Here is a 72089-nt window from a genome sequence, read left to right on the forward strand (position 1 = left end):
TACATACAAAAATTAGAAGATTTTATTATAATGAAAATAGAATTTTCTATTCATTAGATTATTTTTCGTCCTGGAAAGATACTCCGGACTGTAATTTATAAAATAAGCAAACAAAAAGTGTAGCTATAATAATTCAATTTTTAAAGGATTTAATTCAAAATACAGAACAGAATCCTGGTCTAAACATATGAACCACATAAACAAAATGGGTTTCTTACAAAGGGAGCTGCATCTGCGGGAAGTCAGTTGAAGTATATTTACGCATGAAATCTCCAGCCCACTTAGAAAATGAAGGAAGATATTCTTCTACTTCTTGTTTTACTTCATCTTGATTCAAATTTAAGCGGTACCTGTAAAGTAAGAGATTAAATATAAAAGCTTAAATATGAAAACAGTAAATAAGCACCCCAAGTATCTATTCACTAACAGATAAACAAAATATAGTCTGTACGGACAAAGGATTATTATTCAGCCTTATAAAGGAAGACAGCAGAGTCCTCTGAAAGACATGGTTCAGCTGGGAAGACAAAATCAGCAGCCCAGCTCTGCCAAGATTGCCTCTCCTGAGCACAATAGCATCCTCAAGTTGAGAGAGAAGCTAAAATACCTCAAGACAGGGAGCAACTGCTGACACCAAAGTGTCCCAAACGATCCCACATTCAGTCTAACAGAGACAAAGGTTATCCTTGCAAATGGCTGTTTGAAATCTGGCAACTTCCAGTCGATAACAGAGAATGTGGGGAAACAAGGACTCAGGTACTGCCGGCAGAACTGCAACTGGGGCAATGTCTATACAGAGTAATTCGGCAATACATATCAAAGTTTTAAATGTACCCAGACTGGACCCTGTCCTGGAGGGGGTAAGATTCTATAAAGGACACTAGTGGGCAAAGCTGAACTATGGACAGATCAGACAAAAGTATTCTATCAATGTTAAATTTCCTTAAGTCGGTAACTGTACTGTGGTTACATAAAAGAAAAATCCCTATTCTTAGGAAATACATACTTAAGTGTATATGGTGGTTTTTCACCACAGGGACATGAGCCCTGAGCCCACCTGGCTGAGCATCAGCAAGACCGTCATGAGCAGTCCCTGGCCAGCAGAGGCTGCCACGTCAGGCACTGAGGCCTCACACCCAGCTGTCACCACATGCCTGACCCCAATCTCCAGAGCGGTCTGGGGAGAAGAGGCCTGAAGGAAAAGTGAGCAAGGCCAGCTTTGCCCACTGCAGTGGGGACCCCTGAGCCCACCAGGCAACCCAGGATGTCCAGGGCTCTGCTCGGCCTGCTCTCTGGCTGGTGTCTTCATGGTTTACAGCTCATCATGTATTCCATGATGAATACCACTTAATCTTAGAAAAAGAATACACACACACACACACACCAGGTGGATAAGACTAAAAAGTATACAGATGTTCTCTGTACTACTCCTGCAACTTTTCTCTAAATTTAAAATTATTTCCAAATTAAAAATATTTTTACACTTTTAAATGCATATATCCTCTAGCCCAACAATTCCACTTTTAATAATTGACTCAACATATGTTCCCGCATAGATGTGAAAAAAAGGATGTACAAAGGTATTTATTATAGCACTGATAATAAAAGTAAAGATTGAAATGCTACAAGATGCTTAAATTATGATATATCTACACAATGATACATTATGCCACTATTAATTAAAAGTGAGATAGCTCAGTAAGTATTGAGATAAAATGATCACCAAGATTTAATTTTTAAGTGCACAAAAAGTGCATGGTATGCTACCATCTACATAACAAAATATAAATACAAATACACACACACAACACACATTAATGTTTGAAATCTCAGGAAGGGCCCTGGCCGGTTTGGCTCAGCGGTTGGAGTGTCGGCCTACAGTACAGAGAGACCCGGGTTCGGTTCCCGCTAAGGGCATGTACCTCGGTTGCGGTTTGTCCCCGGCCCTGGTTGGTCGTGCGGGTGGCAGCCACTCGATGTGTCCCTTCACATCGATGTTTCCCTCTCTCTCTCTTCCTCTCTCTCCCTCCCGCTCTATCTGAACAAAAAATGGAAAAATGTCCTCGGGTGAGGATAAAAAAAGAAATCTCAGGAAGGGACATATAGGAAAACAATAGTGGTTGCCTCTGGGGAGAGGAACTGCATTATGAGAAAAATAAGGGTAGAAAGGAATTAGAGTTTACTGTATACACTCTTGTACTATTTCAATAACATATGGTATACATGAATTTATACCCTATTTAGAAATAATGTTTTCTTTTTTTTTATCCTATACTACTGAATAATCTTTTTCCTAAGTACCTTTCTCCAGTCATCCTGGAACTGTTCTTCATTGTTATGAACTCCTTAGGCATATTTTCTGTAATTTACTTTTTTTTTCTTTTTTTCTTTATTGATTTCAGAGAGGAAGGGAGAGGGAGAGCAATAGAAACATCAATGAGAGAGAACCCTCCTGCGTGCCTCCCACTGGGGATTTGGCTCACAACCTGGGCATGTGCCCTGATTGGGAATTGAACCAGTGACCTCTTGGTGCATGGGTTGAAGTTCAACCACTGCGCCACACCGGTCGGGCCTATTTTACTTTTTACAGATCAGGACTACTTAAAGTTTACACACCAGTCTATACTGGTTATTTAATGTCTTCTGCATTTAAATTCTCTTTTTTATTTTGTGAAGTCGCAGCAAAATGACATGTCACAACTTGGTTTTTCCTGAGATTAGTAATATACTTAAGGTGGGATCTTCAAGACTACACTCTTAAAGATATGATGACAGGGTAGAACATGAGCAGAGAAAATTTGTTCTAAGAGCTGTAATAAGGTGTAAGGGCCCATGAGGGAGGGTAGAAAAGAAAGCTAAACCTGTTATTTTAGGATTTGGGAATTTATAAAAGTATTCTTTTGAACAGGATTGGCATTATTGTGGATGGGCAACATTCCTAAGACAGCACATATTTTCATAATTATGAAATGAGACACAAGTTTTCCCTTAATGATTTAGGATACCATGATTAAAAAACAAAAGAACAATAGTATTAATTCATTGACCCAAGGACGTGCTAAGAATGCATTCCTCCAAATTTCTGACCTTCACAGTTCTTATATTTTTTAAAAGATTCCTTTATCAGACCCTGACCAGTTTGGATCAGCGTTAGAGCGTTGGCCTGCGGTCCAGAGAGACTCGGGATTGGTTCCCGCTAGGGGCATGTACCTCAGTTGCAGTCTGTCCCTGCTCTGGTTGGGTCGTGCGGGTGGCAGCCACAAGATGTGTCCCTTGCACATCAATGTTTCTCTCTCTCCCTCTCTCCCTCTCTCTCTATCTGAACAAAAAATGGAAAAAATGTCCTCGGGTGAGGATTTAAAAAAAAAAAAAGATTCCTCTTTCCACCCTGGCCAGTTTTTCTCAGTGGTTAGAGCGTCAACTTGTGAAACAGAGAGTCCTGGGTTCAGTTCCCTCTAAGGGTACGTACCTTGGTTGGGGTTTGGCCCTGGCCCCGGTTGGGGTTCTGTGGGTGGCAACCACTTGATGTGTCTTTCTCACAGCGATGTTTCTCTCTCTCTCTTCCTCCCTCTCTCCTTCCTGTTCTATCTGAAGACAAATGCAAAAGTGTCCTTGAATGAGGATAAAAAAATTTAAAAAAAGAGAGAGATTCCTCTTTCCTATACTGTAATGAAAATATCAGCTCGCACACTATACGACTATGAAGGTGTCTCTCTCCCACATCTGGGAAACCAGGTAAATAAGAACATTAGCCATTAGTGAAAAACAAATGCTAAGGGCATCAGAGAAACATTCCATTTCATAAAGTACAGAAGGGTTTTTTAATACATGAAAAACATGAATTCTAAGCAAGGGCTGCTCAGAAACCCTGTTTTCTTTCATCCTGGTATTCAAGTTAGGTTCTGAACAAATCAGACTGCCTGATACCTAAACACCTGAGGTGCTTTAAAATATGTCCAAAAATTTTTTTTAAAAATGTCCTAAAATTCTTTGACACTCCCTTTAAAAAATGACACCCAATTCCCCTACCCTTAAGGGAGAGCTGGTCTTAGTGACTTGCACTTAATGAATAAAAAAGCAGAAGTGACAGTGCAGGGATTAAAGACTCAGTTATGAAAGGCACTGTGCTCCTGCTTGCTCTCTTTCTTGGACCCTGCAATCCAAGAAGCAGCTGCCATGCATGAGGACACATCATGCAGCCTAACGAGAGACCCCATGGCGAGGACTGAGACCTCCTGCCAACAGCCAACCAGTGAAACACAAGAGACATGTGAGTGATTCATCTTGCAAGCAGAGCCTCCTGCATTGGTCAAGCCTTCAGATGGCACAGCCCCACATGGGAGACCCTGAGCCAGAACCAGTCAGCTACGTAACTTCCAAATTCCTGACCTACAGAAACTATGAGATAACACGTTACATGTTTGTCATTTAAGCCACTAACTTTTCTTTTCTCTTCTCTTCTGTTCTTTCTTTTTTCCATCACCATTTATCCCCTTTATGCCTTCTTCCACCTCCCCCAAATAGTCACCACTGTTTTCCATGTCCCTGAGTTCTCTCTCTACTTTGTTCAATCTCCCCACTACCCCCAACAACCCCCTCCTCAGAGCTATCTGCCTGCTCTCTGTGAGTCTGTCTCTATTTTTAAGCCACTAAGTTTGGATGTGACTGGTTTCAGGGCAATAATCAATACAATACACAACAGATAAGGTATCACCATTTGCTGATTAGGGTGTGACAAAAAAAAATTTGAAAAGCAAAGTGGCAAGGAAGACAGTGAGTAGAACTCCTAAAGCAAAAACTTTATTAAATCTATTTATATCCTGAATGCCATGCTATGTGGTCATGAACAAGTGACAACTTCTCTTTGCTTCAGTTTCTTCATTTATAACTAGTTGCTATCAGACTATATATGTCTAAAAGCACTTAACACAGTGCCTGACATATGCCAGGGGTCTAAAATGCCTTTAGGACATTATATTACAAGTCATTAGTAAATCAGTTTTGACATTTTGAAACACATTTTTTCCCATAAAAACAGTGAAACACCAAAGTCCATCTGGGAAAGTAGATTGATGCCAAAATCAAAATCACCACTAATAAAAACATTTCTGTGAGCAAAGATGGACTGTAACAGGAGACCAGGAAGAAACAGACAGCAGAATATGCCAAACTCTCTGCAGGCAGTCAGTCACTCATACAACACCAATGACTGACCATCTGGATTTACACACATTATTTCCATTGTCAAAAAACACAATACAGTGGAACAGAACAGAGAACCCAGAAATGGACCAAAGGCAATATGCTCAATTAATATTTGACAAAGGGGGCAAGAGCATACAGTGAGTAAAGACAGCCTTTTTAATAAATGGTGTTGGGAAAATTGGACAGCTACATGCAAAAAAATGAAACTAGACCATCAACTTACACCATACAAAAGATAAACTCAAAATGGATAAAAGACTTAAATGTGACCCGTAAATCCATAAAAATTCTAGAAGAAAATGTAGGCAACAAAATTTCAGACATCATACGCAGCAGAATTTTCACTGATACATCACCAAAGGTAACAGAAACAAAGGAAAAAATGAACACATGGGACTACATCAAACTAAAAAGCTTTTTCACAGCAAAAGAAACAACCATCAAAATAGAAAGGCAACCCACTGTATGGGAGAACATCATTGCCAATGATACATCAGATAAGGGGTTAATTTCCAAAATATTTAGAGTACTCATACAACTCAACAAAAGGAAGACAAAGAACCCAATTAAAAAATGAGCATAGGAGCCCTGGCCAGTTTGGCTCAGCGGTTAAAGCGTCGGCCTGCGGTACAGAGAGACCTGGGTTTGGTTCCCGCTAAGGGCACGTACTTCGGTTGCAGTTTGTCCCCGGCCCTGGTTGGTCGTGTGGGTGGCAGCCACTCGATGTGTCCCTTCACGTCGATGTTTCTCTCTCTCTCTCCCTTCCTCTCTCTCCCTCCCACTCTAGCTGTGCAAAAAATGGGAAAATATCCTCGGGTGAGGATAAAAAATAAAAAAAATGAGCATAGGAGCCCTAGCCGGTTTGGCTCAGCGGTTAGAGCGTCGGCCTGCGGTCCTGAGAGACCCAGGTTCGGTTCCCGCTAAGGGCACGTACCTCGGTTGCAGTTTGTCCCCGGCCCTGGTTGGGTCGTGTGGGTGGCAGCCACTTGACGTGTCCCTTTCACGTCGATGTTTCTCTCTTTCTCTCTCCCTCCCACACTCTATCTGAACAAAAAATAGAAAAAATGTCCTCGGGTGAGGATAAAAAAAAAAAAATGAGCATAGGAGCTGAATAGACACCTCTCCAAACAGGACATACAAATGGCCAAGAGACATATGAAGAAACGCTCAACATCACTAGTCATCAGAGAAATGCAAATTAAAAGAACAATGAGGTATCACCTCACACCTGCCAGAATGGCCGCCATCAACAAATCATCAAACAAGTGTTGGCGAGGGTGTGGAGAAAAGGGGACTCTAGTGCACTGCTGGTGGGAATGCAGACTGGTGCAGCCACTATGGAAAACAATATGGTGTTACCTCAAAAAATTAAAAATTGAACTCCCATTTGACCCAGTGATCCCACTTCTAGGAATATACCCTAAGAAGCCTGAAACACCAATCAGAAAGACTATATGTACCCCCATGTTCATAGCAGCACTATTTACCATAGCTAAGATCTGGAAACAGCCCAAGTGTCCACCAGTAGACGAATGGATAAAAAAGCTGTGGTACATATACACAATGGAGTACTATGCAGCTGTAAGAAAGAAAGATCTCTCATCCTTTGAGACGACATGGAGGGACCTAGAAAGTATTAACCTAAGTGAAACAAGCCAAGCAGAAAAAGACAAATACCACATGATCTCATTTATATATGGAATATAATGAATATAACAGTCTGAGGAATAGGGTAGACCCAGAAATACAGAAGTAGAGTACAGACTGACAACCCTCAGAAGAGGGGGTAGTGGGGGGGTGAGAAGAGATAAACCACAGAACTTATTTGCATGTATGCATAACCAATGGACATGGACAACAAAGCAGGGGCTGGGGCTGGGGTGGGGGGAGGGTATCAATGGGGTAAAAAAGGAGAAACATCTATAACAAAAATAAATAAATACAAAAATAATAATAATAATAAAATAAATAAAAATAAAATATAAGGAAACAAAAAACACCCAATCAGAACAAAGAATTCAAAAAAAATGAGGACAGTATAAGGAGCCTCTGGGACAACTTCAAGTGTACCAATATTTGCATCATAGGGGTGCCAGAAGGAGAAGAGAAAGAACAAGAAATTGAAAACATATTTGAAAAAAATGACAGAAAACTTCCCTAACTTGGTGAAGGAAACAGACATACAAGTCCAGGAAGCACAGAGGGTCCCAAACAAGATGAACCCAAAGAGGCCCATACCAAGACACATCATCATCAAAATGCAAGATTCAAGACAAAGAGAGAATCTTAAAAGCAGCAAGAGAAAAGCAGTTAGTTACCTATAAGGGAGCTCCCATAAGACGTCAGCTGATTTCTCAAGAGAAACTTTCCAGGCCAGAAAGGAGTGGCAAGAGATATTCAAAGTGATGAAAAACAACAACCTACAACCAAGATTACTCTATCCTACAAAGCTATTATTTAGAATTGATGGACATATAAAGAGTTTCCCAGAAAAGAAAATTTTTCACCACCAAACCAGTATTATATGAAATGTTGATGGGTCTTCTTGAAGAAGAACAAAAATATGGCAATAAATACATATCTATCAACAACTGAATCTATAAACAAAATGAGCAAGCAGAACAGAAACAGACTCATAGATACAGAGAACTTTTTGTTGGTTGCCAGATGGAGGGGGTCTGGAGAGGGATGGGTAAAAAAGGTGAAGGAATCAAGAAGTACAAATTGGTTGCTAGACTGATGAACCTCAAAGGGAAGGGGGGAGGGAGGGCAGGAAGAGATTAACCAAAGAACTTATATGCATATATGCATAACCAATGGACACAGACAATAGTGTGGGGAAAGCAGGAGGGGAGTGAAAGCAGGGAGTGGGGGGTCAGTGGGGAAAAAAAGAGGGGACATCTGTAATACATTCAACAATAAAGATATGTTTAAAAAGAAAAGAAAAAAAACACAACAATAGGTATTATCACCTTTTTCAGAATCTTTAAATACTGCAGTCATCACACTAGCAAAGTTAGAATTTCAAATGAGATCGGATTCCCAAACCCATACAATTTTCAGTACATCACACTGTTTCTAAAGGTAAGGCAAAAAGGTTTTCACACTCTCTTGAGTCTGTTGTGCATATGTACAGAAAATTTAGGTATTTTTAGCCAAAGAGTTCCTGTTGTGCAATTTCAGAAGCTCTTCACAGAACTACAATGGGGTACTGAAACTTTGCAACCTGCATTCTAGTATTATACTAATTTATTTTTTAAATATGTTTTTACTAATTTTTAGAAAGAGAGGAAGGGACAGGGAGACAAGAGATAAAAACATTGATGAAACATCAATGAGAGAAAAACATTGATTAGCTGCCTCCTGCATGCCCCCTGCTGGAGATCGAGCCCACAACCTAGGTATGTGTCTGACCCCATTGCAAATCAAACCAGAAACCTCTTAGTGTATGGGTTGATACTCAACCACTGAGCCACATCAGCCAGGCTAGTATTACACTGATTTATATTGAATAGTCTAATGGCCAAATATTTTATAGATGCCAGAAGTTATATAATAAAATTGTACCTGCAGTTCTCTCGTAACTACTTACATTTCCTTCAGATGTCTTATCTCTTGAACAGTTTGACAAGCAAGTTCTTGTAGCTTTTCTGGGGCAAAGCTATCACTTATTGCTTTCTGAAATACTTCATGGAGAACTGTACCAATCAGCATTTGGCGTGTGGCTTGATCAGAGCTCTATCGGAAAAAAAAAATTTTATTTCACAATGCATTAACAAAGTGAATGTATACCTATTACATAATATATTAAACCACCGTAGCCAAAGTGCACTAGTAAGACAAATGCCAAAACATCAACCAATGTTTTTTTCTGGTGGGTGGAATTTTATTTTTAATTTTTTTTCTTTATTGATTTTTTAGAGCAAGAGGAAGGTAGAAAGATAGAAACATCGATTAGAGAGAACATCAATTGGCTACTTCCTGAATGCCCCCCACTGGGGATTTGGCCCACAACCTAGACATGTTCTCTGACTGGAAATCGAACTGGTGACCTCTTGGTGCATGAGTTGATGCTTAACCACTGAGCCATAATGGCCAGGCAGTATGGGGTTTTTTTAATTTTTATTTATGATTACTATTTTTTAATCCTCACTCGATGATATTTTTCCATTGATATTTAGATAGAGTGGGAGGGAAAGAGAGAGATCAATGTGAAAGAGACACATCAATTGACTGCCTCCCACACAACCCTACCAGAGCCGGGGATCTAACCAGGGCTAGTATGAGGATTTTTAAAAACCATTATATTTCCATTTAAAATTAACCAAGCCCTGCCTGGCTGGTGTGGCTCAGTGGTTAAGTGTTGACCCATGCACCAGGAGGTTGCCAGTTCAATTCCAGGTCAGGGCACATGCCCAGGCTGTGGGCCCAATCCCCAATGAGGGGCCTGCAGGAGGCAGCCAATCAATGTTCTCTCTCATCTATGTTTTCTCTCCTTCTCCTCCCTTTCTCTCTCTAAAATCAATAAAGAAAAAAATTTAAATAACTTAAAATAAAATAAAATAAAATTAACCAAGCCCTGGCCAGTTTGGTTCAGTGATTAGAGCATCCGTCTAGACACTGAATGGTTACTGGTTCAGTTCCTGGTCAAGGGCATCTACCTGGGTTGCTGGTTTGATCCCTAGCCCCAGTCAGGTCATGCGGGAGACAACTGATTGAGGTGTCTCTCTCACATGGATATCTCTCTCTCTCCCCCTCCGTCCCTCCCTTCCTCCCTTCCATTATATCAAAAAAATCAATGGAGCGCAGCCAGTGTGGCTCAGTGGATTGAGTATCTCCCATGACTGAGAAGTCCCGGTTCGATTCCCAGTTAGGGCATATGGCCTGGTTGCAGGCTTGATCCCTAGTAGGGGGCATGCAGAAGGCAGCCGATTGATGCATCTCTCTCACATTGATGTTTCTATCTCCCTCTCCCTTCCTCTCTCTCTAAAAAATCAGTAAAAACATTTTAAAAATACTAAATGGAAAAATATCCTCAGGTGAAGTTTAACAAAAAATAAAAAATTAGCCAACACAAAAAGTTCAACATATTATCAAATATTTAATATATTCAATTCTAATTTCATTTTATAATTTACCAACTAGAAAAGTCAGTAAAGGCATACCTTACAAACTCATGCCAGTAAAAGATATATTGAAACATAAAATGTAGAGTGGGAAGAGATAAACCAAAGAACTTACATGCATATATGCATAACCAATGGACACAGACAATAGTGTGGGGAAGGCAGGAGGGGAGATGGGAGCAGAGAGGGAATCAATAGTGGAAAAGGGGGGGGGGGACATTTGTAATATTTTCAACAATAAAGATTTTTTAAAAGGAGAAACATAAAATTTAAACTTACAGCAGAGATTTTTGGCAAGAAAGTTCTCTCCACTCAAAAGAAACAATGTTTTTCAATTAATTATTTTATTAACCTAGGCCTCTACTTTGAAACTATCAAAAAACTAGACAGCCTGGCCAGTGTGGCTCAGTGGTAGAGTATCATCGATGCACCAAGAAGTTGCCAGTTTGATTCCCGGTCAGGGCACATACCCAGGTTGTGGGCCCAATCCCCAGTGAGGGGTGTGCAGGAGGTGACCAATAGACATATTTCTATCTTTCTCTCCCTCTCCCTTCCTCTCTCTCTCTCTAAAATCAATAAAGAAAAAATATAGGGAAGAAAACAAAGTAGATAAAGGCCACCAAGCCATCAATCAGGAATTTTTTAAACTTACAGAGGTACTCTCTGTACTATTTTTGCAAATTCTATGTAAGTCTGAATTATTTCAAAATTAAAAGTTTTTAATAGATTAATATTTAGATCCACTGTATAATACAGGGCTAAGAGAGAAACTGATCATCTCCTACAAATGAAGGAAAAAAGTGGATAAAATAAACTACAAATAAGTATCAGCTAACTCTATTAGAAAAATCTACGTAGGTATTTTTCTTCTTGCTTAGCTGTAGTTTTGGTTTTCTGCAAATAGAGATTAACTGTATAATTAAAACAATTTTCTGGAAGGAGAAGGAAACATTTGTTTTTTTAATCCTCACCTGAGATATATATATTATTTCTGAGGAAGAGAAATATGAATGTGAGAGAGAAGTGCTGATCAGCCGCCTCCCATGCGCGCCCCAACCAGGGATCGAGCCTACAACCCAGGCATGTGCCGACTGGAAATCAAACCGGCAACCTCTTGGTGCATGGGACGACGCCCAATCCACTAAGCCACACAAACTGGGCTATATATTTTTTAAAACGTCAGCTTTCAGCTCTGGCTAGGTGGCTCAGATGGTTAGAGCATTCTCCCATACAACAAAAGGTTGCAGATTCAATTCCCGATCAGGGCATATACCTAGGTTACAGGAGGCAGCTGATCAATGTTTCTCTGTCACATAGATGTTTCTCTCTCTCTCTAAAATCAATAAATACACATCCTTGGGTAAGGATTTTTTTAAAAGTCAGCTTTCATTTACTTGCAAAATAATATGTTAGGGTAAACAGAATGGGTACATGAAGGTTTATTATAATCATCTCCATGTATATTTAAAATTTTCCATATAAACTTTTTTAAAGGAAACTATCATATATATTTTTAGTTGATTGGGAATCACATGAAGCACAGTTGAGAAATGTCTAGATGTATTAAATTTAAAATTATATGACTAAGTTAACTTTTTTATCATTAAAATTTTATTAGTGTTGAACAAGACCAAGGATTCAGGCACCTGGTCTTGAGTCCGAGCACTGAGTCTTACTAGCTACATCATTTTCAGCAAGACACTTAAACTCTCTGAGCCAGGTTTTCCTCATCTATAAAATGCAGCTGATTAATACCATCTACCTCACAGAAATGTTGGAAGGATTAAGTAATATAAAAGTAGAAAGTGCTCTCTATAACCCTGGTTGGTGTAACTCGGTTGAATGTCGGCTCATGAACTAAGAGGTCGCCAGTTAGATTGCCAGTCAGAGAACATGCCTGGGTTTCCTGCTTGATTCCCAGTAAGGGGTATGCAGGAGGCAGAGACTGATGTTTCTCTCTACTTTCCCTCTCTCTCTAAAAATCAATAAAAACATTTATTTTCCCCAAAAGTGCTCTATAAACTCTAAAATCCTACATAAATTTTAGCTGTTAACATTATTCACCGTCTGGCCAGTGTGGCTCAGTGGCTGGGCATCGACCCATGCACCAAGAGGTCGCCGGTTTCATTCCTGGTCAGGACACATGCCCAGGCTGTGGGCCCGATCCCCAGTGCGAGCATGCAGGAGGCGGCCAATCAATGTTCTCTCTCACTGATGTTTCTATCTCTCTCTCCCTGTCCCTTCCTCTCTTCTAAAATTAATAAAGAAAAAAATTTTTTTTAAAACATATTCACCCTGCCCTGGCCAGTTTGGCTCAGCGGTTAGAGCGTCGGCCTGCGGTACAGAGAGACCTGGGTTCGGTTCCCGCTAAGGGCACGTACTTCGGTTGCAGTTTGTCCCCGGCCCTGGTTGGTCGTGTGGGTGGCAGCCACTCGATGTGTCCCTTCACGTCGATGTTTCTCTCTCTCTCCCCTTCCTCTCTCTCCCTCCCACTCTATCTGTACAAAAAATGGAAAAATATCCTCGGGTGAGGATAAAAAAAAAAAAAAAAAAACATATTCACCCTGAAAGTTTCACTTAGGACAGCTCTTCTCATACATCGAATACTACTGGCTATACTTGTGCCAGAAATCAGCATGTCTGGATACAGAATCAAATATCCAAAATCTTCATCTATTATCCAAGTATCAGCTATGCAGTCTCCTTCCAAATGAATGATGTCCCCTGGCTCTACTGGTACAGAGCACCTACAAAGAAAGCAAAGTAACAAGACACAGTTTAGGTTCCTACATTTAAGCTTATTAAGGAGGCTTTAAAAATAAACAAATATTTTGTCTGAAGAAGTATTTTTAAATGTAGCCCAGCCAGTGTGGCTCAGTGGTTGAGCGTTGACCCATGCAACAAGAGGTCACCAGTTCAATTCCTCGTCAGGGCACATGCCCAAGTTGTGAGCCAAACCCCCAGTGGGGACATGCAGGAGGTGTCCAATCAATGTTCTCTCTCATTGATGTTTCTCTCTCTCTCTCCTTCTCCCTTCCTCTCTAAAATCAATAAAGAAAAAAATTTTTAATAAATAAATGTATGGATCTTTTTAAAAAATTAAATACCAGGACGCAGTCTTCTGAATCAACTCTTAGTCATTCCATTCCTTACTACCTCTGAAACACACCTGAAAATACTCATGCATTTTCCTTAAATCCCCCCAAAAAAATCTGCTTTAGCATAATCTAAAGCCATCAAATCTTTAATGGTGTAATACAGAGCTCCAATTACACGATGTTGTTTTAATAATAAATTCTCTTATTCTTAAGACTTACAGCATATCTACACGTTCTATAAGTCTTGAGGCATGGAGCCAAACCCAATGTACCAAGAATAAAACCATATTCATCTTGGCCCTGACAGGTTTGGCTCAGCAGTTAGAGCATTGGCCAGAGGATGGAAGGATCACGGATTCAATTCCCTGTGAGGGGTACATACCTGGGTTTCAGGTTCGTCCCTGTCGCCGGCTGGGGTTGTGTGGGAGGCAACCAATTTTTTTTTTTTTTATCCTCACCCGAGGACACTTTTCCATTTTTTGTTCAGATAGAGTGGGAGGGAGAGAGAGAGAAACATTGACATGAAAGGGACACATCGAGTGGCTGCCACCCACACGACCCAACTAGGGCCAGGGGCAAACCACAACCAAGGCACGTGCCCTCAGTGGGAACTGAACCCAGGTCTCTCTGGACCGCAGGCCGATGCTCTAACAGCTGAGCCAAACCGGCCAGGGCGGGAGGCAACAAACTGATGTGTCTCTCTCACATAGATGTTTCTCTCCCTCCCCCCCACTTCCACTCTATCTAAAAATCATTTAAAAAATATCCTTGGATAAGGATTAACAAAAAAACAACAAAACTATTTATCTAGTTCAAACCATCCAATTTTTTGTCTAGACAAAATTAGACCTGACCTTCTCTGCATCTCCCCTTCACCCCTCACATACCACACTGCTTGAATAGAGAAATATAAGGTCAAAGAATGTTCTTATGCTGTAATTAATTTTGCTCTTATTAAGAATATGAGTTTGGCCCTGGCCGGTTTGGCTCAGCGGTTAGAGCGTCGGCCTGCGGTCCGTAGAGACCCAGGTTCGGTTCCCGCTAAGGGCACGTACCTCGGTTGCAGTTTGTCCCTGGCCCTGGTTGGGTCGTGCGGGTGGCAGCCACTCGATGTGTCCCTTTCACATCGATGTTTCTCTCTCTCTCTCTCCCTGTCTCTCTCCCTTCCACTCTATCTGAACAAAAAAATGGAAAAATGTCCTCGGGTGAGGATAAAAAAAAAAGAATATGAGTTTGCCCTGGCCGGTTTGGCTCAGCGGTTAGAGCATTGGCCCGCGGACCAGTGTCCCGAGTTTGGTTCCCACTAAGGGCATGTACTTTGGCTGCAGTTTGTTCCCGGCCCTAGTTGAGGTTGTGTGGGTAGCAACCAGTCGATGTGGCTCTCTCACATAGATGTTTCTCTGTCTCTCTTCTCCCCTCTCTCCCTCCCGCTCTATCTGAAGATAAATGCAAAAAATGTCCTCGGGTAAGGATTAAAAAAAAAGAATATGAGTTTTAAACAGTAATCTTAAAACAGAAAGTACTGGGAAATAAGAAGTAATCACTTAACAAGTCCCTCTGTAATTGCAAATGACAGTAAAAATCAAGTTTTGAAATAAGGAGTTTTGGAATAAGAGACCTGACATGCTGGGGTAAAGGCACAAGTTTTATGTGGAATTAGTTCAGATTGAAAACTATTCCTTCTATTAATAACTAAATTATAGTGACATCCACACAAGCCCATGTGATGGCTTTTAGGATGGTTCCCTTAACAATCTCCCAGATCTTGCCCTGGCAGGTTTGGCTCAGTGGTTGGAGCGTCGGCCTGAGGACCAGAGACTCCCGGGTTCAGTTCCCGCTAGGCCCTAGCAGCTAGGGGCACATACCAAAAAAAAAAGGAATCTCCCAGATCAGTGCTCAAAGTCACACAAAAATTACCAGTCATTCCTAAGGATGCACAATTCTTTATATTCTAGTGACTGGGAAGCAGTGATGATTAGATGCTTTTCGTGGTTTCCTTCTTCATTCTGCACAATACTGACTTCTAATACCAGGTACCGGTTATCCATCCCTCGGCTCAGGACTGTTTTAGAAGAGAAAGCTTCCACCTTCTTCTGAAATCTAAAGCATACAAATACTGTAGCACAAGCATGAAATAAGAAGCAATCAACTCCTTTATCTACAAATCAATCTTCTAGCCCTGGCTGGTTTGGCTTAGCATTAAGAGCGTCGGCTTGCAGACCAGAGTCCTGGGTTCGATTTCTGCCAAGGGCACATACCTTAGTTGTGATTTGTCCCCAGCCCTGGTTGGCGTCGTGCAGGTGGCAACCAATCTATGTGTCTCTCTCACATCAATGTTTCTCTCTCTCTTGTTCTCTTCCTCCCACTCTGTCTGAAGATAAAATGTAAAAATGTCCTTGGATGAGGATTTAAAAAAAATAGTAACCTACCAAACTTCTAGTGTTTAGGTTTGTCTCTTCTGGAAAGCTTACCACAATGACCGTTAGCTAAAATGGTTAAAAATTAAGAGAGCAAGACACCCTGCCAGTGTGGCTCAGGGGTTGAGCGACTGACCCATGCATCAAGAGGTTTGATTCCTGATCAGGGCACATGCCCAGGTTGTGGGCCAAATCCCCAGTGGGGGGCATGCAGGAGGCAGCCAATCAATGTTCTCTCTCACAGATGTTTCTATTTCTCTCTCCCTCTCTAAAATCAATAAAGGCAAATTTTTTTTTTAAATAGTGCCAACTGTTATTAAAAATAAATAAATAAAAAATAAACTGACTTGGGCCCAGCCGGTGTGGCTCAGTGGTTGAGCGTTGACCCATGCACCAAGAGGTCACCGTCACCGGTTGGATTCCCGGTCAGGGCACATGCCCAGGTTGGAGGCCGATTCCCAGTGGGGGACATGCAGGAGGCAGCCAATGATGTTCGCATGCTTTTTCTCATCCATGTTTCTCTCTCTCTCTCCCTCTCCATTCCTCTTTCATTAAAATCAATAAAGAAAAATAGTTTTTAAAACTGACTTGGGATAAGTCTCCAACTACACACAGAGAAAAGCATCTGGTAGTAGCAATTTCCTTTTATGAAGACATTTAAGGTAGCAGCTGGGGCTCTCCAGATTCGGCAATGACCTGAAATCAGGGGAAACAATGAACTGCTGGGGAGGGAGAGTCTCCAGGCTCTAGTCCAAGTGCGGCCCCAAAGAGGACCCTGCCAAGCAGACCCCAGCTCTGGGACCCGCGCCCCGGGACCTGAGCCAGGTCACTGCCCCAGCTCCAGTCCGCGGAGGCGTGGGTGCGGCCTCTCCCGCTTTCTTTCAAATCTCCCGCTTTGTTCCCAGACCCTCCCCGCGCTCCGCTCACTCTTCCGCGGGTGGCTCAGCCTCCTGCCAGAAACTCTTCTCCATCAGCAGCTCCAGAACACCCAGCTGCTCCATCTTGGGTGCGGAGACTGTAAACTGTCGCCAAATAAAATCAGGGTAACCTGCAACAACACAAAAGAGAAAGGAGAGCCGGTCCTTCAGGCGCCGCGCGCATGCGCCGACCCGCCGAGGTCGCAAGTGACCTGCGCGGACTTCGCCTCCTGTGCGGGCCTCGGTCCACGTGGAGCGCCCCACCTGGGCGACCCGGGTCCTGAAGGCAGGTTTGCTGTGTTGCCTTCGGTTTTAGAAAACAGGGAGCCTTCACAATGTGAACCAAATTATATGGTCCCGCCCTCTGTCTAGACGTGCCAACCCATTCCCAGCACACGCTCTGAATTTGGACAGAACAACTTGCGGTTGCCCAAACCCAGGAGCCCCTTGTTTGCCTTAAGAATTTTGCATTCTCTGAAAAACAACCTCTCTTCATCCTTCTTCTTTTTTTTTTTTTTTCCTGTAAAACTGAGAAAATAGAAGCCGTCAGACAGGAACTTTCTTATCATGTTACCAATAATTCTACAAAACCACCTGTCTTATAAGCTCTTTCAACTTTTTCAACAGTAGACAAAGCAATCCTCCTATTAGTGGACAACCCTCTACCTGCACTGGATTCAAAGGCCTCCAGTCTTCTCATGGGCATTGCTATTCAGTTATTCCGTCATTCTCTTGTATCATTCATCTGTCCCTCACTCTTGGATTGCTCCCCAGCATGTTATATGGCCCAGTATCTCTCATCTTTAAAAGTTGTTACCTTGCCCGGCTGGTTTTGCTCAGCGGTTAGAGCATCGGCACTTGGACCAATGAGTCCGGGTGTTTGATTCCCATCAAGGGCAGGTACCTCAGCTGCGTTCCTCCCTGCACTAATTGAGGCTGTGGAGGCAACCAGTTGATGTGTCCCTCTCACATGAATGATTCTCTCTCTCTCTCTCTCTCCCTCCCACTCTATCTGAAAAAATAAAAATAAAAATAAATTCTCAGGTAAAGATTAAAAAAATAAATTAAAGTTGTTACCTTGCTGGAACTTACTTCATCCCTCTCTTGGCCACTCTCCAGATCAAAACTTTTTTAAAGAATTTTTTTTTCAAGACTATCTCTAATTTCAACTCCTATTCACTTACCACTTCCTTTTAATTTTTTTATTTTTTATTTTTTTTGTTCAGGTAGAGTAGGAGGGGGAGAGAGGAACAGAGAGAGAGAGAGAAACATCGACGTGAAGGGACACATCGAGTGGCTGCCACCCGCACGACTGACCAGAGCCGGGGACAAACTGCAACCGAGGTACATGCCCTTAGCGGGAACCGAACCCGGGTCTCTCGGACCGCAGGCCGACGCTCTAACCGCTGAGCCAAACCGGCCAGGGCCCTTTTAATTTTTTTAATTAAAAAACAATTTATTTTACATATACAGAATATTAAAAGCCACCTTTAAAAATAATATACTAAGAATATTTAAAATATACAAAATGGTGTAAAAAAATAAAATGATCACCTTAGAAGCCTGTAACATAAAAATAATCTTTATCAAGAGCTGTCTTTCACAGTCATGTTTATTTATACAAAAATTATGAGCAACTTCTTGAAAAAAAAAAGGGGGGGGAAGACTTGCCTATAATAGACATAGATTTTGTACCTGTGATGCCACGTTCAATTGGTTTTCCTCCAACCTCATGGCCCTCCCCAATCTGCTTCAATGTCTCTTCACATTCTGCCCAGTCTCTATATGTTGCAAGTCCTGAAAGTTCAATTCTTGACAGTTTTATGTACTAGCTCTTTCAACCATTTTCATGGCTTTAAATACCATCTCTATCTTGCCAACTCTCAAATTTATGTTTACTGACAAGGCTTCTCCTCTGAATTCAAGAGTCCAACTGCCTACTTGATAGCTAGGAAATATTATTGGGGGGGGGGGGTCGCAATTATAACCAAAAATTGAACTTTTTATTTCCCCCACAAACCTATTATTCTTCTTAGTAATAGCACTATCCACCCAAAGGATAAGGTCAGAAATCCAGACATTATCCTTGATTCCTTTCTGTTATTACTCACATCCAATCCATAAACAGACCCATAGATTTTGTAGCTAAAACTATTTTAAATCTCTCTATACCTCGCCATCTTCATTGTCACTACCTGATAAGTATCTCTTACCTAGGAAACTGCAGTAGACTTTTACATGGGCTTCCCATTCTTATCTACTTGCAACAGTCCTTTTTTTCAATACTTTGTCATGAAAATTTTCAAATGCATAGAAAGGTAAAAGAATTATATAATCAACACCCATATACTTATCACCTGGATTTTACAATTAACAGTATGCTACCTTTGATTAATCACATCTATTTTATTCATCTCTCCATCCATGAATCCACATTTTTAAAAATGCATTTCAAAATAGCAGGCATCAATGCCCTAAAAACTTGGTATGTATTTCATTAGCTAGAGTTCAATAATTGTTTATGGTATTTAATATTTTAATGTATTTTATATGTAAATTTTTAAATTTACTTAAAATGAAATGCACAAATCTTACGTGTACCATTTAATTAATTTTGACAAATGTGTTTAACCCAAACCCCTACGAAGATACAGAATAGTATCATCGCCCCAGAAAATTCTCTCATGTCCTTTCCCAGGCAACTCACACATCCATCACTACTGGAGAGGCAACCACCAATCTGATTTGTTTTCAGTAGAGAATAAATAGATTTGTCTATTCTAGACTTTCTTATAAATGGAATCATTTGGTACCTACTATTTTGTGACTGTCTTCTTTCACTCAATATAACATTTTTGAGATTCATCCATTTTATTATATGAATTCCTTTTTATAGGTGGCCAGTCTCCTATTGATGGACACCTGGACTATTTCCAGTATTTTGCTATCTTGAATAAAGCTGCTACAAATTTTCTTGTACAAGACTTTTTATGCACAAATACCACATGATCTCACTTATTTGTGGAATATAATGAACAAGGTGGATGATGAACAAAATAGACCCAGAGACATAGAAAGGAGTATGGCTCAGACTGACAAACCTCAGAGAAGGGGGGTGGGGGAATGAATGAGATGAACCAAAGAACTTATATGCATATATGCATAACCAACGGACATAGAACACAATGCTGGGGGGGGGGGTGAGGGGCAGGATGGGGAGGGGGCTGTCTAGGGGGAAAAAAGGAGAAACATCTGTAACAAAAATAAATTAATAAAAATAGAAAAAAACATTTTGTGCTCTTTTTCCTCTTGGGTAAATATTTTGGAGTGACATTTCTGAGCCTTAGGTAGGTTTAGGTTTAGGTTTATAAGAAACAGCCAGACCTCTATCCAAGTGGTTGTAACATTTTACACTACTACCAACAGTGGCATTCCAGTTTCTGCATATCCTTGACAGTGTTTGATGCTGTCAGTCTTTTTAGTCTTAGTTTGCATTTCCCCAACACTAATGTTATTGAGTACTTTATCATGTGCTCAGTCATTTCAATATCATCTTTTGTAAAATGCTTATTCAAATCCTTTGCTCATTTTTTTTAAATCGCATTGCTTTATGTAATTCTGAATAGAATACTTATGTCAGATAGGTTTTGGAAGTATTTCCTTCCAGTCTGTGGCTTGCCTATTCATCTTCTTAACAAGATATTTAGATATACAAAGTTTTATCTTTATGAAATCTAATTTATTCATTTTTTCTTCTATGCTTTTGCATTTTGTGATCTAAGAAATCTTTTCCAACCCCTAAGTATTGAAGATATTCATGTGTGTTTTTTTCTTGAAGTTTTATTTCCATTTAGGTCTATGATCCACCTCAAATTAATTTTTGTGTATGGTATGAGGTAGACATTGAGTTCTCCTCCCCCCTCCCCCCTGTGTATATCCAGTTTTTCTAGTAGTACTTATTGAAAAGAATTCCCATCCCTATTGGATTGCTTTGTCACCTCTTATAAAACCTCAAATGAGCCCTGGCCAGTTTGGCTCAGTAGTTGGAGCATCGGCCTGCGGTCCAGAGAGACCGGGGTTCAGTTCCCGCTAGGGGTGCATACCTCGGTTGCAGTTTGCCCCCAGCCCTGGTTGGGGTGGGGGTGGGGGTGGGGGTGGGGGTGGGGGTGGGGGTGGGGGTGGGGGTGGGGGTGGGGGTGGGGGTGGGGGTGGGGGTGGGGGTGGGGGGCAGCCACTCAATGTGTGCTTTTCACATCTCTCTCTCTCTCTCTCTCTCTTCCTCTCTCTCCCTCCCACTCTACCTGAACAAAAGGTGGAAAAATGTCCTCGGATGAGGATTAAAAAAAAAAAAAAAAAAATCAAATGATCCTCTAAGTATCAGTCTGTTTCTGGGCTCTCTATTCTGTTTGTTTGTTTTTTTAATGTTTGTCAATCCTTATGGTAGTACCACACTGTCACAATTATTACAGCTTTATAATTAGTCACAGTCAGATAGTGATTTCTTTGTTCTTCTTAAAGTTTGCTTTAGAAATTCTAGATCCTTTGCCTTTATATATAAATTTTAGAATTAGGTTGTAAATTTCTACAAAAAAGCCTGCTGGAATTATGATTGAGATTGCATTAGATCTATAAATTTAGGAGAATTGATTGCTTTACAATATAGAAATTTCTAATTCATAAATATGGTTTATCTTTTCATTTATATAGATCTTAGTTAATGTCTTTTTTTTTAATATGCTTTTTTTGGTTTTTTTTTGGTACATGCCCCTAGGGGAAACCGAACCCAAGACTCTCTGGTCCACAGGCCAATGCTCCAACAGCTGAGACAAATCAGCCAGGGCTTAATATGCTTTGATTGATTTTTTTCTTTATTAATTTTAGAGAGAGACGAAGAAAGAGGGAGAGAGAGATAGAAACATCAATGAGAGGGAATATCAATTGGCTGCCTCCTGAATGCCCCCAACTGGGGATCAGGCCCACAACCTGGGCATGTGTCCTGACCTGGAATCAAACCAGCGACCTCTTGGTGCATGGGTCAAATGCTCAAACGCTGAGCCACACCAAGTCGGGCTATTTTTTTCAGAGGGAGAGAAAGGGAGAAAGAGATAGAAACATTGATCTTCTGCCTCTTACACACGCCCTACTGGGTGGAGATCGAGGCCAAAACCTGGGCATGTGGACTGCCCAGGAATTGAACCAGAACCTTCTAGTCCATGGGGCAATGTTCAATCCACTGAGCCATACCAGCCAGATTTCTGTAGTCTTTAAGCAGCATTCTGTAATTCTCAGTGTACAAATTTTATACATTGGTTAAATTTAAATATTTTATATTTTCTGAAGCTATTATAAACTAAGTTGTTTTTAAATTATTTTCCAGTCCTGGTCGGTTTGGATCAGCGGTTAGAGCATCAGTCTGTGGTCCAGAGGGACCCAGGTTCGGTTTCCGCTAAGGGCATGTACCTTGGTTGCAGTTTGTTCCCAGCCCTGATTGGGGTCATGCGAGAGGCAGCCACTCAGTGTGTCCCTTTCACGTCAATTTTTTTCTCTCTCTCTCTCCCTCCCACTCTACCTGAACAAAAATGGAAAAATGTCCTCGGATGAGGATAAATAAATAAATAAATAAATAACCTTATTTTCCAATTACTTCCTGCTAACACATTAAAAATATAACTTTAAAAATTTTTTTTTCTTCATTGATTTTAGAGAGAGAGGAAGGGAGAGGGAGAGAGAGATGGAAACATTGATGAGAGAGAGAGAACATCGATTGACTGCCTACTGCATGGCCCCCACTGGGGATTTTGCCCACAACCAGCGACCTCTTGGTGCATGGGTTGATGCTTAGCCACTGAGTCACACCAGCCGGGCTAAAAATATAATTTTTATATTTACCTATATCCTGAGACCTTGCTAAATTAACTTATAATATCTTGTAATTATTTTGTAGATTCATTATGACCTTCTACTTGGTCCCTGGCTGGTAGAGCTCAGGTGCTTAGAGTATTGTCCTGATACATTAAGGTTGTGGGTTTAATGTCTAGTCAGGGCACAAAAAAGAATCAACCAATGAATACATAAATAAGTGGGACAACAAATCAATGTTTCTCTCTCTCTCTCCCTCTCCTTTCCTCTCTTTCTAAAATCAATTTTTTAAAAAAGACTTAAAAATTTTTTTTTCTTTATTGATTTTAGAGAGAAAGGAAGGGAGAGGGAGAAACAGAAACATCGACGATAGAGAACATCAATTGGCCACCTCCTGCATGCTCCCCACTGGAGATGTGGCCCACAACCTGGGCATGTGCCCTGACCTGGAATCAAACCGGCAACCTCTTGGTGCATGGGTCGATGCTCAAACACTGAGCCACACCGGCTGGGCAAAAAAAAAGACTTTCTATGTAAATAATCTTGTCATCTGTGAATAGAGACTGTTTTATTTCTTCCTTTCTGATCTTCCTGCTTTTTATTTCATTTTCTTACCTAAGTTCACTGATTAAATAGAATTTGTAACACTGGGCATCCTTGCCTTCTAACTGATCTTAGTGGAAAGCATTGCATCATTAAATATGACACTAGCTATAGATTTTTCCTGGATCTTGTCATGGTTATCTAATGCTATGTATAAAACAAAACAAACCTCCAAAATGTAGTGGCTGAAAACAACAACAATCCTTTTTTAGCTTATGAATTTTCAGTTTGGCAGGGCTACATAGGGGAAACTGTGTCTGTTTCACAAAGCATCAATTGGAAGCTAGAGGATCCACTTTGAAGATGGCTTTCTCACATAGCTGGAAGTTGACACTGGCTGTCAGTTCCTCTATAGGGGCTGGTTGGCTTCCTCACACCATGGTGGCTAGATTCCAAAAAACCAGATGGACACCAGTTCAACGTTATGACATAACTTCAGAAGCAACATAGCATCACTTTCACTGTAGTCACAGGCCCACTCAGCCAGATTCAAGGGGAAGGGATATCCCCTTCATGGGGTGACTATCAATGACACATGAGAAGAGAATGTGAGATTAGGTGGGATGTACAATTAGAAAATATAATCTGCCCAGTCAGTGTGTGGCTCAGTGGTTGAGTATCGACCCATGCACCAAGGGGTTGTCGGTTTGGTTCCTGGTCAGGATACATGCCCAGGTTGTGGGCTGGATCCCCAGTGCGGGGCACGCAGGAAGCAGTCAATCAGTGCTCTCTCTCACCGATGTTTCTCTCTCTCTCTCTCTCTCTCTCTCTCTCTCTCTCTCTCCCCCTTCCTCTCTCTCTAAAAATCAATAAAGAAAAAAATTTTTTTAAATAAAATATAATCTGACAAAATACTCTTTATCAAATTGAGAAAGGTCTCTTTTATTATAATATGATTAGAATTTTGCCAAGTGCTTTTTCTGAATTTATTGAAGGGTTGTTGTTTTTCTCCTTTATTCTGTTAGTGTGGGAAATTACAACCTTGACTTTATATTGCTAAACAAGTTGGCATTTGTAGGATAAACCCAACTTGGTCATAATATAATAAACTTTAAAAAAAAAATTTTTTTTTTCTCTATTGATTTTAGACAGGAAGGGAGAGAGAGAGAGATAGAAACATTGATGAGATAGAACATCAATTGGCTGCCTCCTGCATGCCCCCCACTGGGGATCAGGCCTACAACCTGGGTATGTGCCCTGACTGGGAATTGAAACGATGACCTCTTGGTGCATGGGTCAACGCTCAACCACTGAGCCACATGGGCCGGGCAATAAACTTTTTCTATATTGCTAAATTTGATTTGCTAATATGTTGTTAAAGATTTTTTCCATCTTCATTTTTGATGAATATTGGTAATTTTCATTTTTTGTAACAACTTTGTCAGTTCAGGTATCAAGGTTATGCTGACATCATAAAATGAGTTGTGACGTGCCCTCTGTCTTTCATTCCTAGATGTTTCTGAGATTATTTCTTTTTTAAATTTCTTTCTTCAATATAATTCACCATCCAAACCTGAAGTTTTCTTTATGGAAGGATTTTTGATAAATTCAATTTCTTTTTTTTTTTTATTTATTCTCACCCGAGGACATTTCTCCACCTTTTGTTCAGATAGAGTGGGAGGAAGAGAGAGGATGAGAGAGAGAGAGAGAGGAGAGAGAGAGAGAGAGAGAGAGAGAGAGAGAGAGAGAGAAACATCGACATGAAAGGGACATATCAAGTGGCTGTCTCCTGCATGACCCAACCAGGGCCAAACTGCAACCGAGGTATGCACCCTTAGCAGGAACCGAACCGGGCCTCTCTGGACTGCAGGGCGACGCTCTAACCACTGAGCCAAACCGGCCAGGGCACAAATTCAATTTCTTTAATTGGCTATGCTGATTTTCTGTTTCATATATGTGATCCCTGGTTGTGTTTTTCAAGACATCTATCCATTTCAGTCGTCAAGTTCCTTGACAAAGAGTTATTTAGAAATCCCTCATCTTTTTTTCTATTTTTTTTTTTTTTATTGATTTCAGAGAGAAAGTGAGAGGAAGAGAGATAGAAACATCATTGAAAGAGAAACATTGATTGGCTGCTTCTTGCATGCCCCCTACTGGGGATCAAGCCAGCAAATGGGGCATGTGTCCTGACCTGAAATTGAACCAGCAACCTCCTGGTACATGGGACAATGCTCAACCAATTGAGCCACACTGGCCAGGTCAACCCTTACTATCTTTTCAATATTGAAAGAATCCATGATGATGTCTGCCTTTTCATTCCTTTTTTTTTTAATCCTCACCCAAGGATATATTTTTTCATTTATCTTCTGATAAAGTGGGAGGGAGAGAGAGAAAAACATCGATGTGAGAGAAACACATCGACTGGTTGCCTAGGGCCCGACCCTGACTAAGGTACGTGCTCTTGACTGGAATCAAACCCTCCACTTTTTGGTCCAAGGGCCGATGTTCTAACCGCTGAGTGAAACTGGCCAGGGCTAGATCTGCCTTTTATTGTGTGAACTTGGACAAGTTACTGATCTCTCTGGACCTCAATTATCCTATCTGTATTAAAAGAATAGTACCTATCATATAGCATTGTTGTAGAGAATAAGTTATCAAAAGTGCTTAAAAAAAGCATAGAACATAGTAAGTCCTCAGGAAATATACACGGCTTATTGTCATCAATTTCTAGTGCCTAACACAGTGTCTGATCAAAGAATGGATGTGAGTAACTGTGTAAAAGTGTACAGCTGCTATACAAATATGCCATACATCATTGGCCCAACTCTGCCAGGCAATTAATTACTCATATAATATAGGTTCTATTATTTGCCATTCTTCCTGGCTAAAATTAGCAACAAGACATTTCTGTGAAAAAAACCAAATGCTTTTTTCTAAATTGTTCTTTCAGTGGACGATTTGTGCCTCATTTCTTCCTACTAGAACATAAGGTCTCCCAAAACAGGGACCAACCCTTCCTTCTTTCCATCAGTAAACATCACTGAGCACCTATTATGATGCCACACCCTATGTTCATTACAGGGGATGAAGGCATAACTCTGCCCTTGAGAGAACCAAATGGGGGGACATGGGACATAGGTAAACAGGCAGTTACTATAAAGTGTGGTATATACTCTATTAGAAAAATACCAATGTTAGCCCTGGCCGGTTTGGCTCAGCGGTTAGAGCATCAGCCTGCGGTCCAGGGAGACCTGGGTTTGGTTCCCGCTAAGAGCATGTACTTCGGTTGCAGTTTGTCCCCAGCCCTGGTTGGGTCATGCGGGTGGCAGCCACTCGATGTATCCCTTTCACATCTATGTATCTCTCTCTCTCTCTCTTCCTTTCTCTCCCTCCCACTCTATCTGAATAAAAATGGAAAAATGTCCTCGGATGAGGATTAAAAAAAAATGTCCTCAGGTGAGGATAAAAATAAATAAATAAATAATAAAACTCATCTTTATTGTTGAATGCATTACAGATGCCTCCCCTTTTTCTCCCCAATGACCCACTCTTCCCCAATCCCACTCCCCTCCAGCTTTCCCCATACTATTGTCGGTGTCCATTGGTTATGCATATATGCATAGAAGTTCTTTATCTCATTCTGCCCTCCCTCCCCCCTTCCCTTTGAGGTTCATCAGTCTACCAACCAATTTGTACTTCTTAATTCCTTCATCTTTTTCACCCATTCCCAAAGCCCCCACCCATCTGGCAAGCAACAAGTTTTCTGTATCTTTGAGTCTGTTTCTGTTCTGCTTGCTCATTTTGTTTGTAGATTCAGTTGTTGATAGCTATGTATTAATTGCCATTTTATTATTCATATTTTTGTTCTTCTCTTTCAAGGACACCCTTCAACATTTCATATAATACTGGTTTGGTGTTGATGAACTCCTTTAGCTTTTTCTTGTCTGGGAAACTCTTGGTATGTCCGTCAATTCTGAATGATAGCTTTACAGGATAGAGTAGTCTTGGTTGTAGGTCCTTGCTTTTCATCACCCTGAATATCTCTTACCACTCCTTTCTGGCCTGCAAAGTTTCGTTTGAGAAATCAGCTGACAGTCTTATGGGAGCTCCTTTGTAGGTAACAAACTGCTTTTCTCCTGATGCTTTTAAGATTCTCTCTTCGGCCCTGGCCGGTTTGGCTCAACAGTTAGAGCATCGGCCTGCACTCCAGAGAGACCCGGGTTCGGTTCCTGCTAAGGGCACATACCTCAATTGTAGTTTGTCCCTGGCCCCGGTTGGTCGTGCAGGTGGCAGCCACTTGATGAGTCCCTTTCACGTCGATGTTTCTCTCTCTCTCTCTTTTCTTCTTTCTCCCTCCCACTCTACCTGAACGAAAAATGAAAAAATGTCCTCAAGTGAGAATAAAAAAATAAAAAATATTCTCTTTTCGTATTTAACATTTGGCATTTTGATGATGATGTGTCTTGATGTGGACCTCTTTGAGTTCATCTTGTTTGGGACTCTCTGTACTTCCTGAACTTGTATGTCTGTTTCCTTCACCAAGTTAGGGAAGTTTTCTGTCACTATTGTTTCAAACAGGTGTTCGATTATTTGTTCTCTCTCTTCTCCTTCTGGCACCCCTATGATGCAAATGTTGGCATGCTTAAAGTGTTCCCAGAGGCTCCTTACACTATCCTCATTTTTTTGGACTCTTTTTTCTTTTTGCTATTCTGATTGGATGTCTTTTGCTTCCTTATATTCCAAATCAATGATTTGCTTCACTTTACCTACTCTACTATTGAATCTGTGTAAATTATTCTTTATTTTGATTAGTGCATCCTTAATTTCTGACTGGTCCTTTTTTGATGTTGTTGATGTTCTCACTAAGTTCCTTGGAAGTCTCCTTAAGTTTCTTGAAGGTCTAAACTAAGTTTCTTGAATGTCTCACCAAGTTCCTTGAGCAATCTTATAACCCGTGTTTTGAACTCTGCATCTGATTGATGGCTTATCTCCATTTTGTTGGAATTTTGTTCTTTTCTCTCATTTGGGACATGTTTCTTTGTCTTCTTATTTTGGCTGCTGCCCTGTGATTGTTTCTATGTATTAGGTAGAGTTGCTATGTCTCCTAGACTTCATAGGGTAGCCTATTGTTGTAGGTGTCCTGTAGGTTCCAGTGGCACAGCCTCCCTGATCACCCCACCTGGGCCCTCGAGGTGTACCTCTAGTGAGGACTGTATACCAGTGAGGACTGTTGTTTTTTTTTTTTATCCTCACCCGAGGACATTTTTCCATTTTTTGTTCAGGTAGAGTGGGAGGGAGAGAGAGGAACAGAGAGAGAGAGAAACATCGATGCGAAAGGAACACATCGAGTGGCTGCCACCCGCACGACCAACCAGGGCCGGGGACAAACTGCAACCGAGGTATGTGCCCTTAGCGGGAACCGAACGCGGGTCTTTCCAGACCGCAGGCCGACACTCTAACCGCTGAGCCAAACCGGCCAGGGCTACCATTCTGTTGTAATTGAGTCTTGGTTGTTGTTGGCACGTCAATGGGAGGGATTTATTCAGGCCGATCAGCTGCAAGGACTGACTATGCCCACTGACCACTGGCCTCTGACCACCTTGGAGGATCAACTGTGTAGGAGCCCACCATACAGAGCAAGACTTACTTCATCAGGGCTCTGGTACCCACTGAATCCGCTCATTGACTGTGTCATTTGGGGAGGTGGCTGGGTGGTGGTGTATTGATGTGGTCTGATGCTGTCCACTGGGTGTGCTGGCTCTGGGGCAAGGTCAACCACTGCCTGTGTTCTATCCGGGGCTACCTGGCATAAGCTACAAAGTGATCTGCAAAAAGCCGCTTCTTGTGCTGGGCTTGGAGGTGCCCAGAAAAAGCCAAGTTGTGAACCGAGGCTGGCTGCTTCTAGTGTCAGGCCTGGGGCCACTTAACGAGAGGTATGGGGCTCGCTGAGACCAGATGCTGCTTGTTTGAGAGATTTTAGGAAACACTGAAGCAGGATCCAAGACAGGCCAATCCTATAGTAAAGCCTTTTGAAACAGCTTAGGTGGGCCCAAAAGTTGGATGGAGTGGGGCAAACAGTGTGAGCCAGGTTGCTGGATTCCTAGACATGGCGGCTGTCTGCTGCCCCAGGGAAGGGCTCACCAAAGGAACATCAGCCACCGCCAGCAAGTCTGTCCAGGAGAAAGCCACCTCTCCAGCACTCGTCCAGACCAAACAGCTCAGTTCTTCCCTTTATGTCTCTGGTGCCCCTCAAGTTGCCTCCCCTCTGAGCTTAGAGGGAGCAAGTCTGAGTAAGTCCATGCACGGGTCCTTTAAGAAAAACTGCCTGGGGCTCCAGCAGCTGCATCCTCCCTCAACCTCAGTTCCAGTTGGTTTTTACAGCCAGAAGTGATGGGGACTTCTCTTCCTGGCACTGGAACATTGAGCTGGGCACCAGGTGTGGGATGGGGACCCCTCTCTCCTCAGGAAGGACCTTCATAGCCAAGGTGTCCCTCCTGATTTTTATCCACCACACATGGGTGTGGGACCAACCCGTCTGTGCCTCCACCCTACCAGTCTCCATGTGGCTACTTCTTTAATTTCGTAGTTGTCCAGTTATCATTTTAAATATTCTTCCATTCTGACTGCTTATGTTTAACATTTAGGCTTCAATTATGTAAATAGTTAAAAGAGAAAAATAACTGTTGAAATATGATTAGAATTTTTATTTTATTTTATTTTATTTTTTTCCTCACCCGAGGACATTTTTCCATTTTTTGTTCAGGTAGAGTGGGAGGGAGAGAGAGGAACAGAGAGAGAGAGAGAAACATCGATGTGAAAGGAACACATCGAGTGGCTGCCACCCGCACAACCGACCAGGGCTGGGGACAAACTGCAACCGAGGTACGCGCCCTTAGCGGGAACCGAACCCGGGTCTCTCAGGACCGCAGGCCTACGCTCTAACCGCTGAGCCAAACCGGCCAGGGCAGAATTTATTTTTAATATTCTATGTATTCTATAAAAGACAAAGAATAACCCTACTCAGTGAGGCACAGTTGGTTGGATCGTCATCCCATGCACCAGAAGGTCATGGGTTCAATTCCTGGTAAGGGCACATACCCAGGTGGAGGGTTCCATTCAAGGTTGGGGTTGTGTGTGGGAGGCAGACGATTGACATGTTTGTCTCACATCAATGTTTCTCTTTCTCTCTCTTCCTCCCTAAGATCAATTTAAAAAATAAATATTAAATTTAAAAAGACAGAATGCAAATTTTTATTTAAAAAATATTTGTAGTCCTTTTTATTGATAACATAACTGAGAAATATTTATTTTATATATTTAAATTATCTTGAGATTTGATAACAATATTTAGCTATAGTGTAATCCAGAAATGAAAATATACAAAATAGTTTTAGAACCACATGTATTTCTACCTGCACGTACACTTATAAATCATACAAAGACACATATTCATTTTAAAATAAAGGCTTTAAAAATGAAACCAGTTCATCTAATTTTTACCAAGGTGTGACAACAAATCTTTTATGCAAAAATAAAAATTAAAGCAGAAATAACATTTTCAACTTAGTTTTCTAATATCTTAAAAATCACATCAATTCTACAAATCACTATTTCTAAGGACAAAATTATAACTGTTCCCCTCCCATTTCTGTCATGCTTATAATAAAACATAAAAAGTACTCTAAACACAATAAACAGAGTTCTTATACTTTAAACCACTTTAATATAAAGAACAGCAATTCAAATCATTTTTACATTTCTACTTAAGTTGATATTGCACAAAATTATTTTACATGGAAGAACTAGTTGATATAGCATGACAATACTTTAGAAACAGTCTTTGACATTCACATCTATATTAATGAATATTTCATAGCCCACTGAAATAAATTTCAGTATACACCTAATCATCTAACAAAACAAATCTGTAATACTAATCTGTTTTGAGAGCAGATAGTCAGTATTTATTATTACTGTCTTTGGGAAATACACTGACTTTATAAAATATTTAAATCAGTCATTGCAGATGGAAATAAAATTTGAGCAATACCTGAAAATGCTTCATTTATTGTTGAATCACTGCATGACTACTTTTCAAATACAAAGTTTTTAATTTTGTTTGTTTATTTATTTTATTTTTTGTGGTATGTGCCCCTAGTGGGAACCGAACCCGGAAATCTCTGGCCCACAGGCCGACGCTCAACTGCTGAGCCAAACTGTCCAGGGCTATTTTGTTTTTTTAAATGAAGAGGAAAAGTGTTTGTCCTTTTATCCAGTGGAGCAGAATTTTAAGAAAAGAAATAAGAATAATATTTCAATGGTGGTTTTTAAGCTACGGTTTATATAATTTTAAAGTTCAGTTCTCATAAATCTGCTGCAAAGACTTTGTTATAATAACCAATGTCAGAGTCTTTAAAAATCATGATTACAATTAAAAGCTTGGAACAGCATGATAAAGCTAATGGCAACCTCCTGAATCCCATTTTAAGTTAGTTCTACTTCCAAATACCACTTTTAAGTGATTTCAAATAACCTAACTGAGTAGCCAGCATCAGCTTAGGAATTTTTTCAGTGTTCTATGGTGTAACTTTTGGCATCAAAAGGTATAGAGAGGCCTGGCCGGTTTGGCTCAGCGGTTGGAGCATTGGCCTGCAGACCAGAGAGTCCCAGGTTCGGTTCCCCCTTAGGGGCATATACCAAAAAAAAAAAAAAAGGTACAGAGAGCACTTTTGATTTGTGATAAATAAAAAAATCAAGTACTATCCCTGGACGGTTTAGCTCAGCGTTTAGAGCGTCGGCCCGCGAACCAGGGGCACGTACATTGGTTGCATTTTGTCCCTGGCACCAGTTGGGGTCGTGGGTGGCAGACACTTGATGGGTCTGTCTCACATCGATGTTTCTCTGTCTGTCTTCCTCCCTCACTCCCTCCTGCTCTATCTGAAGATAAATGCAAAACAGTGTCCTCGAGTGAGGATAAAAAAAAAATCAAGTACTAAAATACCAGTGGTTCCTGTGACAGGGTAAATATCCCCCTTCAAGTAATATTCTCCCCCAAATTAAAGTAACATTTTATTTCCCCTTCTGAGGATTTAATAAGGAAAGGAAATCATAAATTTGTTCAGTTGAGGTGAAAAAACTGCTTCATAAGTTCATATGTGGTAAAAGCCACTGCTTGAGAGGGAATGCAGCGAATGTAGTTCAGAGATAAACCACGATATAATCCTTTCCTGATTCCATGGTGTCCATAGACATACTTCAGAGTCTCCCACATGGTACTGAAAGATAATGATTAAATGATGACATCTTTAGGCCCACTCATGAAGACACAATTTTAAGATCCATAATAGCATTATTAAAAGAAGCTAAAATGCCATCTTCAATAGTGTTTGGAAGGCAAGTACTAAAACAAGCTAAAAATTCAAAATAAAATAGCAATTAATTCCAAACTAGTACAAGCATTGAATTGCCAGGCTCATTAATAACATATACTTGCCCTGGCCAGTTTGGTTCAGCAGTTAGAGCATTGGCCTGCGATCCAGAGAGACCTGGGTTCGATTCCCGCTAAGGGCATGCACCTCGGTTGCAGTTTGTCCCCAGCCCTGGTTGGGTCGTGAGGATGGCAGCCACTCGATGTGTCCCTTTCATGTCGATGTTTCTCTCTCTTTCTCTCTCCCCCTCCCACTCTATCTGAACGAAAAATGGAAAAAAATGTCCTCAGGTGAAGATAAAAAAAATAAATAAATAACATATATTTTGTTTATCTGTGTCTGTGACATTTACTAGCAGCACTAACACTATTCCATAACAATACCTGAAATATCGATGTAGTCTTTTTAAAGGATGTAAGAACAGTTGTCCTTTAAGTTTTCATTTCAACTCCAGTTCTATACTACAATTAGCACGTGATTATAGAAGTAAAGCTTGAAAGACTGTCAGATTTCAGCAATAAAGACTTTCTTGTTTTATTTATTTATTTATTTTTTATCCTCACCGGAGGACATTTTCCCATTTTTTGTTCAGATAGAGTGGGAGGGAAAGAGAGGGAGAGAGAGAAAGAGAGAAACATCGACGTGAAAGGAACACATCGAGTGGCTGCCTCCCTCATGACCCTACCAGGGCCAGGGACTGAACCACAGCCCAGGTACGTGCCCCTTGACCAGAATCAAACTTGTGACTCATTGGTCTGCAGGCCAATGCTCCAACTGCTGAGCCAAACCAGCCAGGACTAAAGTGGAAAAAAAATTTTTTTTATTCCTCACTTGAGGATATTTTTCCATTCATCATCAGATAGAGTGGGAGGAAGGAGAGAGAGAGAGAGACAGAGAGCAACATGGAGGTGATAGAGCTACATCGACTGGTTGCCTACTGCAGGACCCAACCAGGGCCAGGGACAAACTGCAACCGAGGTATGAAGTACGTACCCTTGACCAGAATCAAATCTGTGACTCATTGGTCTGCGGGCTGACGCTCTAACCACTGAGCTAAACCGGCCAGGGCTAAAGTGAAATTTTAAATAAGAGGATTGGGACCCGGTTTAAAACCTTATAAGGTAATCAAATTGAACTATGGGAGATAAAACATAAGTTTTAGATTATTGGTGAGACACAGTCCTATCTCCCTACTTACTTTAAACATTACATTTCCTAAAGAAAATTAACAATGACAAATGGGTAACTTACAGGCACTTTTCAAATTCTGGAAGAACAGTTCCTAATTGCATGCGCCTGCGAGTTACATCAAATGGGTAGCTAAAAGAAAAAACAGGAAAGACTTAATGATTTTTAGTTCTCTGCTCAACAATTATTGAATAGTAAACCCTATATATGCTTTAATACTTGTTTCAAGCTCTTTAATCTTTATATTAACTACTCCATTTTCTTCAAATCTCTGCAATAGTTCTTTAAAATCACAACAGTTGGTTAGTAAACTGACTTTTTTATGTGCTCTAAACAAATCATTGTGAACTTTTAATATATTGAGTGCTTTCATTTTGATAACTGGATCTCCATTTGATATTTGTATAAGTCATTTGCAGTCTGAACATTTTTTTAGTGCCAGATCCTGACATATCATGGAAAGTTAATTTTCTTTGCATTTTAAAATATCTGGATCATGAAGAAACCGTGATGAAAATAAATTAAAACTGGAAAAAAAAAAATCTATATGTGCTAGGAAATGTGTTCCTATTCTCTTACTGTTTTGTCTAATCTGGGAGTCAGAATATAGACATATGAATAAAATTAAGTAACAATACAGAGGTCTCCTGGTTTTTGTTTATGCAGTTCCCTCAGGTTAGATGGTTCTTCTCTCCCATCACAATATCAAGTTTTATTCATTCCTCATGGCCAAATTAAATGCCACTTCTGCCCTGGACAGTTTGGCTCAGCGGTTGGAGTGTCGGCCTGCAGGCCAGAGAGTCCCGGGTTTGGTACCTGCTAGGGGCATGTACAAAAAAAGAAAATAAAAAGCCGCTTCTTCTTCTTTTTCTGTTGTTGTTGGTTTTTTTTGGGGGGGTGGTTTTGGTACTAGCCCCTAGCGGGAATCGAACCTGGGACTCTCTCGTCTACAGGCTGATGCTCCAACCACTGAACCAAACTGGCCAGGGCTAAATGCCACTTCTTGAAGAAACAAACTGGGTGCTTTTCACAGTTGTAACCCTAAGACAGGGCTTCTCATTTTTGGCCCTACTGACATTTGGGTTGGATACCTCTCAATAGTGGAGGGCTGTCCTGTGCATTATAGGATGTTCAGGGGCATCCCTGGCTTCCACCCACTAGATGCCAACAGCACACCCCCAGTTGTAACAACCAAAAATGTCTCCAGACATTAATAAGTGTTCACTGGAGTCAAAATCATCCCAGGTGATAACTAGTACTTTAAGAATAGTCACCAAGTCCCCCTGTATACAGTAGACCAACCAAAAAAATTCTAAGGGCTAAAAGTAACAATATAATTACATTTAGAGGACAGGGAAAATTATGTGTAAAGATTGAAATAAAATATGCAAAAGTAATCTCTTTTTGGAGTAGGGTCCCAGGTGATTTTTTAAAAATTACTTTTATTTTGCTAATATTGACTACTTATGTCAGGTTCTGTGCTAAACAATTAATGTGCATTATCTCATTCCATCTTCACAACAATTGAAATGAAGTAGGTAGGTACTGTTATCTCAACCTTAATGTAAGAAAATTGAGTCTTTGAGACCTCTCCAGTATCACAAAGCTGCTTTCCACTTTCCTACTCAAACCTCTCCAAAGTATCTAATTATACATAAGTGATACATGACAAAAATACTTACATACTTTTATATACATTTAAATTTATTATGAAGTAGTCACAATTAAAAAGCAAACACAAAACATGTACCAAACAGCTCAAAAAATAATATTACCAATAGTTGAAATTCCCTATGTACTTCAATAGCATCTCTAGAAATTATTTTAATGGGGTTTGGGGAGAGGTAAAAACTTCATGAGAATAAAGGAACCAAAATCTCAACCTGAAGGATTCAGTTTCCAAGCAGGCAAAGATGTATGTGGATAGAAGAAATTGATTAGTATAAAAGAGAGAATGTAAGAAGACAAGGTATAAGGATCAGAACTAGGGAAATAACATTAAGAAAGAAAATAGCACTGTAGGCAATGTTCTGAAGTAAAACATGATAAGATTAAGTGACTATATGAATATGTAAAATGTGGAGAATGATTTCAAAGTATTACTAGGACCAGAAGATTAATGTTTAATCAATAACAAATAGGAAAGTTGGAAACTGAGGATTGTCACGAAGAGGAAAGAAAGGAATTTCTGAACCACAGCGTTGGCACTGATTGCAGAAGTTCAAGTAGAAACATCCCAGAGAAGTAACAGTGAGTCAATCATGGAGATGTAAACAAAACTTGTTATCTGTAGACAAGTGACCATTGAAACCATAAAAACAGAGGAGCTATTCTAGATATTTAAGGGGAGAGCAAAGGTCTAAAGTATGGTTGGCTCAGAAAAACTACATTAAAAAAGTCTGGCTGAGCCTTTAAAACTTGGCACCAATAGGTAGGAAGAGGAGGATGAATCAGAGACGTACCAGAAAAGGGTAGATTAGGGAGCATAATTACGAAGAGAGGGCAATGTTATAAAAATCAAGGCACTAGAACAATTGAAAGGAGGGTAAAAGACTTGAGAAGGAGCCACTGAATCTGTTAAGAATTAATGGGTATAAAATATAGTTTAAAAAGAGAAGTGGGAAAGAGAAGACAGATTTTAAGGATCTAAGTTAGAAGTGAATAATAAAGAAAAAGGGCAGTAAAACCAAGAAGAGAATCAAAATAGGCAGAGGTGGTCATGTCTCTGCAAATGAACAAGGTCCACAGCCAGGTTTCCACAAGTAAACCACAGCCCCATCTTCTTTACCCTTAATCTAGTATGCTCTCTCACACACAAGTATACCAAATTTGCTTTCACAAAGGTAATAGTTGCAGAATCCAGTGAATACCTTACTTTCCAGTACTTATCTTACCCTGACTTTTCTTTTTCCTTTGGATCCTCTTTTTTGAGCCTGTGACACTACTACTTCCTGTTTTATAGGACACTCCTTAGTCACAGAAAGCTTTTCTTCCTATTCCAGCTTCTTTTTATCTCATCTATTTAATCTCTCTTGGTCTAGAGAAATTCTCTGAAGCCACCTTTCCAATTACAATATAGTAATACCATTATGTTTCCACTGGAACTTGAGAGTATAGGCTCCTTGAGGCTGTAACTGTTTTTCCATCAGTGAGTCTCCCAATGCCTTGTACACTGACAAGCAGGCCTTCAAGATTTTAGTGCAACAGAAGTTGTGCCTCCTTATGCACACAAACACACAAATGGCTCAAATTTCAGAAACTTAATATAAGCAAATTCTTGAGAAAATATGGATGAAGACTATACTTAGTGTTTTTTCCTACTTTTCTTTCAATTAATCCACAGGAAATTGGGTAGATTAAAACTAATTTGGTCAATTTGGCACTAAATTATTTATAATACGCTAAAAGTGCAGGCATATCTGGAAAAAAATGTATTAAATACTTATATTTTGCAAGGAATCCTGTGTTTTAATAATTTCTTGGAAAAATGATTAATCAATGCTGAAAATCAGGTTTGGGTACCTGTAATTTGACTGAATTAAGTTGATGAAGAAACTTACGATATTGTCTGTGCTATTGCTCCAGCAACACCACCACAAAGTAAGTTAATGTGAGTTTTCAAAACTAAGACATTAGGATTGTCTGATGAAGGTCTGCCAAGAAGGGTAGGAGCATGGGAAAGCCCAACACTCTTTAAGGTACCAAAAGTAAAAAATGAAACACCTGAAAAACAAAATATAAATTCACCACGATGCTTAACAGAACATGAGCTATGAAAAGACACCATTCTTACAAAATAACCAATTAACTCAAGGACCTAATTATGCATTTCCTATTTCCTAACATTTGGCTTCAACTAAGATAAAGAAATTATTAATGTCTATAGCTAACCTAAAGACAACAAAATTACCTACAAAAGATTAAGCATTAGTTTTCACACACTAATATATACTTCAGTTCACTGAATAAACACAGTAGTGAGTATAATGCCTCCTTATATAGGAATGAAATTAAACTATTTTCCAAGATTTTGCATGAATAAATATTAAATTCATGATTAACTACAATATGACAATTTCTATTTATAATAACAATATTGATGATAATGCAAGATAGAGGCAAAAACTTCAGAAGTGACAAAGCTTGTTATTTTAACTCAGTTATCTAATTTTTCTTCAAGGAAGAGTTGTGACCATGAGAGAAATGTTCATATTGGCTACCAAGACACGTGAAATCTGATAAATATTGAATTAAGTTATTGGTAATATTAAGTCGGTATTGCTGAAACTTTAATGATTTTATAATATACTTTTTTTCTTTATTGATTCTAAAAAGAGAGGAAGGGAGAGGGAGAGAGAGAGAGAGAGAAACATCAATGAGAGAGAACATCGACTGGCTGCCTCCTGCATGCCCCCCACTCGGGATTGGGCCCACAACCTGGGCATGTGCCCTGACTAGGAATCAAACTGGCGACCTCCTGGTGCACGGGTCGATGTGCAACCACTGAGCCACGCAGGCCGGGCTGCAGGTATTCTTTACACAAAATTCTTTTATTTTATAGTATTTTTAAATGATATATAATTTTGGAATATTTATACACTTTTATATTTGGAAAATATATTCTAAGGATTTCATCTAAATACAGAAAATGCTCATAACCAGAAGTCCACAGCAAATTAAACATAAGTAAAAAAAAAAAAAAAAAAAATAGAACTATCTAAATGATGTGGAATCCTATTTAGTGAAATATGACACAATTAATAAAAATGATATTTGTGCCCTGGCTGGTTTGGCTCAGCAGTTAGAGCACTGGCCCATGGACCAAAGAGTTGTAGGTTCGATTCTGGTCAAGGGGACATACCTCAGTATTGGTTCAGTCCCGGTCCTGGTAGGGTCACGGGAGGAGACAACCAGTCGATGTATCTCTCTCACATCAATGTTTCTCTCTTTCTCCCTCCCTTCCTCCTCCAGTGAAGATTTAAAAAAAAAAAAAGATGATATTTGTGAAGAGTTTTCAAAAATATAAAAAATACTTGGAGCGCCCTGGCCGGTTTGGCTCAGCGGTTAGAGCGCCGGCCTGCGGTCCGGAGACACCCGGGTTCGGTTCCGCTAAGGGCACGTACTTCGGTTGCAGTTTGTCCCCGGCCCTGGTTGGTCGTGCGGGTGGCAGCCACTCGATGTGTTCCTTTCACATCGATGTTTCTCTCTCTCTCTCTGTTCCTCTCTCTCCCTCCCACTCTACCTGAACAACAAAAAAAAATGGAAAAATGTCCTCGGGTGAGGATAAAAAAAAACCAAAAAACTTGGAAAATGAAGAAGAAATAGCCCTGGCCGGTTTGGCTCAGTGGTTGGAGCGTCGGCCTGCGGTACAGAGAGACCCGGGTTCGGTTCCCGCTAAGGGCACGTACCTCAGTTGCAGTTTGTCCCCAGCCCTGGTTGGTCATGCGGGTGGCAGCCACTCGATGTGTCCCTTCACGTTGATGTTTCTCTCTCTCTCTCTCTCTCCCGCTCTATCTGAACAAAAAATGGAAAAATGTCCTCGGGTGAGGATAAAAAAAAAAAGAAGAAGAAGAAGAAATAATATTTTATACATATATGATAACTATGTAAAAATATTTTTTATTTCATATATTTTTTTATCCTCACCCAAGGACATTTTTGCATTTATCTTGAGATAGAGCGGGAGAGAGAGAGGGAGGAAGAGAGAGAAACATTGATGTGAGAGAGACACATCAAGTGGCTGCCACCCACACAACCCCAACAGGAGCGAAGACAAACCTCAACTGAGGTACGTGCCCTTAGCAGGAACCCAACCTGGGCCTCTCTGGTCCATGGGCCAACACTCCAACCACTGAGCCAAACTGGCCAGAGTTAAAAATATATTTTAAAAACTGAAAACAAAAATAAAAAATACAAAGAGGAGAAAATATAGCAAAAAACTAAAGAGTTATGCTTCCAGCATAAAAGGCAATATAGGTATTATAAAGGACTTTGTCATTACAGAACAACTACATTCATTGCTGGGTTTACAAAAAGTATGAATCCCCAGAACCACCACCTCCCAAAAATATAAGCTGGGGCCTATTTGGGAGGTGTGGGCTCATGAGAGTGGTGTGATAAGTACATATTAATGACAATAGCAGCAGAGCCATTGAGATGGATCCTGCCATTGGTCCTACTGAAAAAGGAATCACTGAGTCTGAAACTCAGAGATTAAGATAAAGTAATAAGCTCATTATTAAAGACCACCAAGCACAGGAAGAGGCAAATAAATGTGTATATTTATAAAGACTAAAGGGCGGGGGGTGGAATGGCCAATATGGCTCAGTTGGTTGGGAGTTGTCCCATGCACCAAAAGGTTGCTGGTTCGATACCTGGTCAGGGCACATGCTCAGGTTGCAGGCTCAATCCCTGGTAGGGGCATGCAGGAGGCAGCTGATCCATATCTTGCTCTCACATGAATGTTTCTCTCTCTCCGTCTGCCTTCCTCTCTCTCTAAAAATAAAATCTTTTAAATCTTTAAATAAATAAATAAATTCAGGAAGGTTAAAAACAAAGAGTAAGGGGATAAGGGTTCAGAAAAACAAGCAAGCAAGATAAGAAAGGAATTAAAAAAGAAAAGCAACACAGAAATCAAATAGCAAGATATAGAAACAAGTCCAAATATATCAATAATCACAATAACTATTAAGTGGACTAATTGGCAAAAAATAATTTACAGACTAGATTAAATAAAATACCCAGCTATATGATGACTACAAAAAAAAAATACCAAAAACATAAAGATATGAAAAAGTAGAAAGTAAAAAGGATGAAAAAAAGATATACCAGCCTTGGCTGGTTTGGCTCAGCAGTTAGAGCATCGGCCTGCGGTCCAGAGAGACCCGGGTTCGGTTTCCGCTAAGGGCACGTACCTCAGTTGCAGTTTGTCCCTGGCTCTGGTTGGGTCATGCAGTTGGCAACCACTCGATGTGTCCCTTTCACATCGATGTTTCTCTCTCTCTCTCCCTCCCACTCTATCTGAACAAAAAATGGAAAAATGTCCTCGGGTAAGGATAAAAAATAAATAAATAAATAATTAAAAAAAAAAAAAAGATATACCAGGTAAATATTAACTTGGATAGGACCAAAAAATAATTATGAGATGCGCAGGAATTTGAACAATGACTAGGTGATACTCAGAATTTTTTTAAAGTTTCAAATGGTATGAGGTCATGCTTTATAAAAAGCTTAAAGAGTTGAATACAGATATATTGTGGATGAAATAAAGTGGTTTTGCTTTAAAACAATTTGAGATGAAGGTGGAGGGGATAATTAGAGGTTACATAAAGTAAGACTGGTCATGAGTTGATCAGTTTTGAAGCTAGGTGATAGATACATGGTGCTGCATTATACTGTTGTCTACTTCTGCATATGTTTTAAAATGTCCAAATTTTAAGTAAAAACAAATAAAATAACAAACTCTTTAGATGCAGCTAAAGCAATATTTAGGAGAAAAATGCTTACATTAGGGGAAGAAAAAGACTAAAGGTTGAAAGTTAATGAGGTAAGCATCCAACTGAAGAATAAACCCAGAGAAAGAAGGGGATAATTAAGGCATAAATAAAAATCAATGAAATGGAAAACAAAGGTAGACTAAAGAAGAGGAAATATAAACAAAACTGAAAAGGGGAACTAACCATAGATAGAGCAGATGTAAAATATTATGAAAAAATAAGGAAAACCCTGCCTAGGCAGCTCAATTGGTTACAGCAACATCCTGATACACCAGTGGTTCTCAACCTTCCTAATGCCCCGACCCTTTAATACAGTTCCTCATGTTGTGGTGACTCCCAACCATAAAATTATTTTCGTTGCTACTTCATAACTGTAATTTTGCTACTGCTATGAATCGCCATCAGAAATATGTGTTTTCTGATGGTCTTAGACGACCCCTGTGAAAGGGTTGTTTGACCCCCAAAGGGGTTACGACCCACAGGTTGAGAACTGCTGCGATACACCAATGTTGTGAGTTAGATCCTAGTCAGGGCACATACAAGAATTAACCGATGAATGCATAAATAAGTGGAACAACAAAATCAATGTTTCTTTTTTTCTCTTTCTCTTTGTCTCTCTCTCTCCCTTCATCTCTCCCTTTCTATAAATAAAAAGAAAAATCTTTTAACAAAAATTAAAAACTAGCAGAAAACAGTCAAGTTCAAAATGGTAAAGAAAGGTGTGAATTACCAAAAATGACTCACAAAAACTTTTACAACCCTACAATAATTCAAGATATCAAACTGTACTTAATCATCCCATAATTAAAACTTTCAAGAAACAGGTAATTCTAATCATTTTATATGGATTCTTCCTGAGGATGGAAAATGAAGAAATATTCTTTAACTCATTCTATGAGACCTTGAGGATATTACAAGAAAAGAAAATTACAAAGTAATCTCACTTATAAATATAGATGGAAAACTTATAAAATTGAATCCAACAGGATATAAAAAGATCACTAGCCCTGGCTGGTTTGGCTCAGTGGTTGGAGCATCGGCCTGTGGACCAGAGAATCCCGGGTTCGGTTTCCGCTAGCGGCAGGTACAAAAAAAAAAAGATCACTGTACCACAATCAGTTTGGGTTGACATTAAAACACTGATTAATGTCATTAACCATATTAATAGATTAAAGGAGAAAACTATATGATTACCTTACTATATGCAAAAAAGGGCATCTGATAAAATTCGACACCAATTCAGGTAAAAATTCTTATAAAACTTATTCAACCTGATAATTGGTACACACTAAACATTATGCTAAATAACTATTAGAAATATTCCCTTTAAAATCAATAGCGAGCCAAAATGGCTAGAATCATGACTTTTATTCACTGCTGCACTATAGGTCCTTAGCTAGTATAGTAAGATCAGACAAACATAAATAAATTTTTAAAAAGTAAGAATAAGAATGAAGTAAGAAAAATAATCTTATTTGCAGAAGATGCGACTGGCCACACAGAAAACCCAAAACATCTGCAAGTAACATGGTGGGTGGCTATACTATTGACAAGTAAGATAACAAATTATAAGATCATATAAAAATTAAATCAAGCAATAAGCCTAAAATGTAATTTTCTAAAAGATACAACAAAGCTTATAAGGTATCTATGACTAGATCTAGCAAAAATGTCCAAAAACTGTATGAAATTTCATTCAAAATCTCAAAAAGTATTCTTGTGCAACATCAAAATCTGACTCCAAAGTGTGTGAAACAGCAAAATATCTATAATCCTTACATTCCTGAAAATAAGAAACAGCATAAAGTCAAGAAACTTGCCCTACCTACTATAAAGACTTATTATAAAACTGCATTCTATTATTGTTTTAAGAACTAGCACTGAAGATCACTGGGGAAGGAGGAACTACTTAATAAATTGTGCTGAGTCAAATGGTTACCCTAAGGAGGAAAAAAAATAATTCTGACAGATCAGTGGCTTAAACATAAAATGCTAAACTTTAAAAATCATTCTTAGAATACAATAAAATACCAAGATTCTGCCAAATTTGAAACATACCTGCATATGGAGCCATTCCTAATATAGTAGGCATCAGGCCTCTGTAAAATCCAAGGAAACCGCCTTCCTTTTGAGTGAAGAAATAATATAAGATTACATTTCTCTCATGATCATAAACATCAAAGAACAAAAAGCATACATTATAGCCTGGCCTGGTAGCTCAGATGGTTAGAGCATCATCCCAATATGCCAAGGTTGTGGGTTCGATCACCAGTCAAGGCACATACAAGAAGCAACCAACGAATACATAAATCAGTGGAAAAACAAATCAATGTTTCTTTTTCTCTCTCTCTAAAAAAATCAGTAAGTAAAAAAAATTTTAAAGCATACATTATAATAAAAAATTTATTCTGGGACCCACCTTGAAACACAGATATGTTTTCATAATTATTATTATCAATAAAAGAATAATTATTTACACTTCCAGTCAAGATGGCAGTGTAGGTGAAAAAATCCCCTGTAACAGAAAGACTGAGCAACTTAAGATCCTAGAGCTGGTAAGTGCCAGAGCTGAGCTCCAAACTCATGTCTCACTGCTCCCAAAGCCTCATGCTTGGGGGTCCCAGAGTCTAGGAGAACCACTGAGTCACAGCCTAGAGCACAGCACTGCCCATTGCCTGCCTGCTCACACCGTGAGCCAGTGTTAAAAGGCAGAGGGGGACGACATGTTCTGGATTTGCAGAACTCTGCAAGTATATTAAACCTCACTGAACTGTACACTTTATTTATTTATTTTTGTAATAAATGATAAAGATTTAAAAAAGAAAAAAGAATAATTATTTAGATAAGATTCAAAATAGTTTCCTAAATATAACAGGACATGTTATAGATGAGAAAAGTAAATATGTACCTTTGCATAAATTGTTTTGAATGCATGAATAATTCCTGTGTAAGTGTGTTCCCCTTTCACCTGGAATGCTAGGCGTACTCTAACCATGTCAAGAGGGTAAGTACAGATAACTGCTGTCATACCTGAAAAGAAAAATAGAAACTTAAATGTACAAGAAGTTTGTAGGTTTTTTTTGTTTTTAATCCTCACCCGACAACAATTTTGCATGTATCTTCAAATAGAGAGGGAGGAAGAGAGGGGGGAAGAGAGAGAGAAACATCAATGTGAGAGAGACACATCGAGTGGCTGCCACCCACACAACTCCAACCAGGGCTGGGGACAAACTGCAACCCAGGTACATGTACCTAGCAGAAACCAAACCCGGGACACTTTGTTCCGCAGGCCGACGCTCTAACCGCTGAGCCAAACTGGCCAGGGCTACAAGAAGTTTTTTGACACATATATCTCTCTCCTATCATTACGTCACATCATATATGTCCTACATATGAAAGATATATGTCTATCTATCTATCTATCTATCTATCTATCTATCTATCTATCTATCTATCTATCTGTATATCTTATCATTTGTTGTGTTCTCAAATTACAGCAATGACGAAAACCCAATGAAATCAAAGGTGACATTGATACAATTTTATCATAATATCATAAGCTGAAAAATAACCTTGTAAGTAAAGGGTCAGTTTGCAAAATCTTTTCAAGTTCTTCCCACTGTGAAGATGTATTGTGAGCACCAAAATAGTACAGTATAAGTGGCTCATGAGTATTTTAAAATGTCTATTACTTGTCTATTCCAAGGTAAGATATCAGAAGGAAAAATGGACTATTTCCATAGCACTAGGCAAGATGACATGTCACAGGCTTAAGTCTGTGAACAGTACATGTGAGCAATACATGTTAGCTAATATAACTCACCAGCACCATCATACCAGTGTGAAATACTGAAATATTTCTGTACCATCTGGCAAATAACTGTTGCTCCAACTTCCCAAGATCTACCCTATAATGGCTCTTGTAGCTTTCTCTCCTCCCGGAACTGCCACTTCACCACCACCACATACCATCTCATGATTCAGCCACAAAAGAGTTAAATGGAGGCTTCAGAACCTTCCCTATTAGTTAGTACCTCTACAGTTGGGTTACTAAATATTTTTAATATTATTCTTGCTTATTTTTATTACTCACTGAACTTGAGTCACCTAGCTAGAATCAAGAAGAGCTAAATAGCCCTGGCCAGTTTGGCTCAGCAGTTAGAGCGTTGGTCTATGGACCAAAGAGTCACGGGTTTGATTCCGGTCAAGGGCACCTACCTCAGTTGCAGTTCTGTCCCAGTTCCAGTAAGGGTCATGCACGAGGCAACCAATCGATGTGTCTCTCTCACATGGATGTTTTTCTCTCTCCCTCTCGCCCCCTCTCCACTCTATCTGAAGATAAATGGAAAAAATCCTTGGGTGAGGATTAAAAACAAAACAAAACAAAACAAAAAGAAGAGCTAAATAAACATTGGATAAGGCAAAACTATGAACAAGGTTAAGTCAGGTGGAATAGCATAAATCAAGGTATAAAGGTGTAAGGCTGAAGAGCCCTTGGTTTCAGAGTCTAAGGTAGTATCTGGTAAGTTCCTAAGACCTGTCATCTAAGACCAAGCCTGTTGTCTCAACAATGAGGAAGATGAGTAAGGCGATAGTGTCTCGGTCTATCCAAAGATTGTTTTTATTACTGCCTTTAGGGTTTACCTACTCACATCTAACTGCATTCTTCTCCCCACCCTACAACACATGTAGGTAAACCTCAAGGGCTTTAGAACAACCAGAATGCTTAATTGTGCATATTGAATAAAAGGAGTCTATACACTCAGAAAGTACAAATAACCTAGCTGCTATAGCCACACATATCTCTCTGCTACTGCCGATACCCACAAAGGGATGGTACAGAATCGTGATTACAGAAACCTGACACCACCATGGAGTATGTCATACCATGACTAAAATAATAGCCAAAAAAGTTTTCTGAAATCCTACAAACCCTATGATAACCACTATAATTAAGATTTTGAACCCTGCTTGATTTGGTTCGGCAATTAGAGGAGCGGCCTCGGACTGACAGATCTCAGGTTCAAATCCCAGTCAAGGGCACGTACCTGGGTTGCAGTTTCCCTCCCCAGCCCCAGTCAGGGTCATATGGGAGGCAACCAATCAATATCTCTCTCTCACGTCTCTCTCTTTCTCTCTCTCTCAACTTCCATCCCTTTCTTCCACTCTATCTAAAAAAAAAGAATCAATTACCCTGGCCAGTTTGCCTCAGCAGTTGGAGCATCAGCCCAAGGACCAATGAATCACGGGTTCGATTCTGATCAAGAGTATGTATCTCAGTTGCAGTTCATCCCCGGCCCTGGTTGGGTTGTGCAGGAGGTAACCAGTTGATATATCTCTCTCACATCGATGAATCTCTCTCTCTCTCTCTCTTTCCCCCTACTCGGTCTAAAAATAAATGGAAAAATATCCTCAGGTGAGGATTAAAAAAAACAAAAAATAAAAACAAAATGAAATAATGGAAAAATAATCTCAAGTGAGAATATATTAAAAAAGGATTTTGATCTATCATCTTCCATATTGATTTATAACCTTGCAGGATTTTTCTATGAATATTTATATATGTATTTACGGTTTAAAAAGCAAAATATGATATATAATATGGAACACTCTTTTCCAATTTGCTATTTATTATGTAAACATCTTTCTTTCTTTGTTAATAAAAATCTACAGAAGGTATATTAGTAAATGTGTAGAATTCTCATACATGGATTTTTTTAAACCACTCTCCTACTGCTACACATTTAAATCACCTTTTGTTATAATAAACAAAGCTACAATGAACATCTGAACATCTTCGTTACTAAATATAATTTTTTTTTTTTATCCTCACCCGAGGACATTTTTCCATATTTTGTTCAGATAGAGTGGGAGGGAGAGAGAGAGAGAGAGAAACATCGACGTGAAAGGGACACATCGAGTGGTTGCCACCGCACAACCCAACCATGGCCGGGGACAAACTGCAACCGAGGTATGTGCCCTTAGCAGGATCTGAACCCGGGTCTCTCCAGACCGCAGGCCAATGCTCTAACCACTGAGCCAAACCGGCCAGGACTAATTTTTATATATACGTATATATGTATGTATGTGTGTATGTATATATATATATATATACTCTTAAATAAATTCACAGAACTTATTATATGATAGAGGTGCTTAAAATCAGGGAAAGAATGAATTACTGAGTAAATAATGTTGGCAAAATTAACCAGTTATTTAGAGAAAAAATTTTATTCAATCCCTATTTCATTCCTTATATAAAAATAAATATTAAAAAGATCAATATAAAAATTTTAATAAAAATGTTTTAGAAGAAAACATGATTAAATGTTTTATGTTAGAAAGGGAAAGATATTGCCCTGGCCGGTTTGGCTCAGCGGTTAGAGCGTCGGCCTGCGGTCCTGAGAGACCCGGGTTCGGTTCCCGCTGAGGGCGTGTACCTCGGTTGCAGTTTGTCCCTGGCCCTGGTTGGGTCGTGTGGGTGGCAGCCACTAGACGTGTCCCTTTCACATCGATGTTTCTCTCTCTCTCTCCCTCTCACACTCTATCTGAACAAAAAATAGAAAAAATGTCCTCGGGTGAGGATAAAAACAAAAAACAAAAAAACAAAAAAAACAAAAAAAAAAGAAAGGGAAAGGTATTTATAAACACAATACAAAATTTTGAAGCTGCAAAGAAAACGACGAACACTTTTGGCTGTTTAAATCTTCTATATGGGGGTAAAAACAACTTTTAGATGAATTTTCTAATAAATCACAAGCAAGGTCAATAGATAAATCTAAAACTGGGAAATAAAATATTAGAAATACTTGAAAACTCAAGGAAAAAGTAAGAGAAATACATATGGTCACTAAAAGTTTGAAAAGTTGATCAACCTTAATCATAATTAATGTCCAAGTATTCAACATTTGACAATATCCAGTATTGATATGGTTAAGTAGGGGGAAAGGCGATTGAAAGCATTATGGAGATTCATTTGCCAACGTCTATCAAAATTTAAATATACATTTCCTTGATAAAGCAATTTCTCTTCTGAAACTTTATCCTACAGACATAATCACACAAGTACAATGTGTTATTTGTGAAACAAAAACGGAAAATAGCCCTGGCCGGTTTGGCTCAGCGGTCAGAGCATCGGCCTGCAGTCCAGAGAGACCCGGGTTCGGTTCCCGCTAAGGGCATGTACTGCAGTTGGTTTGTCCACGGCCCTGGTTGGTCGTGCGGGTGGCGGCCACTCAATGCGTCCCTTTCACGTCGATGTTTCTCTCTCTCTCTTCCTCTCCCTCCCTCCCACTCTATCTGAACAAAAAAAAATGGAAAAGTGTCCTCGGGTAAGGATAAAAAATAAATAAATAAATAAACAAACAAACAAACTAAAAATGTTCCGATGTCAATCAACAAGAGGTTGATTAAATAAATCATGGTACATTCATACCTTAGAATATAACACAATTCTAAAAAAAAATCTATGTACTGCTATAGAAAGAATCTTGAGATAACTAAAAGTTCTTATCCTATAGAGTAGTATTATAAAAAATCATATATAAGAAACTATTGATAGTGATTGTTTCTAGGGAGTGAAACTATTTTCATTGTATAGTAGTAGGTATTACTATAAAAGTAATTTTTTTTTCTTATCCTCACCTGAGAACATTTTTCCATTTTTTGTTCAGACAGAGTGAGAGGGAGAGAGAGGAAGAGAGACAGAGAAACATGGACTTGAAAGGGACACATCGAGTGGCTGCCACCCACATGACCCAACCAGGAACGGAGACAAACTGCAACCGAGGTACATGCCCTTAGCGGGAACCAAACCCAGGTCTCTCTGGACTGCAGGCCGATGCTCTAACCGCTGAGCAAAACCAGCTAGGGCTAAAAGTAATTTTAAAAAATTTTTTAAAGAAACCTGGCTGGTGTGGCTCAGTGGATGAGCATCAACCCATGCACCAAGAGGTCGCCGGTTCGATTCCCAGTCAGGGCACATGCCCAGGTTGTGGGCTAATAGATGTTCTCTCTCATTGATGTTTCTGTCTCTCTCTCTCTCCCTTACTCTTTCTCTAAAATCAATAAAAAATAAATTTTTAATTTTAAATAAAAAATAAACATTTTCAGAAAGAGAATTATCAAAGGGAATGTGTATGTTTTTCATTTGTTGTAAGTGTAGGCTATTCCTTACCATCTCTTGTAAAATACTCTTTTAGAGATAAAATAAAAATGATTTCTGTACAGTCAGTGTTGCTCAGTGGTTGAGCTTCAACCCACGCACCAAGAGGTCACCAGTTCAATTCGATTCCCAGTCATGAAACGCCCAGGTTGTGAGCCAGATCCCCAGCTGGGGGCATGCAGGAGGCAGCCAATCTATATTCCCTCTCATTGATGTTTCTATCTCTTTCTCCCTCTCACCTCTCTAAAATCAATAAAGGAAAAAAAGTCAATGATTTCTTATATAATTGAATATGGAAAGATAACAAACGTGTATTATTTAATCAATGTCACACATATCACCTATACCAAATTAAGTACTTTTTTTTGTCCTCACCCGAGGACATTTTTACATTTATTTTCCAATAGAATGGGAAGGAAAGAAGGAGGAAGAGAGAGAGAAACATCGATGTGAGAGAGACACATCGACTGGCTGCCATCCACACAACCCCATGGGGGCAGGGACAAACTGCAACCGAGGTACGTGCCCTTAGCGGGAACTGAACCTGGAACTCTCTGGTGTGCAGGGCCGACGCTCTAACCTCTGAGCCAAACCAACTAGGGCCCAAATTAAGTATATTAATAGAAAATATATATCAGAAATAAAATATACCCACTCCTCTTACCTGCCATGGATCCAGCCATTAATCTGTGCACATGACCAGAAATTCCCAGCTTTGTAGTAATTAACTAGAAACCAAAAACAGCAAATTAAATAATTTATAAATGCTACCCATTTCACTGTTTAATAATAAAGATATTTCAAGAGTTACAGAACTAGTAAAAAGAAAATCAGTATTAAATGTGAGTGAAATGAGCATAATTTTATGAAGCTTGACAGTGTTTTATGACATTATAAAGAGGTCAGATACTTTCTCTATAGCCTCAGCTCTAATTCTGTACTTTTACCGAAGCAATCTAGCTTAGAATTACTGAATATACTACATATTAATGACCACAAATAAAGTGTGTATGGAAGTAATAGGAATAAAATGTTTCTATAGACATTGAAGTCTTCATATACTGATGGCATCCATTCTGTCTGACAGACTAGCTTAAAATGTTGTTCCCATCTCTACTGTTTACTTTTCATTATAACATACACCATGAGCCCTGGCCAGTGTAGCTTGGTTGGTTGGAGCATTGTCCCATACACCGAAAGGTAGTGGATTTGATTCCCGGTCAGGGCACATACCCAGGTTGTGAGTTCGATCCCTGGTAGAAGATACAGGAGGCAAATGATTGATGTCTCTCTCTCACATAGATGTCTCTCTCTCTCTCTCACCTCTGTTCCTCTCTCTAAAATATATATATATATATATATATATTTTTTTTTAATGAAATCATTAAAAAAAGATACACTGTAAAATTTAACATAGTTAACCCCTTTTTGTGTTAAGATGTTTGAGAGGATAAATATTTGGTCAGCTAGAAAAGAGAAACTTGATCAATGAATAAGATGGAAAAAGCTATTAACTTAGATCATTACTTATAGACTTTTACAATATGGTTTTTCTATTTCATTTAATAAGCAAATCCAAAGCCACAATGTTCCTCTCCTACAACTGAGACACAAAAAGCACATTAAAGAGCTATGAATGTTTTAATAATTTATTATTGTCTACTTGAAGGATACTTTGGCTCTTCTTCATAAGTGAGAATATAAATGATTTGCTCAAAAATGACTAACAATTTTACAATAGATAATTCCAAAACCAAGTTATATTTAAAATTGAAATTATCACAAGTCTTATTCCTTCAAAAAAGCATTAATTTACCCATTCATTCAAAGAAACTTTTTTTTTTTTTTTTTCAGATAGAACGGGAGGGAGAGAGGGAGCAAGAGAGAGAAACATCGATGTGAGAAAGACACACTGAATGGTTGCCACCCACACAACCCCAACCGGGGCTGGGGACAAACTGCAACCGAGGTATGTGCCCTTGGCGGTATGAACCCAACACTCTCTGGTCCGCGGGCCGACGCTTTAACCCCTGAGCCAAACCAGCCAGGGCCAAAGTAACTTTAAAGGCCAAGGCAAATGCCTTGTCAACTAAGTATGATACTTAAGGACACAAAAGAAGAAAACAAAATAAAAGTTCACCGTTTTATAATGCTCAAATGCCATAAACTGGATTGCACCATAGGGAAAGATTCGAATCATCATTGCACCATTCCCTTTATACAATCCAAGGTATCCCTCCTTTTGGGGAACAGCACGCAATGTAGAAAATACTCCTATTTTTAGAAAAAAAATATTATTAAAACAGAGAAAACTACCTAAATTCAAATTTTCAAGACAATCATAAAGATTACTAATGCCATCATTCATGATATAACTTTGAGAAATTACATGAATAGTAATTTCTGTATAAGTTAATACTACTTAAAATACATCACCTGTTCAAATTATATAAACATATGCATGTAGAAATATAAAACATATTAACAGCTACAAATTACAGTAAATTGTATTTGTAATTATCACAAATTTTTTTTTTTTTAATCCTCACTCGAGGACATTCTTACATTCATCTTCAGATAGAGCAGGAGGGAGAGAGGGAGGAAGAGAGAGAGAGAAACATTGATATGAGAGAGACACATCGACTGGTTGCCACACACACGACCCCAACTGGGGCCAAGGACAAACTGCAACCGAGGTACATGCCCCTAACAGGAAATGAACCCGGGTCTCTCTGATCCACAGCCCAACGCTCTAACCACTGGACCAAACCAGCCAGGGCATAATTATCACAGATTTTTTACTTTTTTTTAATATCCTCATCCAAGGACAATTTTGCATTCATCTTCAGATAGAGCGGGAGGGAGAGAGGGGGAAAGAGAGAAACATCGATGTGAGAGAGACACATCAACTGGTTGCCACCACATGACCCCAACCAGGGCCAGGGACAAACTGCAACCAAAGTATATGCCCTTAGCAGGAACCAAACCCAGGAATCTCTGGTCCGCAGGCCGACACTCTAACTGCTGAGACAAACCAGCCAGGGCTAATTATCACAAATTATATGAAACTATAGCACTCTAAACAATATTTACATAAATATATTTAAGGTCCACATATAATCAACTCTATCTGGAAGGATGAAGAAAGATTTCCCAGACTAACCGAGAGACATGTGTGTGTTTGTAACAATCTAAGGGTAATTAAATTTAGAAGATGATTACATAGCAGGGACAGGAAGGCTGATGATGATGCAGGGGATGTACAGAGGGGATATCAACGGTACTGATAATGTTTATTTTGAAGCTCTGTGTGGGTCCATGCATTTATTATATTATTCTTTGAAACTCTTTATCATAAACATTTTATGAAAAACCATTAGTAGAAGCAAAATAGATCTAATATTTAAATTTTTTAAATCTGTTTTTATTGATTTTTTTGAGAGAGAAATAGAAACATCTCTTGCCCTGGCCAGTTTGGCTCAGCGGTTAGAGCGTTGGCCTGCAGTCCAGAGAGACCCAGGTTCAATTCCCGTTGGGGGCACGTGCCTCAGTTGCAGTTTGTCCCCGGTCCTGGTTGGTCGTGTGGGTGGCGGCCACTCAATGTGTCCCTTTCATGTGGATGTTTCTCTCTCTCTCTCTTCCTCTCTCTCCCTCCCATTCTGTCTGAACAAAAAATGGAAAAATGTCCTCAAGTGAGGATAAAAAAAAAAAAAAAAAAAAAAGATCTCTGTGAGAGAAAAACATGGATCGACTGTCTCCTGCATGCCCCCTGCTGGGGATCGAGTCCACTACCCAGGCATGTGCCGTGATCGGGAGTCAAACCCGGACCTCTCAGTCCATGGGGTGACGCTCAATTCACTGAGCCAGATCAGCCCGGGGAAGATATAGTACTTTAAAAAAAGGAAACTGAAGAAACAAAGAGCAGGGGCGGGGAAATGGAGAAAACATGCACAATAGAAAAAAACATAAAATAAAAATGTGAATAAAAATCTGAATGACAAATTCCTCTATTAAAAGCCAAAGATTTTGCCAGGCCGGTGTGGCTCAGTGGCTCAACATTGACCCATGCACTAAGAGGTCACTGTTTCGATTCCCACTCAGGGCACATGCCTAGGTTGTGGGCCAGATCCCCAGTGGGGGCCATGCAGGAGGCGGCCAATTGATCTTCTCTCACATCAATATTTCTATCCCTCTCTCCCTCTCCCTTCCTCTCTCTCTAAAATCAATAAAGAAAAAGTATTTAAAAGCCAAAGATTCTGTCCAGTCTGTGCAGCTCCGTGGATTGGACTTCCTCCCGTGGACTGAGAAGTCCTGGTTTGATTTCCTGTTAGGGTACATGCCCAGGTTGCGGGGCTTGATTCCCAGTAGGGGGCATGCAGAAGGCAGCAGGTCAATATTTCTATCTCTCCCTCTAAAATTTCAATGAAAACATGTTTATTTATTTATTTTTTATTCCTCACCCAAGGATATTTTTTTGCTTATTATCAGATAAATTAGGTAGGAGGAAGGGAAAGAGACAGAGAGAAACATCAATGTGATAGAGTCACATCAACTGACTGCCTCCCTCATGACCCAACCTGAGATGGGGACAAACCGCAACTGAGGTACATGCCCTTGATCAGAATCGAACCTGAGACTCATTGGTCCACAGGCCGACGCTCTAACTGCTGAGCAAAAACAGCCAGGGCAATAAAAACATATTAAAAAAAAAAAAAAAAAAGGAAGAGGACAGCCTAGCCGGTGTGGCTCACTGGTTGAGCATCAACCCATGCACCAGGAGGTCACTGGTTCAATTCCTGGTCAGGGTACATGCCCAGGTTGTGGGTCCAGTCCTCAAAGAGGGGCATGCAGGAGGTGGCCAATCGATGTTCTCTCTCATCAATGTTTCTCTCTCTCTCTCTTCCTCTTCTCTCTCTAAAATCAATAAAGAAAGCCCAGCTGTCATGGCTCAGTGGACTGAGTGTCATCCCATGGACTGAGAGGTCCCAGTTTGATTCCAGGGCACATGCCCAGGTTGTGTGCAGGAGGTGGCCAATAGATATTTCTCTCTCACATCAATGTTTCTATCTCTCTTTCCCTTCCTCTCTCTAAAAGCAATAAAGAAAAATTTTTTGAAAATAAATCATTAAAGAAAAAAAAATTTTTAAAGCTAAAGTAGAAGAAGTGTTATTCATAGCATATTTTCATCTTTAATTTGACTATGAAAATTCATGCTTTAAAAAACCAAATTTTAGCCTGGCAAGTTTGGTTCAGTGGTTAGAGCATCAACCCACAGACCAATGAGTCACAGGTTCAATTCCAGCCAACGGAGCGTACCTCAATTGCAGTTCATCCTCCGCCCTCATTGGGGGCGTGCAGGTGGCAAATGATCGATGTTGCTATCTCTCTCTCCCTTTCTGTCTCTCTAATATAAAAAAAATTTTTGAATGCATATGTATAGATACAAAAAGGAAGGTACTTAGAATGTCAAAAAACATTTTTAAGAAAATAAAAAGCCGCCCTGGCCGGTTTGGCTCAGCGGTTGGAGTGTCGGCCTGCGGTCCTGAGAGACCCGGGTTCGGTTCCCGCTAAGGGCGCGTACCTCGGTTGCAGTTTGTCCCCGGCCCTGGTTGGTCGTGCGGGTGGCAGCCACTCGATGTGTCCCTTCACATCGATGTTTCTCTCTCTCTCTCTTCCTCTCTCTCCCTCCCACTCTATCTGAACAAAAAAATGGAAAAATGTCCTCGGGTGAGGAAAAAAAAAAAAAAAAAAGAAAATAAAAAGCCAACATCTTTTTTTTAATGGTTTGTATATTTTAAAGATACATAAAACTCCATTATAATACACCACTCCAGGAATTTTATTTCAAACTTTACATGCCTTGTAGGGTAACTGTAACCTATGGGATGCAATCCTAGAGCATAAAATATAACGTGAATATGTGATCTAACGATTACAAATCAGGAAACAAAATAACATAGATCAGCATGGGAGGAAAGTTAAAGAAATAAAACAACACAAGATATTGGTAATATAATTTATCTCCTTTAGATAACATCTCACTTAGATAACAAAAGAAAATAATTTCCTAACGTTCCAGTTTTATATAATCTCTCAATGAGTTCAAAAGTCTGATTCCTTCTATACAAGAGCAGCACACTGGGAAGACACAGAATTCATTGCTGGACACAGAAATGGTAGCCATTTTTCTGTTTCAATTTTAAGTAAACACTTAATATTAAAAATATTGACCAAAAAAATAAGCTACAATTAATATAAAATATAAATATCCATTCCATTTTTTGGTAAAAAAAATCACATTTAAAAAATCCAGCTGAAAAAATAATTGGCCCTGGCTGGGTAGCTAAAATGATTAAAGCATCTTTCCTTAAACCAAGGTTGCGGGTTCAATCCCAAGTCAGGGCACATGTCCAGATTTTGGTCTCAATCCCCACTATGGGGCATGCAGGAGGCAGCCAATTGACTTTTCTCTCTCCCTCTCCCTTTCTCTCTCTAAAATCAATAAAAACGGAACTTCCGGTCAAGATGGCAGCGTAGGTAAACGCGGAGGGGCTGGTCCCACACCCACATGTCGAAGATAAAAATCAGGAGGATACCTTGGTTGGGAAGGTCCTCCCTGAGGACTGAGGGGTCCCTGTCCTAAACCAGATGGCCTGCTCAGGGTTCCAAAGCCAGGAAGAGAAGTCCCCATAATTTCTGGCTGGAAAAACCAGCGGGAACTGAGGCTCAGGGAAGCTGACGCGGCTGGAGTCCCAGGCAGCTCCTTAAAGGGCCCACGTAGAGACTTATCGGACTCTCTCCCTCTGAGCTTGGAGGGGAGGCAGCTCGAGGGGCGCCAGAGACATACAGGGAAGAACTGAGCTGTTTGATATTGGAGCAAGGGCTGGAGAGGGGGCTTTCTCTGGGACAAATGTGCTGTCAGAGGCCTTTGTTCCTTTGGTGAGCCCTTCCCTGGGGCGGCAGACAGCCGACATATCTGGGACTCCAGCAACCTGGCTCAAACTGGTTGCCCCACCCTGGTGACTCCCTAAGGTCCCACCCCACCCAACTTTCAGGTCCACCTAAGCTGTTGGCACTTGCTTAACCATAGGATTGGCCTGTCTTGGATCCTGCTTCAGGTTTTTCCTAAATTCTTTCAAACAAGCAGCATCTGGTCTCAGCCCCACACCGATCCTTAAGTAATACACAGAAACAAACACAGAGAGGCAGCCAAAATGAAGAGACAAAGAAACAGGTCCCAAATGAAAGAACAGAACAAAACCCCAAGAAAAGAACTAAGCGAAATGGAGATAAGCAACCTAACAGATGCTGAGTTCAAAATACTGCTTATAAGGATGCTCAATGAACTTAGTGAGAAACTCAGCGAACTTAGTGAGGGCCTCAAGAACATAAAAAAAAAGCAGTCAGAAATGAAGGATGCACAGTCAGAAATGAAGGAGGAACTAACTGAAATAAAGAATAATTTACACAGATTCAAAAAGCCAAGAAGCAAACCATTGATTTGGAATCTAAGGAAGCAAAAAACACCCAATCAGAACAGCAAAAAGAAAAAAGAATCCAAAAAATGAGAATAGTGTAAGGAGCCTCTGGGACAACTTCAAGCGTGCCAACATTTGCATCTTGGGGGTGCCAGAAGGAGAAGAGGGAGAACAAGAAATTGAAAACCTGTTTGAAACAATAATGGCAGAAAACCTCCCTAACTTGGTGAAGGAAACAGACATACAAGTCCGGGAAGCACAGAGAGTCCCGAACAAGATGAACCCCAAGAGGCCCACTCCAAGACACAACATCAAAATGCAAAAGGTTCAAGACAAAGAGAGAATCTTAAAAGCAGCAAGAGAAAAGCAGTTAGTTACCTACAAGGGAATTCCCATAAGGCTGTCAGCTGATTTCTCAAAAGAAACTTTGCAGGCCAGAAGGGAGTGACAAGAAATATTCAGAGTGATGAAAAGCAAGAACCTACAACCAAGATTACTCTATCCTGCAAAGCTGTCATTTAGAATCAATGGCCATATAAAGAGTTTCCCAGACAAGAAAAAGTTAAAGGAGTTCATCACCACCAAACTGTTATTATATGAAATGATGAAGGATCTTTTTGAAGAAAAAGATAAAATATATGAACAAACAAAATGGCAATGAATACATATCTATCGACAATGGAATCTACAAACAAAATGAACAGGCAGAACAGAAACATTCTCATAGATACAGAGAACATTTTGTTGGTTGCCAGATGGGAGGGGGGTTGGGGGAATGGGTGAAATAGGTGAAAGGATTAAGAAGTACAAATTGGTTGCTAGACTGACAAACCTCAAAGGGAAGGGGGTTGGAGGTGGGAAAAAATAAACCAAAAAACTTACATGCATAACCAATGGACACAGACGACAATGTGGGAAAAGGCAAGAGAGGAGCAGGGGTGGGAAGGAGGGGGGTCAATGCGAGAAAAATGAGGAACATCTATAATACATTCAACAATAAAGATAAATATAAAAAAGAAAAAAAAAGAAAATCAATAAAAACATTATTTTAAAACATAAATTACAGCCCTGGCCGGTTTGGCTCAGCGGTTAGAGCGTCGGCCTGCGGTCCTGAGAGACCCGGGTTCGGTTCCTGCTAAGGGCGCGTACCTCGGTTGCAGTTTGTCCCTGGCCCTGGTCGGTTGTGCGGGTGGCAGCCACTCGATGTGTTCCTTTCACATCGATGTTTCTCTCTCTCTCTGTTCCTCTCTCTCCCTCCCACTCTACCTGAACAAAGAATGGAAAAATGTCCTCGGGTGAGGATAAAAAAAATAAAAATAAAATAAATAAAATAAATTACAGCCCTGGCTGGTTTTGCTCAGTGGTTAGAGCGTCGGCCTGCGGACTGGAGAGTCCTGGGTTCAGTTCCCGCTAAGGGCATGTACCTCGGTTGCAGTTTGTCACTGGGCCTAGTTGGGGTCATGTGGGTGGCAGCCACTCGATGCGTGTCTCTCACGTCGATGTTTCTCTCTCTTCCTCCCTCTCTCCCTCCCGTTCTGTCTGAAGATAAATGCAAAAATGTTCTCCAGTGAGGATAAAAAAAAATGAATTAAGTAAGTAAATAAATAAAGAAATAACAGCTTGGCCCATGTTACTCAGTGGTTAAGTGTCTACCCATGCAGCAAGAGGTCACCGGTTCAATTGGTGATCAGAGAACATGCCCAGGTTGTGGGCCCAATCCCCAGTGGGGGCCACGCAGGAGGTGGCCAATTGATGTTCTCTCTCAACGATGTTTCTATCTCTCTTTCTCCTTTCTTCTCTCTCTAAAAATCAATAAAGAAAAAATAAATAAATTACAGTCCTGTTTGGTTGGTTCAGTGGTTAGAGCATCAGCCTGCATACCAAAGGGTCAAGGGTTCAATTCCCAGTCAAGGGCACATACGTGGGTTGTGGGTTTGCTCCCTGGCCTCAGTGAGGCATGGGCAGGAGGCAACCAATCAGTGTGTGTCTCTCACATAGCTGTCTCTCTCTCTCTCTCTCTCTCTCTAGTTCTCCTTCCCTCCCTCCTTTCAACTCTATCTCAATGGAAAAAATGTTCTCAGGTGAGGACTTAAAAAAAAGAAAATTACAACAGTCAACACTATAATGGCTGTCCAGTGTGAATGGAATACATTTAAATTATACCCTTTTTTTTATTGTCAGATCTGCAGTGTGCCACAGATTTTAGTAATTAGTTTATGTATGCCATGAGATGAAAAAGGTTGAAAATCACTCTTAGAGGAAAAAAATTTACTCTAATCTCACCACTGAATATTAACTAGTAATGTTAATGTTTGCCCTTCTAGCCTTTTATCTAAGCATGGTTTTTTTTGTTTTTTATCCTCACCTGAGGACATTTTTCCATTTTTTGTTCAGGTAGAGTGGGAGGGAGAGAGAGGAACAGAGAGAGAGAGAGAAACATTGATGTGAAAGGAACACATCGAGTAGCTGCCACCCGCACAACCGACCAGGGCCGGGGACAAACTGCAACCGAGGTATGTGCCCTTGGCAGTAACCAAACCCGGGTCTCTCTGGACCGCAGGCCGATACTCTAACCGCTGAGCCAAAATGACCAGGGCTAAGCATGTTTATTTCTATAAAATGCAATATGATTCTACTATTTTGTAATATTTCTACATTTCACTGTAGAAATGTTGCATTATGAATACTGTTCCTAGTCAATTAATATTATAATTTTTTATAATTGCAAAATAGTCTATAATATGGACTTATTTATTTATTTAAATAATACTTATTTAACTAAGCCAATTCCCTAAAGTATTGGCCTGGCTAGTGTGGCCAGTGTGGTTGAGCATCAACCGATGCACCAAGAGGTCGCCAGTTCAATACCAGGTCAGGGCACATGCCTAGGTTGTAGGCCCAATCCCCAGTTGGGGGCATGCAGGAGGCGGCCAATTGATGTTCTCTCTCATTGATGTTTCTCTCTCTCTCCCTCTCCCTTTCTCGCTCTCAAAAAGGCAATAAAAATAAATAAATAAATAAATAAGCATTGAAAAAAAAACAGGCTGAGCTGTTAATGTGTGTCTGTCAAGGATGTGACATGTTAATTCCAATAAACAAATAGTACCTACTTCAATAACTCAAAGATTTTGGGTTAGAGAATATCCGTACCCTAAAATAATTATAACTGCTATTGCAAATGAAAAGACTAAAATGGAAAAGAGATAAACCCCTTGCAAAGTCTGCTCTCAAACTTGAACTCCTCTTTCCACTATAATTCACAAACGGAAACCAAGCCTGCAGATGGATAATGTTTTCAATCATTTTTTTCTTTAGTATCTATTAACCCACCTAAATGTTTATAATGGTGATTGTGAGCTTGTAATAAAACCTTTACTCGATCCAAAGGAGCAACTGTTGTTTTAGCACAGCATCCAGCAATACCTAAAAAAAAAATTTAAGAGATTAGGGAGAAACTGTATACCATTTCTTTCCAGATGGAAATTATTATTTGTTCAGCCAAAACACACCCTCTGATCTTTCACTTGGTCTCCATGGGTAGAACTGCCCAGTAGAAGTGATGTGTAGATGATTAGCCCCCATTCTCTATAGCTTACTAATTAATCATGTTGTATTTAAAAGTAAATTTGAAAAAATAAAATAAAAATAAAAAAAGAATAAAAGTAAATTTGAAGAGTGTAAATCTGTCTCCTAATAATTGATGAACACTGGGAACCTTGCTAAATGTGGTTACAGAGACACTTGAAGGTATTTACTCAACTCTAAGGCTCTATTTGTTTTTTGTTTTTTTTATCCTCACCCGAGGATACTTTTCCATTTTTTGTACAGATAGAGTGGGAGGGAGAGAGAGAGAGAAACATCGACGTGAAGGGACACATCGAGGGGCTGCCACCCGCACGACCAACCAGGGCCGGGGACAAAGTGCAACCGAGGTACATGCCCTTAGCGGGAACCGAACCCGGGTCTCTCCGGACCGCAGACCGACGCTCTAACCGCTGAGCCAAACTGGCCAGGGCTAAGGCTCTATTTGAAGTAACCTCCTCTTCTTTTGTATAACTTTTGCATGGAAACAACCAACTTTTACCCATAAAATTCAATCATTCTTTCATACATTCAGCAATTATGTATTTGGTTCCCACCATATGCCACTGTGCAGACATGTAGATGATAGTAAAGATACAGGACAGCCCTACTAGCTTGGCATGCTTCTAAGACGATAATGTATAAAGACTTTTTTGCTATGTTGTTTATGACCTTACACACCAGCAATTCATATGTTGAAAACTAATTCCCAATGTGATAGCATTTAGAGGTGGGACTCTGAGGAGGTGATTAGGTCCTGAGGGCTTTGCATGTTTATTTTTATAAAACGAGATGTTATTCAACTATTACAAGAGCACTGACCATGGGATTAGACACCCCTGGCCCCTTCCTCCTTGTGAAAACATGGCAAAAAGGTTCTATCTAGTCTTCATCAGAAGGTGAATCAGCTGGTCCATAATCCTGGCTTTTCCAGCTGCTAGAACTATGAAAAATAAATGTTTGTTGTTTATAATCCACCCAGATTATGGTATTTTTGTTAAAGCAGTCCAAATGAACTAACATGTACAAATGGTCTTTGATTTACGATGGGGTTACATCCTGATAAACCCACTGTAAAATGAAAATATCACCAGTAGAAAATGCATTTAAATTAAGGGTGAATTTTACTGCATATAAATTATACCTTAATAAACCTGACTTTAAAACAAAAAACTAGCCCGGCCTGTGTGGCTCAGTGGTTGAGTATCGACCCATGCACCAAGAGGCCACCAGTTCCATTCCCAGTCAGAGCCCATGCCAGGGATGTGGGCCCAATCCCCAGTGGGGTGCATGCAAGAGGCGCCAATCGATGTTCTCTCTCATCAATACTTCTATTTCTCTCTCTCCCTTCTTCTCTCTCTAAAAACCAATAAATAAAAAATAAATAAATAATAAATTACAGTCCTGGCTGGACTCTCTCAAATCAATAAAGGGAAAAAAAAATTTAAAAGAAAAAAAATAAAAGATTGTTAAAAAATAATAATAAAATAAAAAATACACAGCTTAATCAAAATTCTTTTGCAGAGTTTCTGATACTTGCTGCCTCCAATTCTTTTCCTATTTTTAATAGATTTTAAGTGGTAACTAAGTATAAGACACACAGAAAAAGTGCACAAATCATGTGTGCCACTTAATGGTGACTTCAATCACATAAGGACCACCCAAATCAAGAAATGAAACTTTACCAGCCTCCCCTAGAAGTCCTTTCCGTACTCCCACAATCACTATTTGTACCTCCTTCTCTGAGATAACCAATGAGCCTCCTGACTTCTAACAATATGCACTTAGTCTTTATTGTTTTTGAACTTTATACAAATAAAATCACACAATATGGCTTGCTTTGTGTCTGGCCTCTTCTGTTCAATATTATGCTTGTGAGATTTGTGCACATTGTTGCATGTGGCAGAAATTTACTCACTTTCAGTGCTACAGAATAATTAACTGTATGACTGTACCATATTTTGGTAATATGTTATAACATTGATGGACATTTGGATTGCTTCTGGTTTGGGGCTACCATGAATGTTGTAGACATAAACAGAAATATATATGTTGGAATATACCTAGGAGTGGAACTGCTAGATCATATGGCATACAAATGTTCAGCTTCATAGATAACCAGCTAGTTCCCCAAAGTGGTTGTACCAATTTACATTACTACCAGTAGCATATTAGAGTGCTAGTTGTGCCCAGCCAGTGTGCCTCAGTGGTTGGGAGTCGACCCATGCTTCAGGAGGTTGCAGGTTTGGTTCCAGGTCAGGGCACATGCCCAGGTTGTGGGCCCGATCCCCAGTAGGGGTCATGCAGGAGGCGGCCAATCAATGTCTCTCTCATAGATGTCTCTCTCTCTCTCTCTCTCTCTCTCTCTCTCTCTCTCTCTCTCCCCCTTTCCCTTCCTATCTCTCTAAAATCAATAAAGAGCACTGGGCGGTTTCGCTCAGTGGTTAGAGGTTCGGCCTGCAGTCCAGAGAAACCCGGGTTCAGTTCCCACTAAGGGCATGTACCTTGGTTGCAGTTTGTCCCTGGCCCCAGTTGGGTCAGGGCCGTGCGGGAGGAGGCAGCTACTCGATGTGTCCCTTTCACGTCGATGTTTCTCTCTCTCTTTCTCTCTCTCCCTCCCACTCTATCTGAACAAAAAATGGGAAAATGTCCTCAGGTGAGGATAAAAAAAAAATCAATAAAGAAAAAAAAAATAAAGAGTCCTGGTTGTTATCCTCACCCACATGTACCATGACTCTCTCTATTTCAATGTCTAATCAACATCACAAAATGAAGTATTTCCAAAACGGAACTCATCTCCCCACCAAAACCACCATAAAACTTGCTCCAACAAGTCTTCCCATTTCAGCCAATGAGCACCTCAACCTTTCAGCTGCTTAGACCAAAATAGGTCACTCTTGACCTCCCCTTTCTTATCCCATTTCTAATCTGTTAGAAAATCCTATTCATTCTATTTATATCCAGATTATCACAATTTTTCACCACCTCTCCTGTTACTAACCTGATCCAGATCACTATCATCTGAATTACTGCAATAACCTCCAAATTAATCTCCTTGCTTTGATATTTACCCTCCTACACCTATTCTCAACAGAGAAGCCAAAGTGATCCTTTTGAAATATCATGTCACTTCTCTGTCCAAGACCTGCAATGGCTAGCACGTTTCCAGTGGCTGTGGCTGGTTGTAGAAATGGGATCTCGAACTGCATTGGAGAGCAACCTAGAGAGACTTTGACAGCTCAGGTCAGCATTATACCTGCAGCTGCCACTCGCCTTTCCTTTGGTATTAAAAAAAAAAAAGGCCCGCCCTGGCCTGTTTGGCTCAGCAGTTAGAGCATGGGCCTGCGGTCCAGAGAGACCCTGGTTCGGTTCCCACTAAGGGCGCTTCCCACTAAGGGCACATACCTCGGTTGCAGTTTGTCCTCGGCCCTGGTTGGTCGTGTGGATGGCAGTCACTCAGTGTGTCCCTTTCATGTCAATGTTTCTCTCTCTCTCTTCCTCTCTCTCCCTCCCACTCTATTTGAACAAAAAAATGGAGAAATGTGCTCGGGTGAAGATTAAGAAAAAAAAAAAAAGGCCTAGAAAGGCCCTCAACTTCATTACAAGAAAAAGTCAGAATCTTTACAATAGTATGCAAGGCCCTTCAATTTTTGCCCCAATGGGTTCCAGCCACAAAGATCTCACTGCTGTTCCTTGAACAGACCAGGCCCTCTCCTACTTTGACGCCTTTGCTTCAGCTTTTCTCTCTGAAATACTGCTACTTAGCCATCAACTTGCTAAATGCCTCCACTTCTTCAAGTCTGCTCTCATCCTCTCAATGAGACTTATCACAACTATCTTATTTAATATGCACCCATTTTGCCTCTGGTCTTCCTTGCTCTATTCTTATTACTTCTTCCCACTGCAATCATCACCTTCTAACATAATATATACTTACTTTCTCTTTAAAATGTTTTTATTGACTTTTTTTTTTTTAAATGGCACGTGCCCTTAGCGGGAACTGAACCCGGGACTCTCTGGTCCACAGGCCGACGCTCAACCGCTCAGCCATACTGGCCAGGGCTATAACTTACTTTTTCATTTTGTTCATTGCCTTTCTCCCCAACCAATGTAAACTCCAGGATTTTGTTTTGTTCTCTGAGGTACTCTGAGCATGTAGCAGGCACATAATAGGCACTCAAGTGTTCCATATATAAATAAATGAATGTCCGCCCTGGCTGGTTTAGCTCTGTAGTTACAGCATCTGTCCTCGGACTAAAGGGTCTCACGTTCGATTCCTGGTCAAGGGCACATATCTGGGTTGCGAGTTCCATCCCTGCCCTGTCCTGCAGAAGGCAACCGATAGATGTGTCTCTCTCACATTCTCTTCCTCCCTTTACTTTTTCCCACTCTCTATAAAAATCAACGGAAAAAAAAACCTCAGGTGAGAATTAACAAACAAACAAAAAAATGTCCATTCTATCAGCAGAATAATTTCTTAATACTACTGCAGCATACAGATATTATCTTTCTGTAAGTCCTCATAACATGAAAATTTAAAAATTCTTAGCCTTAATAAATAAGTGATGACAACCCACACAATCAATTAAGAGTAGTGACTGATACACCTCTTCATGGGAAAGCATAGGAAATTTCTGAGAGACAGTATAAACCTTCTGGCCCTACAGTCACACCAACAGTAGGGCTGCACCAGCTACCTTTCAAGTAGCTGTGGCAAAGTTTATCAGCATCACTGGAACCAGTTTTGATTTTAGACAATTTTGCATAATTTCCCAATCATGTTTTGAAAACTGTTTATTTCCTTTTAAGCGACCAACAAACTCCAATCCTACACTCAGTCACCTATGGTCTTTATAAAAGACAGGAGTGCCATGGACGGTTTCGCTCAGCGGTTAGAGCATTGGCCCGTGGTCCAGAGAGATCCGGGTTCGGTTCCCGCTAAGGGTATGTACCTCGATTGCAGTTTGTCCCCGCCCCTGGCTGGGTCGTGCAGGTGGCAACCACTCCATCTGTCCCTTTCACGTCGATGTTTCTCTCTCTCTCTCTATCCCACTCTATCTGAACAAAATATGGAAAAAAATAAAAGGCAGGAGTGCCGATCATGTTTCAATGAGACCCTGGGGTCTTTGTAAGAAATTCCTCTCCTCCCCTGCCATCCAACCCTGAAGAATGGGTGCCTGGTTCAGCACTTCCACCTCCCCAGAAGCTCCAGGACAGCTCCAGGGCCTTCCTCCTCTGGATCCTGCTGTCACTAGTCTAGTGATAATTAGAAAACGGTTACAGCAGGTCAGGGCAAACATCTGGCAGGACATTAAAGCATCCACTGTCCAAGAATGTCATCGCGGCTGCATGCATCCGACCTGCCCCTGCCACCCGGAGCGTGGCCCGGTGCTCTCGGCAAACACCCACCTCCGGCCAGGAAGGAGCGCAGCCAGTAGAAGTCTCGGCGGGCGGTGGACCCTCCGGCTCCTGCCGCCTGCGGCATCGTGGGAGGGGGCTCAGCCGCTGCCAGGGCCGCCGCCGCCGCCATCAGGGCCAGGGCCGCGACAGGAGCTTTGGCCACCAATTCACAATGCAAGGGCTGGGGCCATGGCCATTGCCAGCACACACAGGGCACCGACCGCCGGGCGGGCGGGGCGGCGTCACACCCGGCGGCGCGGCGCGGCGCGGCGCGGGCTAATGGCGTAGTCAGGGGCGGGGCCTGGGCCACGGCCGGAAGTGGGGGTCGCCTTCCCTACGCAGCCTTTCCCCACGTCTCTGCTTCCGGCTTCGCTGTTCTGGTCTCTTCTGTTCAGAGGCAAGAAGAAAAGCATGGCCAGAGAGACGGCCCCTGGAAAACCTGCTGACTCAGAAAGCTCTCCTTTGACCTGTATTGACCATGGATCTGTCACCGCACCACAGTCTGTCTTCTGACTTCCCTAACTTGAACCAACCTTTGGTTCTTGACTCTTTCCAGGAACCTCTGAAATTGCACCATCTCCCGCCAAATCAGCCCTGCCTTTCCAGAGCTTTTCACTGAACCCCAATTTCTGCCTTGTCTAGCCCTCTACTAAGCTTTCACCCCACCCCTACCAGTTCTAACAAAGAAACATTGCTAAAGCAGATTGTTCTTTCTTTAGAGCTCTACAAATTACACCAATACTACTACCTTGTCAAGCCTTTCTGAACCTGTGCCTTCTGCTTAGCTCTCAAATTCCATCGAGCTCTACTCTCTACCAATCCCAAGTCTCGGCCCTAAACTCCCAGTTTCTTCTCCTGGCCCACTGTAATCCAAGATGCTGTTTCTTAACCACTTCTTTGGGCGCTTTTCTCTTACCGTGAGCTGGGGGTCAGTTCCAGCCTGGTCAAAATTCATTTCTCGTCTTTGTGACCAAAGTCGTTCTGAACTTTTATCGTCTCAGCAGTTACTAATATTTTTTGCAACACGTACTCCGACCTTCCTAATTACTGGGCAGTGATCTCTTTCCCTTTCTATGCATATGCCTCTGCAAGGTGTTTCTAGCCACATTTTGTCACTAATGATGAGTCCAGACTTCAAGTTTATTTATCCCCTTGCTCTCAATTTTTTATTTTTCTTTTTATCCTCACCGGAGGACATTTTTGCATTTATCTTCAGATAGAGCGGGAGGGAGGAGGGAGGAAGAGAGAGAGAGAAACATCCACCTGAGAGAGACACATCAAGTGGTTGACAACCACACGACCCCAACCAGTACTAGGGACAAACCGCAACCAAGGTGCGTGCCCTTAGTGGAAACTGAACCCAGGACTCTCTGGTCCGTGGGCCAATGCGCTAACCTCTGAGCAAAACCAGCCAGGGCCCATTTTTCATTTTCTACCACAAAATACAGGCCCACATTAATAATATCATTATTTGTATTTTACATGTCTGCCCTGCCCGGTTTGGCTCAGCGGTTAGAGCGTCAGCCTGAAGTCCAGAGAGACCTGGGTTCAGTTCCCACTAAGGGCATGTACTTCAGTTACAGTTTTTCCCCAGCCCTGGTTGGGTCGTGCGGGTGCAACCACTCAATGTGTCCCTTTCACGTTGATGATTCTCTCTCTCTCCCTCCCACTCTATCTGAACAAAACATGGAAAAATGTCCTCGGGTTAGGATTAAAAAAACAAAAAAAGTATTTTACATGTCTAATGTGAAGACTCAAAAGCTCCCCAAAGTAGAGGTGGTGCCCTAGCTCGTGTGGCACAATGGGTTGTGCTTCATACCATGCCCTGTAGGGGGCGTGCAGGAGGAAGCCTGTGGCTCTCATGTCAATGTTTCTTTCTCTCTCTCCCTCTTAAAAAAAAAAAAGTGAAGATGGCTGCACGGTATTGTGAATGTAATTAATGATACTGAACTGCACACTTAAAAATAGTTAAAATGGCCATAGCCTGTTTGGCTCAGCTGTTAGAGTGTTGGCCCGCGGTCCAGAGAGACCCGGGTTTGGTTCCCGCTACGGGCACATACATACCTTGGGTGCAGTTTGGCCCCGGCCCCGGTTGGAGTTGTGTGGGAGGCAGCCACTCGGTGTGTTCCTTTCAGGTAGATGTTTCTCTCTCTCTTTCTCACCTTCCCTCCCACTCTATCTGAACAAAAATGGAAAAATGTCCTCGAGTAAGGATAAAAAAAAAATAGTTAAAATGGTAATTTTTATATGAAGTATATTTTATCACAATAAAAAAATACAGAGAGCCCTGGCCGGTTTGGCTCAGCGGTTAGAGCGTCGGCCTGCGGTCCTGAGAGACTCGGGTTCGGTTCCCACTAAGGGCATGTACCTTGGTTGCAGTTTGTCCCCAGCCCTGGTCGGTTGTGCAGATGGCAGCCACTCGATGTGTTCCTTTTACGTCGATGTTTCTCTCTCTCTCTCTCTCTGTTCCTCTCTCTCCCTCCCACTCTACCTGAACAAAAAATGGAAAAATGTCCTCGGGTGAGGATAAAAAATAAAATAAAATAAAAAAACAGAGAAAGCTCCCTAGGAGTTTTTTTATGTTACAAAAAAAGAGAAGTGTCTATATTTTCATATTACATAACTAACAAAACTGGCCCGCTTCCTAGTGCTAATGTGTATTTTCCTCCTGTCCTATAGGTGGTACTGGTGCACCTCTCCTCATCCATTTCCATTCCCAGTGACATGCACCTTACAGGTTTAATTTATCACTTAGTGGTCCCAACTCCAAAACTCAATCCTAATCAAGAATGAAAATTTGAGCCCGGCTGGTGTGACTCAGTGGTTGAGTGTTGACCCATACACCAGGAGTTGTCCAGTTCAATTCCTGGTCAGGGTACATGCCCAAATTGTGGGACCAATTCCCAGTGGGGGGCACGTGGGAGACAGCCAGTCGATGTTCTCTCTCATCGATGTTTCTCTCTCTCCCTCTTCTTCCTCTCTCTAAATCAATAATGAACAAAATAAATAAATAAAATTTTTTTAAAAGAATGAAATTTTTATATAAATGATAACTGCCAGGTCTAGTGATTTAAACATCCAAGTATTTCTTCTCCATCTACTCAGCTGGTTACCAGGTATCAGTCCAAGTGTCTCTTTTATAACCACATCCTCAGAGATCTTAGCCAACCTCATAGTTTTTGTTGTTGTTGTTGTTGTTTTTGTGGTACATGCCCCTAGCGGGAACCAAACCCAACACTCTCTGCTCTGAAGGCCGATGTTCAACCGCCGAGCCAAACTGGTCAAGGCCAACCTCATAGTTTTAAATACCATCTATATGTCTTTCATTTGGGACATGTTTCCTTGTCTCCTCATTTTGGCTGCCCTGTGTTTGTTTCTATGTATTGGGTAGAGTTGCTATGTCTCCTAGTCTTCATAGAGTAGCCTATTGTAGTAGACATCCTATAGGGTCCAGTGGCACAGCCTTTATGATCACCCCAGCTGGGCCTTCAAGGTACACCCCTAGTGTGGACTCTACATCTTTCTGTTGTAATTGAGTTTTGATTGCTGTTGGCACATCAGTGAGAGAGGTTTACTCAGTCTGATCAGCTGCAAAGACTGGTTGTGCCCATTGACCACTGACCTCTGACTCCCTTGGAGGATCAGCTATGCAGGGGCCCACCACACAGAGGAAGACTTACTTCAGCAGGGCTCTGGTACTCACTGAGTCCACTCCTCGAGTGTGTTGCTTGTGGAGGTGATTGGGTGGTGGTGTTTTGACATGGTCTGAAGCTGTCCACTGGGTGTGCTTGCTCTGGGGCAAGGTCAACCATTGCCCATTCTACCCAGGGCCACCAGGCATAAGCTACTAAGTGATCTGCAGATGGCTGCTGCTTGTGCTGGGTTTGGAGGTGCCCAGGCAAAGTGAAGCTGTGAACCAAAACTGGCTGCTTCTAGTGCCAGGCCTGGGGCCACTTAGCAAGAGGTGTGGGTCTTGCTAAGGCTAGATGCTTCCTGTTTGAGAGAATTTAGGAAAATCTGACGCGGGAGCCAAGACAGGTCAATCCTATGGTAAAGCACTGGAAATAGCTTGGGTGGGCCCTAAAGTTGTGTGGGACAGGGCCTTAGGGAATCACCAGGGTGGCCAAACAGTGTGAGCCAGGTTGCTGGAGACCCAGACATGGCACCTGTCTGCCGGCCCTGTTGGGGAAGGGTTCGCCAAAAGAACAATGGCCTCCTCCAGCACATCTGTCCAGGAGAAAGCTGCCTCTCCAGCTCTCACCCCGGTACCAAACAACTCAGTTCTTCCCCATAAGTCTCTGGGGAAGTTTTTTAAAGCTGCCTCCCCCAAGCTGGAGCCTGGAAGGAGCAAGTCCCAGTAAGTCCGTGCACAGGTCCTTTAAGAGGAACTGCCTGGGGCTTCTGCAGCTGCACCCTCCCTCAGCCTCAGTTCCAGCTGGTTTTTACAGCGAGAAGTGATGGGGACTTCTCTTCCTGGCATTGGAACCCTGAGCTGGGTGCCTGGCATGGTGCGGGGACCCCTCACTCCTCAGGGAGGACCTTCCTAGCCAAGGTGTCCCTCCTGATTTTTATCCACCACACATGGGTGTGGGACTAGCCCATCAGCGCCTCCGCCCCTCCTACCAGTCTCCACATGGCTGCTTCTTTAATTTTATAGTTGTAGGACTTCCATTCACCTCGATTTTAGGTAGTTCCAAATGATGGTTTTTCTGTGCCTTAGTTGTGATTTTGATGTGGTTGTGGGAGGAGGCGATACCACATTTACTTACGCCATCTTGACTGGAAATCTGATTTCATATTTTCAACATCACCAGCTGTATATCTAATTGGCAACTATTTCTCTTATTTTTTCTCTCTTTATTGATTTGAGAGAGAGAGAGAGAGATAAAGGGAAATGGAGAGAGAGTAGAAACATCGATGAGAGAGAACATTGACCGGCTGCCTCCTACATGTCCTCCACTAGGGATCATGCCCACATGCCCAGTATGACAGCCAAACCTGGGCATGTGGCCTGACCAGGAATCAAACCTGCGACCTCTTACTGAGCCACAGCGGCTGGGCAGCATCGATTTTTCATATCCAAAACTAAGTTCTTCATCTTCCATTTCAAAAATACTACTCCTGCAGCCTTCCTTTATTTCACTAAATAGCAATGCCAGCCCTGGTTGCTTTGGCTCAGAGGTTGGAGCGTCAGCTCACGCACCTGAGAATCCCAAGTTCAGTTCCCGCTAAGAGCAAGTACCCCGGTTGCAGTTTGTCCCCAGCCCCGGTTGGGGTCATGTGGGTAGCAACCACTCTATGTGTCTCTCTCACGTCGATGTTTCTCTCTCTCTCTCTCTTCCTCCCTCTCTGCCTCCTGCTCTGTATGAAGATAAATGCAAAAATGTTCTCGGGTGAGGATAAAAAAAAATAGCAATTCCATCCTCAGTCCATAAACCTTGATTAATTTCCTAGTTTCCCTGCTTTCTCTTGACCCCTACTGTCTAGTCTCAATATGACAGCCAAAGCACTCCTTTAAAACCTAGAACAAATCTTTTCACTTCTTATCCCAAAACCCTTCAATGGCTTTACATATCACTTACAGAAATTCTTACAGTGGAGTGCTGGGTTTCTATTATATCTCTGACCTTAAATCCTAGGACGCCCTTTAGTCACACTGGCTTCTTTGTCCCTCATAATACCAGGCATAGTCCCCTCAAGGCCTTGATACATGCTGTTCTTTCTGCCTGTAAGGCTTTTTCCCTAGATATTTTATGTAACTTCCTCCTTCTCTTCCCTCCTTCAACTATTTGCATTAATGTCACCTTTTTGGGGGAGGTCTTTCCTGACTGTAATATTTAAAATTACCACCTGTTTTAGCCTCATTCCTACCAAAACTCATTATCTCTTTTTTTCTGCTTCACTTTTTTTCACAGCACTTATCAGCATTACATTAATATGTGTATCATATAAGATTTATATTATATATAAAATGTTTTTATTATGTTTTCCCAGTAAAATGTGAGCTCCATGTAAGTAGGGATTATCTATATTGTTCATTCAATATGTCATTTGACATTAAGTAGATGATAAATGATGGTGGATCTACTTAAAGACCATCCTTCCGCCCGGGCCGGTTTGGCTCAGCGGTTAGAGCGTTGGCCTGCGGTCTGGAGAGACCCGGGTTCGGTTCCCGCTAAGGGCACGTA

At 40.8% G+C, this 72089-nt stretch overlaps 2 protein-coding genes and 1 non-coding gene across 6 annotated transcripts in view; 1 reads left to right on the forward strand and 2 right to left on the reverse strand.

Annotated features, from left to right (window-relative positions):
- DNA2 (DNA replication helicase/nuclease 2) overlaps positions 1 to 16874 on the reverse strand; it is a 53637-nt gene extending 36763 nt beyond the window's left edge. For 3 of the 4 annotated variants that reach the window (XM_036265015.1, XM_036265013.1, XM_036265012.1), the window contains exons 1-5: positions 16774 to 16874; positions 15347 to 15529; positions 12895 to 13078; positions 8798 to 8943; positions 219 to 350 (exon numbers count right to left, since the gene is read on the reverse strand). In XM_036265015.1, the coding sequence (XP_036120908.1) occupies positions 219 to 350; positions 8798 to 8943; positions 12895 to 13078; positions 15347 to 15529; positions 16774 to 16847 (719 nt within the window). In that variant the 5' untranslated portion in view covers positions 16848 to 16874. The remainder of the gene's footprint in view (positions 1 to 218; positions 351 to 8797; positions 8944 to 12894; positions 13079 to 15346; positions 15530 to 16773) is intronic. The other variant, XM_036265014.1, reaches the window with a different exon arrangement.
- A 15203-nt stretch (positions 16875 to 32077) lies between these two features.
- Positions 32078 to 60344, reverse strand: SLC25A16 (solute carrier family 25 member 16). The gene is made up of 7 exons (XM_036265325.1): positions 60250 to 60344; positions 50106 to 50169; positions 44186 to 44307; positions 43336 to 43402; positions 37342 to 37504; positions 33845 to 33913; positions 32078 to 32440 (listed from the first exon to the last, which is right to left on the reverse strand). Exons 2-7 carry the CDS (start codon positions 50122 to 50124, stop codon positions 32284 to 32286), a joined length of 597 nt encoding a protein of 198 aa, XP_036121218.1. The 5' UTR covers positions 50125 to 50169; positions 60250 to 60344; the 3' UTR covers positions 32078 to 32283.
- Positions 60345 to 63656: 3312 nt separating this feature from the next.
- Positions 63657 to 63787, forward strand: LOC118632814. Its single transcript, XR_004960075.1, has one exon. It is a non-coding gene; the product is annotated as a small nucleolar RNA SNORA44 (small nucleolar RNA).
- Positions 63788 to 72089: the final 8302 nt, after the last annotated feature.

Source organism: Molossus molossus, unplaced genomic scaffold (genome assembly GCF_014108415.1).
Source record: "Molossus molossus isolate mMolMol1 unplaced genomic scaffold, mMolMol1.p scaffold_m16_p_17, whole genome shotgun sequence".
Lineage (NCBI taxonomy): Eukaryota > Metazoa > Chordata > Mammalia > Chiroptera > Molossidae > Molossus > Molossus molossus.

Coding starts and splice junctions, on each gene's coding strand:
- SLC25A16 (XM_036265325.1), bottom strand. Junction 37,505..43,335: donor AGGAATGGCTCCATATGCAG/GTATGTTTCAAA, acceptor TTTGTTTTTCAG/GTGTTTCATTTTTTACTTTT. Junction 33,914..37,341: donor GCAATAGCACAGACAATATC/GTAAGTTTCTTC, acceptor TTTTTCTTTTAG/CTACCCATTTGATGTAACTC.